Genomic DNA, 72,089 nt, shown 5'->3' with positions numbered 1-72,089 from the left:
TTTTCCCCAAAATTAGACAATAAACTCATTTCCATTTCAATTAAAATAGTATATTTTAAATTACAAAAAATTCATGTAAAATAATCAGCAAGTGAGAATATCTTGGAATATTCTATTAAAGAAAAGTAACTAGCAGAAAGTCATTTTTATTGGTTTTAAAAGTGTTATTAAGATACACTAAAGTAATTTGGTACAAGTTCATAAAGAAAAGACGGTAACTAAAATTCGGAGACAAACATAATTAACATATTGCTGAAGAGGATATTTAAAATTGTTGAAGATCTGATAGGTTATTCAGAAGGTTCTACTGGGGAATTTGGATAGCTCTTTTCATAAACTAAAGCTAAGTCCTTACTGGGAGCTTTATTCTAAAACAAATACCAGATATACAAGCATTTAAACTAAAAAGAGAAATTCTAAGGCACCAAAAGAAATAATCTCACTTTAAAAAAAACTTCAGAAAGAAAAAAAATACTCTTTCTAACTTAGAAATTGAGAAAGTCATAAATTAGACCTCATAAAAAGTATAAATTTGATGTTGCAAAAAAAATTTCATAATGTCATAAGAAGGATGACAATAATGGAAAATATATGCAAAGTATAAAATCTATGCCAGACAAATGCCATATTTTCTTACTACATAAAGAGTCTTCACAATAGAAAAATGAGTAAAGATGAAGCAACATTTCACTGGAAAAAATTACAGATAGTGAATAGCTAGCCATACGGTTAACTGTTAAAATTCACTCATAACTATAGGTGAAAATTTAAGTAACAATAAGACACTATTTCCCCCTATCTTATTGGAAACACTAGAATGTTTTATAATGGCCAGTGCTAGCTAGAATAATTACTCACAAATCGTGTTGAAAAGGCAATGTTAAAATACCAAGATTTCTTCTGATTCAGAATCCTACTCACAGGAATTAATCTTACAGTTTTACTTAAATGCAAAGATGTTCACTGATGCTCAGATCCAGCAGCAACACAAATGTTCACCAAACAGAGAAATATTAATAATGTTCACGTGTTCAGTCATGTCTGACTCTTCGTGATCCCAAGGACTATAGTCCGTCAGGCTTCTCTGTCCGTGGGGTTGTCCAGGCAAGAATATTGTGTGGGCTTGCCATTTCTCCCCCAAGGGATCTTTCTGACCAGGGATCAAACCCGTGTCTCCTGCGTCTCCTGCATTTGCAGGCAGATTCTTTACCACTGAGCCACTTGGGAAGCCCATTAATAATAATCATACATTGTGCTACTTTGCAATTGTGATTGGAAATGGGTAGATTTAACTGTTTAAATGGAAAGTTGGCCAAAATATTAGCTAGTTAAAAAAAAAAACTGTGAAGCACAAATATTTGTGTAAATGAAAGGATTGTTTACTTGCAATAATACACATATTTTTCTAGACATGAAGACAGGAAACTTACCGTGGTTAGATCTGGGGAATTAAACTAAGTGTGCGAGAAGGGGTAGGGGCAGCATTACTTTCAATGTTTCTAGCATTATTGGATTATTTTATAAACCTAATGAAGAAGTGTTTTTTATAGGTTTCTAATTTTTTTTTTCCAAAAACTGGCACCTCTTTTTACCTCTCTCACTTTTGACTGAGAGAGTTATTCAGGAATAACTTATTTGTTCTAAGACACCATGTGTCTTCCTGGTAACTGATGTATCCAGAAATTGAAATATTCATGCTTCCTGATGGTGACAAATCCCCGTTGGGGTTAATTTTTATACTTCTGCTGTGCTCTGACAGGAGTGCTGAAATCTGCGTGTGCATGTCACAGCTAGGATGTTTCTGGCACAAGCAGAAGCTCTTGCTGCTGCCACATGGAAAGGATGGATGCCTGTGACAGCCGTGGCAGCTTGCTGGCGAGGAACAGCCTCATTTATTTTGGCATTGCGTACTTCATACTTTTCCTCTTGTCCTTTGCTTTCAGCACATCCTTCCAGGTTTAGTAGAAAAATAGATTTCACGGTATTAGTATTTTTTCTCTGTTGCTTCCTGATAAAACAACAGTGATGAATATTGCCTTTCTATGTGCTCTAATTGCCAAACATGAAAGCTTAGCTCTCAGTCATGTAACTAAAGGGACAACAACTTTGGTGAGTGACTCTTCTGATGACCATGTGTGATTCTCCACCCAATTCCAATGTGTGGGCCTTTTTTTTCCCCCCCCTGTGCCACCAAGCAATTCTCTGACACTATCTGGAAAGACAAAAACAAAAAACTTTGACAGTTCCCTAGTGGTCCAGGGGTTAAGACTCTGAGATTCCACTGCAGTGGGTGCAGATTCCCTCCCTGATCGGGAAACTAAGATCCTGCCTGCTGTGAGCTGCAGTCAAAACAACAAAAACAGCAAAAAAGAAAAAAAGTGGAGCCTGCATCCCAATGTTCATAGCAGCATTATTTACAATAACCAAGACCTGAAAGCAACCTAAGTGTCAACTGACAGACGAATGGATGAAGAAGATGTAGTATATAAATATAAAGGAATGGTACTCAGCCTACCCTAAAATTAAACTTAACCCTGACACCAGCTACTCAGAGATAACATCGGACCCCATGGCGGACTATCCCCTACTTCAGGTACCAGTGGCAAGTCCAGATTGTCACCTGTGCTTCTGACCAAACAGCTAGAGATCAGAGCTTCCCACAACCCTCTCTTTTAGCTCCATCAACTTGCTTGCATGGCTCACAGAACTCAGGGAACCAGTTTACTTCCTAGATCACCAGTTTGACATAGAAAGATGTAACTCATGATGAGCCAGATGGAGGGGAAGTGTCGTATAGGGTGTGGGGAAGGGCTCAGAGCTTCCATGTTGTCAGTGCATCACTCTCTGTGCATCTCCACGTGTTCACCGATCCCAAACCTCTTCAAACTCCATCCTTTTGGGGCTTTATGGAGACTTTATTACATATGCATGTACATATGCATATGTAATATGTAATTACATATGCATAAGCATATGTAATCAAATATACAATGATTGATTAAACATTGGCCATTGACAACTGAGTTCAATCTCCAGCCCCTCTTCCCTCCCAGGAGATCAGCGACTGAAAATTCCAACCCTCTAATCACATTGTGAGCTCCACTGGCAACCAGCTCCCATCCTTAGGGGACCTAGATACTTTCCAAAAGTCACCAGCTTTAGTGAAAAATGACACCTTTGTCTCTCTCACCATTTAGGAAATTTTCGGGGTTTTAAGAACTCTGTGTCATGGATACAAATTGGGAGATTAGCATTGACATATATACACTACCACGTGTAAAAGGGACAGCAAGTGGGAACCTGCTGTATAGCACAGGGAGCCCAGCTCAGGGATCCGTAATGACCTAGAGGGGTGGGATGGGGATTGGGGGTGGGAGGGAGGTCCCAGAGGGAGGGGACATATGTATACATGTGGCTGATTCTTTTCATTGTACAGCAGAAACTAACATAACACTGTAAAGTAACTATATTACCATTAGGAAAAAAAAAACAAGAACTCTGTGTTAGGAATGGGGTGAAGACCTCATATGTGTTTCTTATTTCAAATCACAATATTATGCCATGTTTGGTCACAATTTTGGAAAGTCTGAGGGTAACAAACACAGAAGGAAAAACCAAGTAAAAAACATATGGAGGGTCCCCTTCCTCTCGTCCTTTATTCTGTAGGAGTGCTGCTACAAGGAATTTCTCACGATGCTACTTATTTAAGTCAAAAATGTGGAGCTCAGCTTGCAGCCTCTTCAGGGAGAAGAGTAGGGTAAATACTGACCACTTCTACCCATGTTTTGTATTCTGAATTCAACATTATTAGCTAGATAATAATTGTTCCCAAGTGGTGGTAGTTTTTTTTAAATATGATTATTTCTTACAGTTGAATTTAGTGTCCTTAGAGCCTCATATGTGATGATAACTTAAAAAAATTGTTGGCTGCCCATTTTCTTGTTACTTAAGTAACAATAGGATGCAGAGGACAAATATTCCTCTAATCATAGTATTCAGTGTTTCTAGTAAGTTAGAAAAGACAAAAATACAGTAAAGAGCCAAAAGTCACTATTACAAAATTAAAATATAGAAGTATTTAACCCTATGGAATCTAGAAAAATGGGACAAGTGAACCCATTTGCAGGGCAGGAATGGAGACGAAGACATAAGAATGGATATGTAGACACACGATGTGGGGAAGGGGAGGGTGGGATGAACTGGGAGATTAGGATTGACATATATACACTGCTGCCGCTGCTGCTGCTAAGTCGTTTCAGTCGTGTCCGACTCTGTGCAACCTACCCCATAGATGGCAGCCCACCAGGCTCCCCGGTCCCTGGGATTCTCCAGGCAAGAACACTGGAGTGGGCTGCCATTTCCTTCTCCAATGCATGAAAGTGAAAAGTGAAAGTGAAGTCGTTCAGTCGTGTCCGACTCCTAGAGACCCCATGGACTGCAGCCCACCAGGCTCCTGTCCGTGGGATTTTCCAGGCAAGAGTACTGGAGTGGGGTGCCATTGCCTTCTCCGATATATACACTACCAGGTATGACATAGACAGCTAGTGGGAAGTTGCTGTATAGCACAGGGAGCTCTTCTTGGTGCTCTGTGATGAACCTAGATGGGCTGAGGGACATGAGAGAGAGGTCCAGGTGGGAGAGGATATATGCATCTCATATGGCTGAGCTTCCCTGGTAGCTCAGCTGGTAAAGAATCCACCTGCAATACAGGAGACCCCGGTTCAGTTCCTGGGTTAGGAAGATCCCCTGGAGGAGGGCATGACTACCCACTCCAGTATTCTGGCCTGGAGAATCCCCATGGACAGAGGAGCCTGGCGGGCTACAGTCCATGGGGCCGCAGAGTCGGACACGACTGAGCACAGCAAGCACAGCACAGCAGAAACCAACACAATACTGTAAAGCAATTACACTCCAAAAAGATAAATGAATAAGCACTGACATGGCTTCCAGATTAAAAAGTTTATTTAACCCTCTATTTCTTCACTGAACACAGTAATTCAACACAGTGCATAGGCACCCTCAGAATTCAACTCACCGGTTTCACAGAACTCACTTGTTCCTATTAATAGAAAGTGATGCACCCTTTTTTCCTTCTCTTTGAAATTGGGGCTCATAAACCTTTCTATAAGGAAAATCGCCAAATTACTTTTTCACGATTTCTATATAAAATTATTAAAAAGTATAATAGCTACTTACCAGAAAAGGAAGGCATTTTAGTACTAGGACATGGGGAAGCTATTTCTGTCATTTTTCAAAATAGAATTTAGCTACTTTCATGGAGTTTTATTTATAATGTTTTTATTAAAAATTATGCTCATTGAAAATGATTCAAAGCATGAAGAAAGTTATAGGGTGACAAGTTACTTCTCCTTGCCTTATTTCCCCAATTTAAGCACATCGCTTAAATTCTTAGGGGCTTCTCAGGTGACTCAGTGGTAAAGAATCTGCCTGCAATGCAGGAGACGTAGTTTCAATCCCTGCATCAGGAAGATCCTCTGGAGAAGGAAATGACAACCTACTCTAGTGTTCTAGACAGAGGAACCTGGTGGACTAAAGTCTATGGGGTTGCAAGAGTCAGACATGACTGAGCATGAACTCACACATGCTGTATTCTTAAATATTTTTGTGACAGATTAGAAGATTTTCATTGTTTTCAAGAGAATATCTAACTTCTTATTTTTATGAAGGCTGCTTTCAAATCCTTGTCCCATAATTCCATTATCCCATTCATCGTCATGTTGGCATTTGTCATCTTTTCTCAGTATGATAGTTACTTTTAATTGTATCAAACTTTCAGCAATTATGTTAGGAGACTCTAGGTCCTATTTAAATCTTTTATTTTAGCATATGGTCACCTACTTGGGATTAGCACACACCTCCTGGCTTATCTTTGCATATTGTGGTTCCAAGAACAATTTTTTTTTTTAAGTATATACTTCAGTTGTTTTTAATATAGTTACTAATACATACAAACATCACCACAGTCAATTTTGGAACATTTTCATCATGAAAGTGAGAAACCCTGTATCTTTAGGAATGCTCTCCCTGCCTCCCCATTGCTTAGCCCTAAGAAAGATTAATTTAACTTTGAATCTGTGAATATGCCTGTTGCAGAGATTCTACATGGTGGAATTCAAACACATGACTTCATTTGCACTTAGCAAAATGTTTTCAACATTGTAGCATGCATGTGTACTTTATTCTTTTTCGTGGCCAAATAATTTTTCATCTATGGATATACCACATTTTGCTTATCTGTTGATGGATGGCCAACTGATAGACAGTTGGACTGTTTCCACCCACTGGCTATTGTGAATAGTGATGATGTGAATATTTGTATATGAGTTTTTGTCTCAATGTCTAACTTCATTCCTTTTGAGTGTATATATAGGAGCAGAATTTCTGGGTACTCCTACATTTAATGCTGTAATTCCATGTTTAACCTTTTGAGGAGTCACCAAACTGGCTTGTACAGTGTCTGCACCATTTTACATTCCCACTAGCAGCATATGGGGGCTCTAATTTCTCCACTTCCTCACTCACACCTATTGTTTTCTTTTGTCTTTTGGACAATTCAATTTTTGGAGACTTTAAAGTACTATTTTTTGTCTGCTTGGTTTACCTGCTGCCACTGGGGCTCCTACAACACCTGTCCATTGCCTGAGGAGGAGACCAAAGCTGAGGTGCTTGGTACCTCTAGTGGGTGAAAGTCTCCCCCTCTCCTCAAGGGATACAGCATTCTTCTGGGAGAAAGTGAAAGTTGCACAGTCATGTCTAACTCTTTGCAACTCCATGGACCATACAGTTCATGGTATTCTCCAGGCCAGGGTATTGGAGTGGGTAACCTTTCCCTTCTCCAGGGGATCTTCCCAACCCAGGGATTGAACCCAGGCCTCCCACGTTGCAGGTGGATTCCTTACCAGCTGCACCATAAGGGAAGCCCAAGAATACTGGCGTGGGTACCCCTTCTCCAGCAGACCTTCCTGACCCAGGAATCAAACCAGGGTCTCCTGCATTGCAGGCAGATTCTTCACCAACTGAGCTGAGGGAGGCCCTCTTTTGGAAGAGACTCATTAAAAAAAAAAAAAATTATTGTGGTAAAAGTCACACAACATAAAACATACCATTGTAATCGTATTTAACTGTATGATTCAGTGGCATCAAGCACATTCACATTGTTGGGCAACTCTCACCATCATTCATCTCCTAAATTTTTCAGCAATTCTACTCCTGCGTGTAGACCCAGAGAAAACCATAGCTCCAAAGGATACATGCACCCCAGTGTTCATTGCAGCACTGTTTACAGTAGCCAGGACATGGCAGCAACCTAAATGTCTATTAATAGAGGAATGGATAAAGAAGATGTGGTACATATATACAATGGAATATAGTCATAAAAAGGAATGGAATTGGGCCATTTGCAGAGACCTGGGGGAGAGACTCTTATTGTAGCTGGATCCCTTTTGCCATTGGTGCCCACTCACACCATCTCTTACTGAGGGAGGGGAGTCTTAGGTCTATGGAGACAAAGAGACTTTCCAGCCAAGCTGCCTGCTTGGTTCCCCCTGGCAGATGTCCTGGGCATAGAGCTTCTCTATGTGGAAGTGGATCCTGTCCCTTGCTTGCTGATTTCCAGAGTGAGTCGGTATCTCTCACCCTTGTATATACCACCCTGCTTGCCTGGTGTTATTCCCAGAACTCCTATTTGATCCAGGGAGGCATGAACTCATTTGGGCTCCCTTCTAAGCCCTGATGGGAGATCCGTCATCAGGGGCTGGGTAGCCTTTCTCTATTGGGCGGAGTGTTGGGTGGAGTAAGATTCTACCACTCTGTTTTTCCCTTTAGTTTTGGGATCACAAACCAGTTTGTCTTCCTCTTTCCACCATCCAGAGTTCTTCTGTTGTCTCTTGCATTATTTCCAGGGTTTATAGCTGCAGCTGGCGAAGAGAAGCTGGGAGAGATGAATCTGCACCTACTTTCCAGACTGGAAGTCTCCAGCTGTTCTTAAGGTGCATGACTCTCCAACTAAGCTCTGAGGGCTTAGGCATAGGGACCATGTCTTGATGTTGTGCCTTCAGTGTTTAATACAACTTCTGACACTTAGCATGCACTTCTTAAGTAAGTATTAATGAATTAATATATAGAATTTGCTCTGTTCATATTTTACTATTGGAGAAGGAAATGGCAACCCGTTCCAGTATTCTTGCCTGGGAAATCCCATGAACAGAGGAACCTGGAGGACTACAGCCCATGAAGTCACAAAAGAGTTAGATACAGACATATTTCTGTGTTATGTTACTTAGCAGTGACAAGAAATCCAGATTAGGACTCTGTTTAATAATGTAAAAATATGACTTTTTTTTTCTCTGTGCTTAGATAGCTGGCTTCACATTTATCTTTTAGTGTTATCTCCATTGCAAGGCAACAAAAAAATGTCAGGAAAGGATGCCACCAGGTAATAAGTATCAGATAATTTTTGAGTGGGCAAATAGTTTTCTCAAAGGATTTTAGAAAATGGTCTGTATACAGCTATGCTGCTCAAGGCTTCTGTTCGAACAAGGTAAAAAGTGAAGTTTTACTCTTGTAATAAATAAACCTGTGAAACACAAGCACCTAGCATAGTTGAAGGTTTTCTTTTTTTATCACCATGGTTTAATGGAATTCTGGGACAAAAAGGGCTAAATGTAGGTTAAGATTGCTTAATAGTAGTAATAATGTCTCCCTCTTTTTGAGTGTCTCCTTGTGCAAAATCCCTGAGCTAGACTTATTACTTATATCTCTAATAAATTTCACAAATCTCCATTCTGTAGATGTGAGGCTTATGAATTAGAGAACCCATGTTATCTAAAGTCATACCAAGGTTTTCCTGGAGGCTCAGTGGTAAAGGATCTCCTGGCCAATGTAGGAGATGTGAGTTCAACAAATGGTCTGGGAAGATCCCACCTTCCTCAGATCAGAGTACCTAAGTCCACGTGCCACAGGTATTGAGCCTGTGCTCTAGAGCCCGGGAGCTACAACTACGGAGCCCATATGCTGCAACTACTGAAACCCACATGCCCTAGAGACTGTGCTTTACAGTAAGAGAAGCCACTGCCATGAGAAGCCCAAGCATTGTAACTAGAGAGTGGCCCTGCTCCCCGCAACTAGAGAAAAGCCCGTGCAGCAATGAAGACCCAACACAGTCAAAATAAATAGGTTAATTAGAGCACAGACTTGTGGACACACTGTGGGAAGGAGAGGGTGGGACAAATTGAGAGGGTAGCATTCAAACATTTATATTACCATATGTAAAAGAGATAACCAGTGGGAATTTGTTGTGTGACACAGGGAGCTCAGCCCAGTGCTCTGTGGCAACCTAGATGGTAGAATGGGGAGGGAAATGGGAGAGAGGCTCAAGAGGGAGGGGACATTTGTATACCTGTGGCTGATTCATGTTGATGTATGGCAGAAACCAGCACAATGTTATAAGGCAATTATCCTCTAATACAAAATTTAAAACAATAGTCATATAGAACTCTTTTAAAAGTCATATGAGAAATGTTAAATGAAAATAAAGTCGTATTGAAGCAAAAAATAAGGTCATACAATTTGTAAATGATAGAGTAAGGATGCAAACTCAAGACCGTCCACTCTTTTTTATGGGTTGTCTCATACAAGATGCAAAATTTCTAAAAGAAAAGCATGAAAATGTAATCTATGACAAATAAAATGTAATGAAAAACGTCTCTTCATTTATCTAAATGTGTCAGGGTAATAGCTTAATTAATATTACAGGATGTTTTGTTGCAGCGATAGTAACTGCCTTTTAGTACAACTGTCTTTTAACAAAATATTGCACTGTTACTAGCTCATTGAACTTTAATGGAGCACGTTGTTTCCAGAGGCAATCATGTCTTACAATACAGTGACTTCTGCCCTGCCCCCTACGATGTTATTTTCTTTCCTCCACACTGACAAAGGCATTCGACAAAATGAGAGGATGGTGGAGGGCACAGCTGAATCAAATTTTGAAACAAACAGCCAAAGATAAGTGTGTCACATGAGAACAGCTCTTAATTGTTCTGTGATAATTCACTCAAACTATAATGATGTTGTTAGAAAGAATGAACTACTTTCTGCGGATTAAGAGAAAATCATTTGTAGAAGATGAAAGGGCACTAGCATTTGAATAGACAGAGAAAAGAACTGCAAGAACACGAAATTACTTTTTTGCCTGATAAGACGTTTATCTATGTTTCTCTATCCTCATGCTAAATGAGGTCTAGAAGATAAAGTCCTTTGAAAACAGAAATGGTATTAGGTTGGAATTCTGTTCAAGCCACTCTGAAAAAAGATATAAATAAGCTTTGCAGTGAGGCTGGTTACTAATGAGGAGACCTCCTTTGCAAAAATCATCTTAACCAGCTCCCCCACCTTCCCCCCTCCTAAAAACTGCCCGGGGTGTCTTACCAAAAACCAAGGCTGCATTCCATATTTTCAGGGAAATAAGATGTACAAGTAGCCCCCCTTCACTGGGAAAATTTGGTACCTAGAATATATTAGCTCAAAGCTTGCGTTTAGTGTTCACACAGATTTCAAAGCAGATGGTCATAGTAATTTGCTTTTCAAGATAAGCCTAAAATCTTACCAATTCACTCACATTTCTAAAACAACTCATCTTCCTGCTGCTGCTGCTAAGTCACTTCAATCGTGTCCGACTCTGTGCAACTCCATAGACTGCAGCCCACCAGGCTCCTCCGTCCCTGGGATTCTCCAGGCAAGAACACTGGAGTGGGTTGCCGTTTCCTTCTCCAATGCATGAAAGTGAAAAGTGAAAGTGAAGTCGCTCAGTTGTGTCCAACTCTTAGCGGCCTCATGGACCGCAGCCTACCAGGCTCCTCCGTCCATGGGATTTTCCAGGCAAGAGTACTGGAGTGGGTTGCCATTGCCTTCTCCATCTAACTGGGCTAATGTCTTTTAAATGATTGTAGAGAACAACCCTACAGATAAGAGAAAGTAAAAGCTGTTACTGACTGCCTGTGAGTGTGTGTGTGCTCAGTCATGTCCGATTCTTTGAGACCCCATGGACTGCAGCCTATCAGGCTCCTCCGTCCATGGGATTTTCCAGGCAAGAGTACTGGAGTGGGGTGCCATTGCCTTCTCTGTCTTCCTGCTAGAGGCAGCCTAATAATATGAATAGACTCTGCATTGAACTTATCCTTGAGCATCCCTTACTGTCGTTTTGGTTGTACCCTTCCAATATGGAATCTTGCCTATTGGATGCTCAGTTGTGTCCAACCCTTGGTGACCTTATGGACTATAGCCAAACAGGTTCCTCTTTCCACGGGGTTTTACCAGCAAGAATACTGGAGTGGGTTGCCATTTCCTCTGGTAGCAGATTGTCCCAACACAGGAATCAAACTTGTGTCTCCTGCATCTCTTGCATTGGCAGGTGGATTCTTTATCACTGAGCCACTACACTTTAATGATAAGCTCTCCCTGTAAGTTGGACAGTCATGTTATATTTGATGGGAGTAGGAAGAACTTGAAGTCTTTGCATGAAATAATCCAAGTAGTCTCTTGAGTGTTTTCAAAGTAGAAATTACTGGGCTCTTTTTGGGAAATTCCTAGAAATTTTTTGAAATAAATTCCTTTCATGAGAATTTCTTCAGAAACAAGAATCTATTTGGTATACTGTTGTTGTTTATTCACTAAGTCGTGTTCAACTCTTCTGTGAACCCATGGACTGTAGCCCTCCAGGCTACTCTCTTCTTGGGAATTCCCAGGAAAGAATTCTGGAGTGGGTTGCCATCTCCTTCTCCAGGGGATCTTTCCCACCCAGGGATGTAACCCATATCTCCTGCATTGTCAGAAGGATTCTTTACCATTGAGGCACCAGGGAAGCATTTGGTATATTACAGAGAGACAAAGGGATTGAGGATTGAGGACTGAGAGTGGTGGGATAAGGGTCCAAGCGATATGGCACATGACTGACTCTGAAGGACCCATCTACCTGAGGTAAGCAAATCTTGCATAAATTGTAATGAAGTATCTGTATATTTGGGCTTCCCAGGTGGCCCAGTGGTAAAGAGTCTACCTGCAATACAGGAGACCTGGCTTCGATTCCTGGGTCAGCAAGGTCACCTGGGAGAAACAAATGGTAACCCACTCCAGTATTCTTGCCTGGAGCATTGACAGAAGTACAGTCCATGGGGTTGCAAAGAGTCAGACACAACTGAGTGACTAACACACGCATCTGCATATTTAATATACATATTTCTAGGTTTACGGAAGTTAGAAACTAGAAGAGCAATCATGGGGGAGCAAATATACATGAAAGCTGGATTTGCTCTTGAGTCAAATACCCAAACAATGGAATCAGGAAATCAGATATCAGGAGTTGAGAGTGAAGGTTATTCTGATATTTCCAATATAAATTGGAATCCTTACAGGGGTCTCAAGTAGAGAAAATTATGTGTAAATTCTTTTTGGAAGAAATCATTCTGATCATAGTTTATTAGGAGAGATAAGGATATTTTTATCTAATAATTCCAGTATATGAACTATGTAGATCTAAATACTTTTGCTGTTTTTTATGACTTTCACATATGGTAGGTTGTTTTCTTGAATTTGACATAATTTTAAAATCTAAATTTATATTTAATTATAAATGTAAATTTTAAAATTATAAATGTAGATTTAAAATTATAAATATAAATGTAGATTTTAAAATTCTAATTATAAATGTAACTTGGGGTATATATATATATATATATAGAGAGAGAGAGAGAGAGAGAGAGAGAGTAACTTGGAGTATGAGAATGGCAACCCACTCCAGTATTCTTGCCTGGAAAATTCCATGGACGGAGCAGCCTGTTCATGCAGTCCTAAAGAGTCAGACATGACAGAGCAAGCACAAGCATGTGTACAGCTTATAGGAATTAGAGGACTGAAAAGTCAGCAAAGACTTCCTGGTCCAAGACCCATGTGAAGTGTGAAGCCAGGAAAAGTAGAAAAAGATGCCATGAAAAGAATAACCAAAAGAAATGTCATACAGTCCTCAGAAAGCATTACTAGCAGTAAAGACACTCATCATGCTAAAATTCAGGAAGATGTAACAATGATCTGAATGAACCCCAAACACTGACAGAACTGAACTGAGAAATAGACATGTTGAAGTGAAACACTGGGCTAGAAGAAGCACAAGCTGGAATCACGATTGCCGGGAGAAATATCAATAACCTCAGATATGCAGATGACACCACCCTTATGGCAGAAAGTGAAGAGGAACTCAAAAGCCTCTTGATGAAAGTGAAAGAGGAGAGTAAAAAAGTTGGCTTAAAACTCAACATTCAGAAAACGAAGATCATGGCATCTGGTCCCATCACTTCATGGCAAATAGATGGGGAAACAGTGGAAACAGTGTTAGAATTTATTTTGGGAGTTCCAAAATCACTGCAGATGGTGACTGCAGCCATGAAATTAAAAGACACTTACTCCTTGGAAGAAAAGTTATGACCAACCTAGATAGCATATTGAAAAGCAGAGACATTACTTTGCCAATAAAGGTCCATCTAGTCAAGGCTATGGTTTTTCCTGTGGTCACGTATGGATGTGAGAGTTGGACTGTGAAGAAAGCTGAGCACCGAAGAATTGATGCTTTTGAACTGTGGTGTTAGAGAAGACTTCTGAGAGTCCCCTGGGCTCAAGGAGATCTAACCAGTCCATTCTGAAGGAGATCAGCCCTGGGTGTTCTTTGGAAGGAATGATGCTAAATCTGAAACTCCAGTACTTTGGCCACCTCATGCAAAGAGTTGACTCATTGGAAAAGACCCTGATGCTGGGAGGGATTAGGGGCAGGAGGAGAAGGGGATGACAGAGGATGAGATGGCTGGATGGCATCACTGACTCGATGGACGTGAGTCTGAGTGAACTCCGGGAGTTGGTGATGGACAGGGAGGCCTGATGTGCTGCAATTCATGGGGTCACAAAGAATTGGACATGAATGAGCAACTAAACTGAACTGAACTGAAGTGGTAATGGATTATTTCTTAAACCAAGCCATTCAATAATTAACAGAATATGGTGAACAATTAAGTAAAAAATAAACATTTGAAATACTCACTAAGAGACACACACAACTACTCAACAACTGATTAGAGTTCTCAGGGACAAATGAGGTGGTTGAAAAAATTTATCATATATTGCCTCACAAATAAAATCTCAACAAATTTCAAAGAATTGAAATGATACATGCTGTATTCTCTAATCACAGTTTAATTAACCTGGAAATCCAGAAAAATTCCCCATATGTTGTTCAGTTCAGTTCAGTCGCTCAGTCCTGTCTGACCCTTTGCGACCCCGTGAACACCAGCACGCCAGGCCTCCCTGTCCATCACCAACTCCTGGAGTCCACTCAAACCCATGTCTATTGAGTAGGTGATGCCTTCTAACCATCTCATCCTCTGTCATCCTCTTCTCCTCCTGCCCTCAATCTTTCCCAGCATCATGGTCTTTTCAAATGAGTCAGCTCTTCGCATCACATGGCCAAAGTATTGGAGTTTCAGCTTCAGCATCAGTCCTTCCAATGAACACCCAGGACTGATCTCCTTTAGGATGGACTGATTGGATCTCCTTGCAGTCCAAGGGACTCTCAAGAGTCTCCTCCAACACCACAGTTCAAAAGCATTAATTCTTCTACACTCAGCTTTCTTTATAGTCCGACTCTCTCATTCATACATGACCACTGGGAAAACCATAGCCTTGACTAGAAAGCTATGAAATTCAAAGTTACCCATGGTCATGGAGGGACTCACAGTGGCAAAGAGAAAATACTTTTTGTTGAATGTAAGTAAAATACTATTTTTAAAACTTGCACATTTTTGGTAAAGTGTGCTTAGAGGGAAATGTGCATGCTTAAATATCCATATATTTAAAAAGATGCAAAACTGAAAATCAATCATCTAAGTATCCATCTTAATAATTTAGGAGAACAGTAAATTAAACTCAATGAATGTAGAATACAAGAACTATTATAAGGCAATAAAAAAAGAAATGTAAAAGATTAATAAAAAAATGGATACAAATTTGGTGAGATTGACCAAGAACGGAAAGAGAGAAGGCAAAAATAATATCAGAAATTTAAAAGAAAACATTAATTAGGTTGGAAAAGTGTAATAAGAATTTGGTTAAAGAAATCATCCAATGTATACAATAAAATAGATATTTTTAATATGACATAACTTTACCAAAATGTAAATAAAGATATGGAGAAGGCAATGGCAAGCCACTCCAGTACTCTTGCCTAGAAAATGCGATGGATGGAGGAGCCTGGTGGGCTACAGTCCATGGGGTTGCCATGAGTCGGTCGCGACTGAGTGACTTCATTTTCACTTTTCACTTTCACGCAAAGGAGAAGGAAATGGCAACCCACTCCAGTGTTCTTGCCTGGTGAATCCCAGGGACGGGGGAGCCTGGTGGGCTGCCGTCTATGGGGTCACACAGAGTTGGACACGACTGAAGCGACTTAGCAGCAGCAAGAGCAGCAGCAGATAATGATAGAAAAGCTTTATAATCATAAATCTTTAAAATGTTAAAATTTTCCCCCAAAGAAAACTGCTGGCTAGTCCAGATGCCTCCATTAATGACATACCAAACATGAAAGGAGTAAATGCCAATTGACTCTTCCTGAAAACAGAGAACAGGGGCAACTTCGTCTCTGAAACCAAAGCAACAAGCATATGTGAAACAAACCTAACAGAATTTCTATAAGGACCTAATAATTGATATAAAAACCTTAATGGATGAATTCAACAACACACAGATATAACTGAGGGAAAAACTAGTATACTGGAATATAGAGGGAGGGAAATTACCCAAGTTGCAATCTAGAAAAGCAAACGCATTAACATGGAAAATATGGAAAGTATTAACACGTGATAATTGAAGGGGAAAATCTGACCATATAACATATCACTGTCCCAGAAGAAAAATTAGAATGAAGAAAGGAGCTGATAACTTGTCAGAGCTGATGAAAGGTACAGGCTCAGAGACACAGACAGCACCACTGACTCAAGGCAGGATGACTTACAAAGAAATATAGACTCAGTAAATCTGTAGAAAGCCTGAGGGAAAAAGAAGCCAGAGAGAAAGAACAAATTACTTACAAAGAACAACACTTTGTCACCAGGCTTCTTAAAAAATTGAAAGCCAGATGATAGCAGAATAAAATTTTTGAAGTGCTTACAGAAAATAACTTTTAACTAGAACTGAATATTCAGCAACTTGTCTTTAAAAAAAAAGAGGAGGAATTGAAGCAAATACATATTCAGATACAGAAAGGCTGACTTCGCTGACCACTATTTAACTAATAAAAGAAATATGTAAAAGTTTCCTTCAAGAAGAACAAAACTAATCTTACAAGGAAAATGAAAAAAAAAAATTGAAATTGGTAAGTATAACACATTAGTTACCTAATGCTGAGCAACAAAGAAGCTCCAAACTCAGTGGCTTAAATCAATAACCTGTATCTCTCACAGCTTCTGTGAATCAGGAATTTGGAAGTGACTTGGATAGGCAGTTCTTGTCTGGCGTCTGCTATGAGGCAGCCATCATATGCCAGCTGGGGTAGCAGTCAAATGAAGAAATAATTGTAGCTAGAGGGTACACGTCCAAGGTGGCTTACTCACATAGCTTTAAAGTTGGTGTGTGTGTCTGCTTAGTTGCTCAGTCGTATCTGGTTATCTGTGACCCCATGGAATGTAATCCGCCAGGCCCTTCTGTCCATAGAATTTTGCAGGCAAGGCGACTTGAGCAGAATTCCATTTCCTGTTCCAGGGGATCTTCCTGACCTAGGGACTGAACTCGAGTTGCTTGTGTTTCCTGCATTGGCAGGAGATTCTTTACCTCTAGCACCACCTGGAAGCTCATAAAGTTGGTATTTATCCCAAAATTCTTTAGTAGTTCTTGGATGTCCTGACAACATGGAGGCCAGATTCTCTCAGAACAAATGATTCAAGACATCAAGGTGAAAATTAAGATGTCATTATGACCTAACCTAGAGCCAGACACCCTGGAATGTGAAGTCAACTGGACCTTAGGAAGTATCACTACAAACAAAACTAGTGGAGGTGATGGAATTCCAGTTGAGCTATTTCAAACCCTAAAAGATGATGCTGTGAAAGTGCTGCACTCAATATGCCAGCAAATTTGGAAAACTCAGCAGTGGCCACAGGACTGGAAAAAGTCAGTCTTCATTCCAATCCCAAAGAAAGGCAATGCCAAAGAATACTCAAACTACCACACAATTGCACTCATCTCACACACTAGTAAAGTGATGCTCAAAATTCTGCAAGCCAGGCTTCAGCAATATGTGAACTGAGAACTTCCAGTTGTTCAAGCTGGTTTTAGAAAAGGCAGAGGAACCAGAGATCAAATTGCCAACATCCGCAGGATCATGGAAAAAGCAAGAGAGTTCCAGAAAAACATCTATTTCTGCTTTATTGACTATGGCAAAGCCTTTGACTGTGTGGCTCACAATAAACTGTGGAAAATTCTGAAAGAGATGGGAATACCAGAGCACCCGATCTGCCTCTTGAGAAACCTATATGCAGGTTAGGAAGCAACAGTTAGAACTGGGCATGGAACAACAGACTGGTTCCAAATAGGGAAAGAAGTACCTACGTCAAGGCTGTTTATTGTCACCCTGCTTATTTAACTTCTATGCAGAGTACATCATGAGAAACACTAGGATGGATGAAGCACAAGCTGGAATCAAGATTGCCAGGAGAAATCTCTATAACCTCAGATATGCAGATGCCACCACCCTTCTGGCAGAAAATGAAGAGGAACTAAAAAGCCTCTTGATGAAAGTGAAAGAGGAGAGTGAAACAGTTGGCTTATAACTCAACATTCAGAAAACTAAAATCATGACATCCAGTCCCATCACTTCATGGCAAATAGATGGGGAAACAGTGACAGACTTTATATTTTTGAGCTCCAAAATCACTGCAGATGGTGACTGAAGCCATGAAATTAAAAAATGCTTACTCCTTGAAAGGAAAGTTATTATCAAATGCTTACTCCTTCAAAGGAATGCATATTAAAAAGCAGAGACATTAATTTGCCAACAAAGGTCCACCTAGTCAAGGCTATAGTTTTTCCAGTAGTCATGTATGGATGTGAGATTTGGACTATAAAGAAAGCTGAGTGCTGAAGAATTGATGTTTTGGAGTGTGGTGTTGGAGAAGACTCTTGAAAGTCCCTTGGACTGCAAGGAGATCCAACCAGTCCATCCTAAAGGAGATCAGTCTTGGATGTTCACTGGAAGGACTGATGCTGAAGCTGAAACTCCAATACTTTGGCCACCTGATGCGAAGAGCTGACTCATTTGAAAAGACCCTGATGCTGGGAAAGATTGAGGGCAGGAGGAGAAGGGGACTACAGAGGATGAGATGGCTGGATGGCGTCACCGACTCGATGGACATGTGTTTGGGTAAACTCCGGCAGTTGGTGATGGACAGGGAGGACTGGCATGCTGCAGTCCGTGGGGTTGCAAAGTGTCAGACATGACTGAGCAACTGAACTGAACTGATGACCTAACCATGGTGGTCGCACCTGATTGCTTATGTTATATCTTATTACTCACACTGGTCAGTTACTATTCAGACTGAGAAAAGATTATACAAACATGTGGGTGGCTCAGTGGTAAAGAGCCTGCCTGCCAATGCTGGAGACACAAGAGATGCAGGTTTGATCCCTGGGTTGAGAAGATCCCCTGAAGTAGAAAATGGTAACCTGTTCCAGTATTCCTTCTTGAAAAATTCCATGGGCAGAGAAGCCTGGTAGGCTGCAGCCCACTGGGTCACGAAGCGTCGGACACAACTGAGCACTGAGCACATACAGACATGCACATAAATAATTACAGTCAAACAAAAGTTATCTTTATAACATGATAATCAGGTGTCAATTTTGAAAAGAAAAGCAAAATTAGAGGATGAAATTATCACCAGGAGAGACATGATCATAAATTCTTTAAATGTTCCAAGAAAAGAGTAAGGAAACTGATTTAAAACTTTATGCCCACAGCAAAATTGTAATAGTAATCAGTTAAAAAATTGGAAACGGTTATGTAAATTATGAATTGCATAGAACAATAAAGGCCAAAACAGCAAACAAAAAAGTCATAGAAAATAAAAATATGATGCAAGAAGCATACAAAAATGGGTCAATCAGAAACCACAGTGAAATATGGTAGAAATTATTTCTGTTATATCAGCAATCACAGTAAATACAAGAAGAATAAATTTGTTTGTTAGACAGACATTGCCAACTTGGCTAAAAAAAGGGAAACGGCAATCCATTCCAGTATTTGGCCTGGAGAATCCCATGGACACAGGAGACGGGTGGACTATAGTCCATGGACTGACAGAGAGTCAAACATGACTGAAGTGACTTAGCACACAGCACACCACTATATTAAACACAAGAACGTAAAAAGTTGAAAACAGTTGAAAAAATACATATGTAAATGTCAGGAAAATATAAAATGAACAAATTTCAAAATGTGTAGCTATGTTAATATCAGAACGTAGAGTAATGAAAAATAAATCTTCTAAAAATGTAAAAGAAGCACAACTTGCTTATTTATGTATGTATTTTTTTGATGCCAAAAGCCCCATAACTATTTACTATTAAAGACAATTTAACAAATAAAAGGAAAATCCAATGTTATGTCTGTTCTCCACAGATTAATTTTACTGGTTCAGGGAAATTGCAATCAAGAAGCAGGATCTAGTACTTTTTTGGAATAGAAAATGCTGAATAACAGTCAGGAGTTTCCTGAAGAAGAATACTGTGTGAATATCCCCTGGAGTGTTCCAAGACTCATTACAGAGCTAATATATTGCCCCAGAAAGAGACATGCTGTCGAACTGAACCTAATAGAGAGACCAGAAACAGTCCCTGAATATACAGAAATTACATATGACACGTGGTCATGTAAACCACTGGAAAAAGAATAGACTAAACAATAAATGGAGCCAAGACATTTGTTTATCCCTCTAGGAAAAAGGCAAGATTGGATTCCTACCTCGTATATTGTACTAAAATAAATTCCAGATGGTTTAAAGACTCAAATATGAAAGACAAAACTTTAAAGCATTTGGAGAAAAGATTTAGGTGGATATTTTAAGATTTGGGGCTTCTCTGGTGGCTCAGACGGTCAAGAATCTGCCCGTAATGCAGGAGACTGGCGTTCAGTCCCTGGGTTGGGAAGATCCCCTGCAGAAGGTCATGGCTACCCACTTCAGTATTCTTGCCTGGAGAATTGCAGGTCCATGGTGTTGCAAAGAGTTGGATACGATTGAGCGACTAATACTTTCACTTTAAGGTTTTGAAGCAGGGAAGAAGTTTTGAATTAAGACTCCAATAACAATAACATAAATAAAAGAATAAAATAAATAAAATAAAAGACTATTTTATTCTTTATAAAATAATAAAATAAAGGCAAATCTTGATAAATTGCTTTTTATTCAAAATAACATGTCCTTGTTAAGACATAGTGGAAGTGAAACATAAGCAGCCAAGTTGGAAGATGGTATTAGCAACATATGTACTGATTATTTATATTAGTTTCCAGAATACATAGGAATGTGTATTGCTTGGGAAATGCTGAAAGTTCTGACAATTTCAAGCACCGATAAGGATGATGAGCAAGGGAGTATCTCACAACCCAGCAATTCACTCCAGATCTTCATCCAAAATAATATTTCTCACATGCGAAAGCAGACAAGTACAAAACTTTCAAAATACCCCAAAATATTTGAGGCACAAACACAAACGTATATACTTCCTATTATGGACTAAATTGTGTCCCCTCCCCACAATTCCTGCTGAATTCCTAACCTCCAGTACCTCAGAATGTAAATTTATATGAAGGTAGGGCCTTTAAAAGGTAATGGCAACCCACTCCAGGATTCTTGCCTGGAAAATACTATGGACAGAAGAGTCTGGGAGGCTGCAATCCATGCGGTCGCAAAGAATCAGACACGACTGAGCAACTGAGCACAAGCTAAAAGAAACTAATCAGGTGGGTCTTAATCCAGTGTCTTGTCCTTATATGAAGAGATTAGGACACAGGAAAGGCACAGGGGATGCCGGCACACAGAGAAGGGGCCAAGTGCGGACACGGTGGGAAGGTGGCCGTCTGCAAGCCAAGGGGAGAGGCCTCAGGAGAAACCAAACCTGACAACACCTTGATCTTGGATTTACAGCCTCCAGAACTGTGAGAAAATAAGCTTCTGTAATTTTAGTCACCCAGTCTGAAGTATTTTGTTATGTCAGCCCAACCAAACTGATACACTCACCCCCTTCATAAAGGCAGAAAAACGAGAACAATCCAAATATCCACCTAGAGGAAAATGGACTTTCTCTTCTGCTGGTCCAGTGATTGAAAATCCACCTGCCAATTCAGGGGATATGGGTTCGATCCCTGATCAGGAGGATCCCCCGTGCCATGGGACAGCTAAGCCTTTGTGTCACAACTACCGAAACCCACGAGCCCTAGAGCCTGTGCTCTGCAACAGGAGACGCCGCTGCAATCACTGCAAATACAGAAAGCCCTTGTGCAGCAACGAAGACCCAGCACAGCCAAAAATTAAAAACAAAACAAAACACTCAATAAAGGGAACCTTGCTGCTGCTGCTAAATCGCTTCAGTCATGTCCGACTCTGTGCTACCCCATAGACGGCAGCCCACCAGGCTCTCCTGTCCCTGGGATTCTCCAGGCAAGAACACTGGAGTGGGTTGCCTTTTCCTTCTCCAATGCATGAAAGTGAAAAGTGAAAGTGAAGTTGCTCAGTCATGTCTAACTCTTGGCGACCCCATGGACTGCAGCCTACCAGGCTCCTCCATCCGTGGGATTTTCCAGGCAGGAGTACTGGAGTGGGGTGCCATTGCCTTCTCCGAAGGGAACCTTAGTCCCTGTGTTTTTCAATTTCAATCTCCCAAATCCTGAAGAGAGAATCTGATTCACCTCCTGAAATACAGTCAATGACCAGTCCCACCTGGGTTAGCTACAAGAGTTTGAAATGAAGTGTCAGTCTGAGATCTACCAGCATGTGAAGTGGTGGTTCCATGTAATCACCACTGTTACAGACAATGCATGCTTTTCTACTCATAAAAGCAGAATGGCTCACTGACAAAAATTCTATGTGCTCTCCCCCTACTGCGTTTTCTTCATCTGATTTTGGTTTACGTCTCTTGGATTTCCAGAAGTGAGAAGGAAGATGAGAATGAGGATGTGTGTAGACTAGTCAGATTTTAAAATCTGTGCTGTAGTGGAGTTTATTTTAATTTACTTTATGTACACACTCTGGCTGATAAATGTGAGCCTCAAGGCAGACAAGCAGGACTTGGATGTCAGATTTCAGTGCTCTGTCTTGCAGGAATTTTGGAGTGTGGTTATTATTACAGAATAGCCATCAATCAAACTTTATGAGATTTGGTACTGAGGACGTTTTAATTTAATAAAGAATTAGTAGAGTAAGGCAAAATTTGCTATGGATGAGACAGCAATGAATTCATTTATCCTAGCTAGTCTTTTCCCATACTCTTAAGTAATTAATAAATGTTTGTACAATTATTGTAAATAAACCCATTTATTTCCAGATCTTTATTCACATAAAGATCTGAGGATTAGATTAGAAACTATTAGCTGTGGTTAAACATGTTTCAAATTTAAAAGGAAAAAAAAGAAACTAAAGGGTTCAACTCTATTTAATAGACTTTGCTACCAGAAGTTATATTTTGTGTATCCACAGTAGATAAGGAAAATTGTTTCCGCTAGAATGTGACAATAGAGGCAACTATTTGCATAAACAAAATTATTCCCAGAATTAAAGTTGTAAAAACAAATAAGAAGCATGTTTCCTTATTGTAACAATGCTCCAACTTCATAGAAATAATCCTTAATTCTACTTGTAGAGGAAATTGACTAATAGGTGTACCCTCTATGGTGTATCCATTCAACCAACACTTCTTTACCTCTGGTGATAAGTCAGGAACATTTCCTAGAACTGAAGATTTAAAAAATTGAAAAGGTGTGTTACCAGGTTGTTCATTAGTTCAATTGGAGTGATGGAAAAAGTCTCTCAGTTGTGTCTGGCTCTTCGTGACCCTATGGACTAGAGCCAGGCTCCTCTGTCCATGGAATTCTCCCAACAAGAATACTGGAGTGGGTAGCCATTCCCTTCTCCAGGGGATCTTCCTGTTCTAGGAATCACTCCAGGGTCTGCTGCATTGTAGGCAGATTCTTTACTAGCTGAGCTACCAGGGAATCCCCAGGCAGATGTTGGGGGTGGGGGGGGGGGGCGCTGTAAGAGGGTAGAATATTCCAGACAGCTCTAGGGTTACTTATTAAACAAAGAAAATTCAGTCTTGAAAATACATTGAAATTGAAACTCAGAAAATAGAAAATAAGTTAATCCACTTGGTGCCGAGGAGAAATTGATCCTAACTTCTACTGACCTCAAAAATGGTCAGAAACTCCGCTGGTTTTTTTTTTTTTAAATGTGTCAATCCCAGTCTTATTTATTCTTAGTGTTTCTATATGTTGTACAAGCTCTGGACATTTAAAATCTTATCAGTCTCAGGTCCTAATGCTCCTAAGAAGTGTGTCAGACAGTTCTAAAATTCTCTAAAACGTTTAGAACTTTAGAGAGAGGTAATAAAATTAATTTTCCAGCATCCTAGAGACATTCATGTTTCAGAAGTGCCCTAGTTTATACATCACAACTTCCCAGATTTCACTATAGTTAATTACCATGAAAAAACACCCACATGGTCCTGAGTGCCTATTCAATTTACCAGCATCAAAGGAAGACAGATTTAAATACACTAAGATGTGATTTCTATGTTTATAATGATATGCAACCACATAAAAAATAATGTACAGATACAACTTGTCCTACAAAACCGTTTTGGGAAATTTTCTTTGACTAGAAATTATCCCAGTTTGGGAACATTAGCTTAGACATGAACATAAACTCAAGATAGTATTAATTTATTTGAAAGAGTCGAACTTTTAAGAAGGCTGTTTCTACCAGTAGAAACAAAGATGGAAAACTCTCAAATAATTGTGAGTTGCTTGGAATTCTGTCTGGCTTCCAGAAATTAAATTGGGAACAGATGTCTGCCCACACAGTGAAAATGATCTTATTAGTAAATGTTTCTTTAAATGAAACATACAATGACAAAAAATTATTCTGTAGCAGACTCCCAGTCAAAGGGAAAGAAATATTAGATAGATTGAAAGCTATGCCATGCTGTTCAAATTTTAGAAGCAAGACAGCAATTTAGAAACATTTTTCTGGGATGTTCAGGTTAAAAGAAAAAAGAAAAAAAAACATTTACAATTCATTTATAATTCATTTTTTCTGAATATTTTGATGAACAACAAGAAATAATTGATGAAAAGATTAGATAACTGAAAAAGGTCTCAGATTTCATTCTTCCTAATTTGGTTACAGACACTAATACCTTTACTTTTCATTGGTTGCTGCTGCTGCTGCTAAGTCGCTTCAGTCGTTTCCAACTCTGTGCGACCCCATAGACGGCAGCCCACCAGGCTCCCCGTCCCTGGGATTCTCCAGGCAAGAACACTGGAGTGGATTGCCATTTCCTTCTCCAATGCATGAAAGTGAAAAGTGAAAGTGAAGTCGCTCAGTCGTGTCCGACTCTTAGTGACCCCATGGACTGCAGCCTACCAGGCTCCTCCGACCATGGGGTTTTCCATGCCTACTCCAGGCACTGGAGTAGGATGCCATTGCCTTCAAAACAATTTTTTTTTACTTAAATCACGTAAGGAATTAAATAGCATATGCTTTAAAAAGAGGGAAATACTATTATAAGAAAATGAAATGAATAATTTTACTTTTAACTGTGTTTATATTGATAAATATAATAGGTTCGAACAGGTTAGTTTTGCTTTCTCTCTGTATTTGTAATCAGTTTTCACGGTTAGGTATTTGGAGTCGTGTTTCAAGGAGAATAACTATTTTTATTGAACGTTAAAATATGAATGAAGAAACATATCAGATGGCAATTTGCCAAAACCCTTTGTACAATACTTTTGACCCAGTTCTCAATAAATATTTCTTAATTTTATTGGAGAACTATGGCTCTAGAGCGGGGTAAGGAAAGTTTAGTAGTTACCACCAGGGGGCAGCAGAGGCTGTAGGATTTCAAGACCTAGCAGTAGCTCTACTGGTTAAAATGGGTGCAATGTCCCACTCTTGCATTTTTGCCAGGTTGCGGCTCTCAGATGGGAGTGCACTTCGAATGGTCCAGGGAGTTTTGAATCATCATCTCTGGCGGAGTGTAGTTTCCAAAAGCTACTGGTTATTCCCATGCAAAAGAACAAGTAAGGAGTGAGAACTATAAGGATCCCCTAAGATGACTGCCTCCTTTCCCATGGATTGACCTTAGGGAACTGAAAACGTGAACCACAGATATGGGGGTTTTCAGTAATTTATCTGGGAATATTCAGTCTCATATTTTCTAGTCACTTGACAGGAGGAAGGGGAAAAAGGCCTGAACTGTGTTTTTTTGAGGTCCCCTAAGGACTCACATTTTAACTGGTAGGGAATATCCACTGAGGTGAAGTTCATTAGACTTCCCTCTGCTGTCAGTTGGTCCGCAAAGACCTTTGATTAATCTCATTTGCTCTGGCTTTCTAACTGATGTTGTTCCCATGCTTTTAAATTGTCAGTAATTTCAGTATTCACTCTGCAAAACACTTACTTCTTTAGCTGTTTACTAGGTTGCTAGTATTTGCACTAAAATCAGTAACAGTGGTTAGAATATACAGCTCTGATTCTCTTGGATAAACAGTTTTTTGAGGTTGAGTTTCTTGTAAGTTACCAATCGTCTCACTATGCTGAACTCATGGGTGGGTAACTTTGAGTCTTCCAAAATCAAGTGTAAAAAAACAGTCTTTCCATTTATATCTTAGAGCTGAATCTACAGGGCTTAAACAAGCATTGAATAAAGACTGTGGAATAACAAAAGGAGAAATAAATATGGGCATTTTATGATTATAGACAATATTTCATACAAGATAGGGTCTGTTCTCTGGAACAAACTTCATTTTATCCAAGATACACCCTAAGAACAAAAGAGGTAAGTAATATATCCTCTGTTATTGATTACTTCTACTTCTAGCTTTAAAGTATCCCAACCTCCTCTCCCAATTAGGTTAACAGGTTTAAATTGTATTCTGACTGTATTGACAAACCTTTGGAAAGTTCAGTTTGTGTTTAAAAGGAAGGAATCTGACTGTTCGGTGATAAACAGATGGTGAGGAGATGAGTGGAAGTGTAGAAGATCAGTTAGGAAACTAAGCGGTGATCTCCACTAGCTTGGTTCATAGTGATGCTTCCTAAGGCCCTCTTGACTTCACATTCCAGGATGTCTGGAATAGGTGAGTGATCACACCATCATGGTTATCTGGGTCATGAACATCTTTCTTGTATAGTTCTTCTGTGTATTCTTGCCAACTCTTCTTAATATCTTCTGCTTCTCCTAGGTCCATATCATTTCTGTCCTTTATTGAGCCCATCTTTGCATGAAATGTTCCCTTGGTATCTCTAATTTTCTTGAAGAGATCTCTAGTCTTTCCTGTTCTATCGTTTTCCTCTATTTCTTTGCATTTATCACTGAAGAAGACTTTCTTTTCTCTCCTTGGTATTCTTTGCAACTCTGCATTCAAATGGGTATATCTTTCCTTTTCTCCTTTGCCTTTAGCTTCTTTTCTTTTCTCAGCTGTTTGTAAGGCCTCCTCAGACAACCATTTTGCCTTTTTGCATTTCTTTTTCTTGGGAATGGTCTTGATCACTGCCTCCTGTACAATGTCACGAACCTCTGTCCATAGTTCTTCAGGCTCTCTGTCTACCAGATCTAATCCCTTGAATCTATTTGTCACTTCCACTGTATAATTGTAAAGGATTTGATTTAGGTCATACCTGAATGGTCTAGTGGCTTTCCCTACTTTCTTCATTTTAAGGCTGAATTTTGCAATAAGAAGTTCATGATCTGAGGCACAGTCAGATCCCAGTCTTGTGTTTGCTGACCGTATAGAGCTTCTCCATCTTTGGCTGCAAAGAAGATATTCAATCTGATTTTGGTAATGACCATCTGGTAATGTTCATGTGTAGAGTTATCTCTTGTGTTGTTGGAAGAGGGTGTTTGCTATGACCCTGCTATGCCAAATGTGTTCTCTTGGCAAAACTCTGTTAGCCTTTGCCCTGCTTCATTCTGTACTCCAAGGCCAAATTTGCCTATTACTCCAGGTAGCTCCTGACTTCCTACTTTTTCATTTCAGTCCCCTATAATGAAGAGGACATCTTTTTTGGGTGTTAGTTCTAAAAGGTCTTGTAGCTCTTCATAGAACCGTCCAGCTTCAGCTTCTTCAGTATTACTGGTCATAGACCCAGCATTACTGGGCATAGGCTTGGATTACTGTGATATTGAATGGTCTGCCTTAGAAATGAACAGAGATCATTCTGTCATTTTTGAGATTGCATCCAAGTACTGCATTTTGGACTCTTTTGTTGACTATGAGGGCTACTCCATTTTTTCTAAGGAAGTCTTGCCCAGAGTAGTAGATATAAAGGCCATCTGAGTTAAATTCACCCATTCCAGTCCATTTTACGTTCACTGATTTCTAAAATGTTGATGTTCACTCTTGCCATCTCCTGTTTGACCACTTCCAATTTGCTTTGATTCATGGGCCTAACATTCCAGGTTCCTTTGTAATATTGCTCTTTACAGCATCAGACTTTACTTCCATCACCAGTCACATCCACAAACTGGGTGTTGTTTTTGCTTTGGGTCTGTCTCTTCATTCTTTCTGGAGTCATTTCTCCATTCTTCTCCAATAGCATATTAGGTACCTACAGACCTGAGGAGTTCATCTTTCAGTGTCATATCTTTTTACCTTTTCGTACTGTTCATGGGGTTCTCAAGGCAAAAATACTGAAGTGGTTTGTCATTCCCTTCTCCAATGGACGATGTTTTGTCAGAACTTTCCACCACGACCTGTTTGTCTTGGATGGCTCTACACCGCATGGCTAATAGTTTCATTGAGTTAGACAAGGCTGTGGTCCATGTGATCAATGTGGTTACTTTTCTGTGATTGTGGTTTTCATTCTTTCTGCCCCCGATGGATAAGGATAAGAGGCTTATGGATGCTTCCTGATGGGAGATACTGACTGTGAGGGAAACTGGGTCTTTTTCTGATGGGCAGGGCCATGCTCAGTAAACTTTAATCCAATTTTCTGTTGATGGGTGAGGCTGTGTTCCCTTCCTGTTGTTTGACCTGAGGACAAACTATGGTGGAGGTAATGGAGATAATGGCGACCTCCTTCAAAAGATCCCATGCAGGCACTGCTACACTCAGTGTCCCCCACACTGCAGCAGGCCATTGCCCACCCACGCCTCTGCTGGAGACTCCTCGACACTCATGGGTAAGTCTGGGTCAGTTTCTTGTGGGGTCACTGCTCCTTTCTCCTGGGTCCTGGTGCACACAAGGTTTGGTTTGTGCCCTCCAAAAGTGTGTTTCCCCAGTCCTGTGTAACTTCTGATGGTTCTGTGGTGGGATTAATGGTGACCTCCTCCAAAAGGACTTATGCCATACCCAGGTCTGCTGCACCCAGAGCCGCTACCCCTGCGGCAGGCCACCGCTGACCCATACCTCCACAGGAGACCCTCAGACACAGTTCTGACTCAGTCTCTGTGGGCTGGGCATGAGTTTTGTGCCCTTCCAAGGTCTGAGCAGCTCAGGTGACCAGGATCTTGGCAAACACACTGTCCCAGGTGGGCCATGTGTCTTAATCACCTCCCCAATCCTGGCTGCTTGGTATCACGGGTGTGCCACAAGATCACCATCTCAGGTGTGCCTTATGTCTCCTCTGGAAAGCTGATCTCAGGCTGTGACTCTCCTGGCGGATGTCAACCACCCAGGATCTCGGAAGGCATGGTTAGTAGCTGGGAGCCTGCTCATGGTTTGGTGGAAGATGCCGTCTCTAGGACTGAGATTGCAGCAACCCCTTGGCTTCTGCTTCCAGCTGTCACAAGCCTGCCTCTCTGCCTCCAGGTGGGGAGGGGCTGGTACTCAGCTAGCTCTCCTTTGGTATTTGCTCAATCCTTTGTTCTGTGAGCAGGCCAGGCTGCATATTAGGTTGTTAGGTTAGAATCTCTTGAGGGAATGTTCTCTTTTCCTTAGTTGAGGTTAGACGTGTATTCCGTGGGGTTTTTTTTCTCCTGATTATGTTGCCTTCGAGAGTCCAAAACTCCCTACAGACCCACCTGTGAGAGGGTTTCCTACTGTGTACAAACTTCTCCTCCTACACAACTCCCTCCCCAGGACAGGTCTCCATCCCTAACTCTTTTGTCTCTCTTTTTGTCTTTTATATTTTGTCCTACCAGTTGAGTTATTTCAAATCCTAAAACATGGTGCTGTGAAAGTGCTGCACTCAATATGCCAGCAAATCTGGAAAACACAGCAGTGGCTACAGGACTGGAAAAAGTCAGTTTTCATTCCAATCCCAAAGAAAGGCAATGCCAAAGAATGCTCAAACTACCGCACAACTGCACTCATCTCACATGCTGGTAAAGTAATGCTCAAAATTCTCCAAGCAAGGCTTCAACAGCACATGAACCATGAACTTCCAGATGTTCAAGCTGGATTTAGAAAAGGCAGAGGAACCAGAGATCAAATTGCCAACATGTGCTGGATCATCGAAAAAGCGAGTTCCAGAAAAACATCTACTTTTGCTTTATTGACTATGCCAAAGCCTTTGACTGTGTGGATCACAACAATCACAACAAACTGTAGAAAATTCTTCAAGAGATGGAAATACCCCAGACCACCTTACCTGATTTGTGAGGAATCTGTATGCATGTCAAGAAGCGACAGTTAGAACTGGACATGGAACAACAGACTGGTTCCAAATCGGGAAAGGAATACATCAAGGCTGTATATTGTCACCCTGCTTATTTAACTTTTATGCACAGTACGTCATGCAAAATGTTGGGCTGGCTGAAGCACAGGCTGGAATCAAGATTGCCTGGAGAAATATCAATAACCTCAGATATGCAGATGACACCACCCTTATGGCAGAAAGTGAAGAAGAACTAAAGAGCCTCTTGATGAAAGTGAAAGAGGAGAGTGAAAAATTTGTCTTAAAACTCAACATTCAGAAAACTAGGATCATGGCATCTGGTCCCATCACTTCATGGCAAATAGATGAGGAAACAATGGAAACGGTAAGAGACTTCATTATGGGGGGCTCCAAAGTCACTGTAGATGGTGACTGCAGCCGTGAAATTAAAAGATGCTTGCTTCTTGGAAGGAAAAAGCTATGACAAACCTAGAAAGTATATTAAAGAGCAGAGACATTACTTTACCAATAAAGGTCCATCTAGTCAAAGCAATGGTTTTTCCAGTAGTCATGTATGGATGTAAGAATTGTAAAGAAAGCTGAGCGCCAAAGAATTGATGCTTTTGAACTGTGGTGTTGGAGAAGTCTCTTGAGAGTCCCTTGGACTGCAAGGAGATCCAAGCAGTCCATCTAAAATAAATCAGTCCTGATTATTCATTGGAAGGACAGATGCTGAAGCTGAAACTCCAATACTTTGGCCACTTTATGTGAAGAACCGACTCATTGGAAAAGACCCTGATTCTGGGAAAGATTGAAGGCGGGAGGAGAAGGGAATGACAGAGGATGAGATGGTTGCATGGTATCGCCCACGTGATGGACATGAGCTTGAGTAGGCTCCGGGAGTTAATGATGGACAGGGAAGCCTGGCGTGCAGCAGTCCGCGAAGTCGCTTAGAGTCAGACATGACTGAGCGAATGAACTGAACTGAACTGAACTGAAACGGTGATGTCAGAGAGGGATGAAGTTTTCTGGACTATGGGAGCGGTGATGAAGATGGATATGGTAAATACATTTGGAACACACTTTGGAGACCCTCAATGAACTGAATTGGTTTTTGTATGATAAGGTGGGGTGGGGAAGGGTTTTGGAAAAGAATGGTTGAAAAACCTACATTCTTTCCTTTCAGGTTGGTCATCGCAACATATTTTTCAGTTTCCCCTTAGTGTTCTGTTCTTTCCAATGAGGTGCTTATTTACTTTTTACTCTTTTCACCCGTGTGTGTAAGGGACTTTTTAAAAAGAAGATCGGACAATGTCTTCATGGAAACACTAGCTGGCATGGGTCTCTGAGATGATGCTTGTGCTTTCTGTCTTGGTAAAGAAATTGGGTAGAGTAAGACTGAATTTGTCCTTCTCTCTCCTACATTTTAAAGGGATTGATGTGTTTTCCTTTATCCAAACAAGTTCACATACTATGAAGAAAAACAAGTACATGCGAGCTCACACTAGAATGCAGAGATAGGCAATGGGGTACCAGGCAGACTAAAACATGCTCCGGAGCACTTGCTAGAGATACCAGTGTTTCCAGGAGTTGTTTAAATGAGAGGTATTATTGCATGTCCCATCTTGGGATTAGTCAGTCCAGACATCAAGGGTGAGGCACAATGCACTTTGCTGGGGCTTGGTCATCACAACATATTATTCGGTTTTCCTCTAGTGTTCTGTTCTTCCCAATAAGGCTCTGATTCATTTTCTCTCCCCACCCCCTGCATATGTGTATGTGATTTTTCGAAATGAGAGTTGGAAAATGTCCTCATGAAAGCACTAGCTTGGATGTTGAAATTTCTATTTGTGAAATCTGCTTCCCTTACCAAATAGCTGGGAAAGTCTCATATCCATCCCAGAGAAGTGATTGTAACATAAGGAATCTAACTTCATGAACCCCAAATGCCTGCCAGCTGTCATAATCTGTGGCAGCTGTCATAATCTTTGAGGTCCATATGAAAGTCATGACAACTCTTGACATCATTAATGGGTTGGCAGTTAGCTCTTGATTTTCTTCATTTTCTCAAATGAAACAGGCTCAGCCTTTGCACCATATATCAGCAATATCTGGGAAACACATGTATTAGAACTTTCAAGGCAAAGAGGAACATAATGACTAGAGGCTGTTGTTTCAGTCCCACTCAATATAGTCATATTTCTTTTTGGGTTAATTAAACCCACGTTTTGCTTTCCCTTGGGATTATCATCATCTTCTTTCATCCATTTTTTTGTTTGTTGAATATCATTTATTTCTTATTACACTGGGCTGAATAATGTCTTCAGATTTATGATTTCTGTGTAATCCAAAAACCTAATTCAATGCTAGTACAGATCAAGAATATTAAATAGATGATATGTCAGCAAGAGGAGTTTCTCCTAGCTTGGAGTGGACAGATAGAGTCAAAGTGAGCAAGATACGTTGATTTAGTGGCAACAAAAAGTGGACAATGAGCGGTTTTCTTCAGGAATCCGGAATAATCAGACAATTCTGCTGTTTCATTCTTGTTACAAGACTTCCTTGAACATCAGATCCAACAAGAGAATAACATTAGGCATTGTGGCAGCTCAGAAGTAGAACTGCCAGATGCATTCAAGGTATATAAAGAAGAACATATGGATGAATGTTATCCCCATCTTCTTAATTGAAAACAGACCAACTATTAGGTTGTTGGTTTTATTCTTTGTCCATTTAACCAAATTTGAGAACATCCAGCATTTAAAGAATAGAGTTGAAATTCTCCAGGAGCCTGATCAAATGAGAATGTGATTTCCATGTGATTGTCTTGGTATCAACTTGAAGGAAACCATAAATGTTTAAACTGCTCAGCTACTTCCTTTAATATAGCTCCTACTAAAAGTTACAATGCTCACGACAGTCTAATTTACCTGAGTTGGCAGTTACCAGTTTTCCTTATTGTTTTAGAGGCTGCTTTCCCATTGGCCATTTAGTTGCCAATGCAAAGTAGATATTTTGCATGTGGGGCTGACTCCATAGTGAGCATAGGTAATTCAGTTCAGTTCAGTCACTCAGTCATGTCTGACTCTTTGCGACCCCATGAACCACAGCACACCAGTCATCCCTGTCCATCACCAGCTCCCAGAGTCCCCCCAAACCATGTCCATTGAGTCAGTGATGCCATCTAAGAATCTCATCCTCTGTCGTCCCCTTCTCCTCCTGCCCTCAATCTTTCCCAGCATCAGGGTCTTTTCCAATGAGTCAGCTCTTCACATCAGGTGGCCAAAGTATTGGAGTTTCAGCTTCAGCATCAGTCCTTCCAATGAACACCCAGGACTGATCTCCCTTAGGATGGACTGTTTGGATGTCCTTTCAGTCCAAAGGACTCTCAAGAGTCTTCTCCAACACCACAATTCAAAAGCATCAATTCTTCGGTGCTCAGCCTTCTTCACAGTCCAACTCTCATATCCATACATGACCACTGGAAAAACCATAGCCTTGACTAGACAGACCTTGTTGACAAAATAATGTCTCTGCTTTTCAATATGCTGTCTAGGTTGGTCATAGCTTTCCTTCCAAGGAGTAAGCATCTTTTAATTTCATGGCTGCCATCACCATATACAGTGATTTTGGAGCCCCCCAAAATAAAGTCAGCCACTGTTTCCATTGTTTCCCCATCTATTTGCCAGGAAGTGATGGCACCGGATGCCATGATCTTAGTTTTCTGAGTGTTGAGCTTTAAGAAAACATTTTCACTCTACTCTTTCACTTTCATATGGGCTATTTAGTCTGAACATGGTTTCTGTACAGGCTAAGATATTATCTGTACCATACTCCTAAATTATTGTTAGGTTTTTATTCCATTTGCTTTAACAATGTAAATACATCTTGAAATAGAGCTTAGATCTTGAATTACAGTTTCAGTTCAGTTCAGTTCAGTCACTCAGTCGTGTCCAATTCTTTGCGATCCCATGAATCACAGTGCTCCCTGTCCAGATGCCATGGTCTTAGTTTTCTGAATGTTGAGCTTTAAGCCAACTTTTTCACTCTCCTCTTTCACTTACATCAAGAAGTTTTTAGTTCCTCTTCAGTTTCTGCCATAAGGGTGGTATCATCTGCATATCTGAAGTTATTGATATTTCTCTCGGCAATCTTGATTCCAGCTTGTGTTCCTTCCAGCCCAGCATTTCTCATGATGTACTCTGCATAGACATTAAATAAGCAGGGTGACAATATACAGCCTTGACATACTCCTTTTCCTATTTGGAACCAGTCTGTTTTCCATGTCCAGTTCTAACTGTTGCTTCCTGACCTGCATACACATTTCTCAAGAGGTAGGTCAGGTGGTCTGGTATTCCCATCTCTTTCAGAATTTTCCATAGTTTATTGTGATCCACACAGTCAAAGGCTTTGGCATAGTCAGTAAAGCAGAAATAGATGTTTTTCTGGAACTCTCTTGCTTTTTCCATGATCCAGCAGATGCTGCCAATTTGATCTCTGGTTCCTGTGTCTTTTCTAAAACCAGCTTGAACATCTGGAAGTTCACAATTCACGTTCTGCTAAAGCCTGGCTGGAGAATTTTGGGCATTACTTTACTCGTGTGTGAGATGAGTGCAATTGTGCGGTAGTTTGAGCATTCTTTGGCATTGCCTTTCTTTGGGATTGGAATGAAAACTGACCTTTTCCAGTCCTGTGGCCACTGCTGAGTTTTCCAAATTTGCTGGCATATTGAGTACAGCACTTTCACAGCATCATCTTTTAGGATTTGAAATAGCTCAACTGGAATTCGATCACCTCCACTAGCTTTTTTCATAGTGATGTTTTCTAAGGCCCACTTGACTTCACATTCCAGGATGTCTGGTTCTAGGTCAGTGATCACACCATTGTGATTATCTTGGTCGTGAAGCTCTTTTTTGTACAGTTCTGTGTATTCTTGCCACATCTTCTTAATATCTTCTGCTTCTGTTAGGTCCATACCATTTTTGTCCTTTATTGAGTCCATCTTTGCATGAAATATTGCCTTGGTATCTCTAATTTTCTTGAAGAGATCTTTCCCATTCTGTTGTTTTCCTCTATTTCTTTGCATTGATCGCTGAGGAAGGCTTTCTTATTTCTCCTTGCTATTCTTTGGAACTCTGGATTCAGATGCTTATATCTTTCCTTTTCTCCTTTGCTTTTCACTTCCCTTCTTTTCACAGCTATTTGTAAGGCCTCCCCAGACAGCCGTTTTGCTTTTTTGCATTTCTTTTCCACGGGGATGGTCCTGACCCCTGTCTCCTGTACAATGTCGCAAACCTCTGTCCATAGTTCATCAGGCACTCTGTCTATCAGATCTAGTCCCTTAAATCTATTTCTCACTTCCACTGTATAATCATAAGGGATTTGATTTAGGTCATACCTGAATGGTCTAGTGGTTTTCCCCACTTCCTTCAATTTCAGTCTGAATTTGGTAATAAGGAGTTCATGATCTGAGCCACAATCAGCTTCCAGTCATGTTTTTGCTGACTGTATAGAGCTTCTCCATCTTTGGCTGCAAAGAATATAATCAATCTGATTTTGGTGTTGACCATCTGGTGATGTCCGTGTCTTCTCTTGTGTTGTTGGAAGAGAGTGTTTGCTAGGACCAGTCCATTTTCTTGGCAAAACTCTGTTAGTCTTTGCCCTGCTTCATTCTGTATTCCAAGGCCAAATTTGCCTATTACTACAGGTGTTTCTTGACTTCCTACTTTGCATTCCAGTCCCCTATAATGAAAAGAACATCTTTTTTGTGTGTTAGTTCTAAAAGGTCTTGTAGGTCTTCATAGAACCGTTCAACTTCAGCTTCTTCAGTGTTACTAGTTGGGGCATACACTTGGATTGCTGTGATATTGAATGGTTTGCCTTGGAAATGAACAGAGATCATTCTGTCATTTTTGAGATTGCATCCAAATACTGTATTTCGGACTCTTTTGTTGACCATGATGGCTACGCCATTTCTTCTAAAGGATTCCTGTCCACAGTAGTAGATATAATGGTCATCTGAGTTAAATTCACCCATTCCAATCCATTTTAGTTCGCTGATTCCTAGAATGTTGACGTTCACTCTTGCCATCTCCTGTTTGACCACTTCCAGTTTGCCTTGATTCATGGACCTGACATTCCAGCTTCCTATGCAATATTGCTCTTTACAGCATCGGACCTTGCTTCTATCACCAGTCACATCCACAGCTGGGTATTGTTTTTGCTTTGGCTCCATCCCTTCATTCTTTCTGGAGTTATTTATCCACTGATCTCTAGTAGCATATTGGGCACCTACTGACCTGGGGAGTTCCTCTTTCAGTATCCTATCATTTTGCCTATTCATATTGTTCATGGGGTTCTCAAGGCAAGAATACTGAAGTGGTTTGCCATTCCCTTCTCCAGTGGACCACATTCTATCAGACCTCTCCACCATGACCTGCCCGTCTTGGGTGGCCCCACAGGACATGGCTTAGTTTCATTGAGTTAGACAAGGCTGTGGTCCTAGTGTGATTAGATTGACTAGTTTTCTGTAATTATGGTTTCAGTGTGTCTGCCCTCTGATGCCTTCTTGCAACACCTACCATCTTACTTGGGTTTCTCTTACATTGGGCGTGGGGTATTTCTTCACAGCTGCTCCAACAAAGTGCAGCCGCTGCTCCTTACCTTGGGTAAGGGGTATCTCCTCACCACCGCCCCTCCTGACCTTGAATGTGGAATAGCTCCTCTAGGCCCCTCTGCGCCCACGCAGCCACCACTCCTTGGGTGTGGGATAGCTCGTCTTGGCCACGGCCCCTGACCTCGGGCGTGGGGTAGCTCATCTCGACCACCGCCCCTGACCTCGGACATGGGGTAACTCATCTCGGCCACTCCTGTGCCGACGCAGCCTGGCACTTTCAGTTGCTGCCCCTGACATTGGGCGAGGGGTAGCTCCTCTTGGCCACACTTCTGTGCGGTCCATTACAGTTTAGTCAAGAATTTATCCTCTACCTACAAAAATCCAAGGGGCTTCACAAGTGGTACTGAGGTAAAGAATCCTCTGCCAGTGCAGGAGATGCAAGAGATTTGGGTTTGATCCCTGGGTGGGGAACATCCCTTGAAGTAGGAAATGGCAAGCCACTCCAGTATTCTTGCCTGGAAAATTCCATGGACAGAGGAGCTTGGCGGGCTACAGTCCATGAGGCTGCAAAAGAGTCAGACACGACTGAGCAACTGAGCACGGGTGCACAAAAATTCAAAAGTGAATGGCATTTCCTTCTGCTTCCATGCAATCGCGACTCCCTCCAAATCTCCTCTGGTAGTATAGTCACAGGCACTTACAAAAGGAACGTTTAATAACATGCAGCACCAGTCTGTAAAGTAAGCAATATAAACTGAAGCAGCAATAACAGAAAACCCTTATGAATTACTGTTTCAAGGCCAAGAAACTGCAGAGAACCTGAGACTTTCCTGAACTTAGTGTGCCAGTTTTGATACAAAGAAAGGGTCATTCTGCCATAAGATGGGGCAGAATAGTGTGGCATCTGCCTGGCCTGGAGCATGAAAGGGATGCGTTCAATGAAACAGAGAAAGATGGTGGTGAAGACAATCCTGCAGGAGGAATTGACTCAGAAGATATTAAAGTCACCATGAGAATCACACTCCATCTTTAAATTTAAATGAAGAGAAAAGTGTGGGTTAATTCACTTTCAGGTTGCCAAAAGTTGTATAATATCTATAGTCCAAAAGTGCCAGTTAAAGTGTGCTACTAAAATAAGTAGGTGACTTTGACCAAAAATTGAAATCAGATTTTCATGCCCAGAAAGTGTTTCATCCATCCAGACTGGTCTCTTGCTGAATAAAGAATTTTGGTGTCTCAGTGCCTACCACAGCTAACTTATGCACATTCAAACCCAAGTTTTGGCAGGCTTTTTATTTGCTTTTTCCTTAGGAACATTTTATGAGCCAGAGCAATAATTTTGAGGTCTGGATGAAAATACTCTATAAATATATGATTAAATTTTGCCTTTAAATACACAAGCTCAACTCTAAAGTTATGAGTACTTTCAGATGGGGAACCACAAGGGTTTGGTCAGGATGAACTCAAAGAAAAATGGCTAAGCTAAGTCTTGTATGTTTAGGACAGGAGAGATAAAGGAGATCATTCACAATATATCAAGAATAAATGGAAGAATTTATCATATTTCAAGCACTTTATTTCACGACTCAGGCTATGTCTATCAAATGCTATGTTGAAATGCTAAGGCAGAGTAGCAAGAAAATTTGGGGTATGGAATAAAGTCGTTTCACATAGATAGTACTGTCCACATGTTCTAAAAAGAAAAAAAAAAAAAAAAGGTTCCAATGGAAATGTTAAATGTTTAGCCACAGAAAAGTATTTAATTCAGCAATGAAATGGTTTATTAAATAATTTCTAAAAAATGTTTCTCTAGGATGGTGCAAGAGGACATAGATTTGGGGATTATAATTTTTAAATTTCATATGTAGACATTTAACTCAGGAAATTCTTTTCAAAAAAAAACTTGAAACAAAATTTAATGTGGTACAGTGGAAAGCAATTAGTAAAATACAGAAGGTTGAAAAAGAAATCTTACAAAAGATTAATTTTTCTGTAAAAAAGGTATTAGAATGAAGTTAAGGGAGAACCTATAAACTGAGAGTTAAGATAAGTAACCATATAATTTTAATATGTGGACCTTATTTGGAATTTGATTCAAACAAGCCATATTGTCTAGAGGAGGGCATGGCAACGCACTTCAGTATTCATGTCTGTAGAGTCCAGGGACAGATGAGCCTGGCAGGCTACAGCCCACAGGGTTGCAAAGAGTCGGACACAGCTGAGTGTGCACACACACACACACCAACCACATGGTGAATAGGCGAATAGGCAAAGTTGCACAGCATTTATAGATAAATTTAGGAAATGTAAACCCTATGTAAACCCTGGCAGGATATTTGATAATATTAAAGAATTATTCCTAATTTTATTCAGGCGTGATGATGTTTAAAACAAAAATTCCAGTCATTTGGAGTCACATGCTGAAATCTTTACCAATAAAATAGGTTAATGTGCTTGACTCAGATTTTGGGGGGTTTGGAAAGAAAGCCAATGGAAAACTTTTAAAACAACAGAGTTATTTGATTTCTTAGCCTATATCTAATTTACAGTATATTTTATTTTATTTTAACATTCTATTTCTTTTAATTAGTAAAAATGACAAAAATGATTGCTGCAAAATCATAAAACAATACAGAAAGGTATAGAATGAAGAGTAAAAATACTCCTTCATCTGCCATTAAAAAGAATACATTTTAATCAGTTCTAATGAGGTGGATGAAACTGGAGCCTATTATACAGAGTGACGTAAGCCAGAAAGAAAAACACCAATACAGTATACTAACACATATATATGGAATTTAGAGAGATGGTAACAATAACCCTGTATATGAGACAGCAAAAGAGACACTGATGTATAGAACAGTCTTTTGGACTCTGTAGGAGGGGGGGGGGTGATGATTTGGGAGAATGGCATTGAAACATATATAATATCTAATTTATAGTATATTTTAAAAATACCTATTCAAACAAGTTTTATTCTTTTGGTTTCTTGATATTTACAGATAATTATATTCAGAGGGAAATAATTCTTACCACTAAGATAGTGAATAAAAGAACCACACAGGCATTTTGCAGAAGAAAGTCCATTTTATATATTCCTACTTTGATTCAAGGCAAATGGAGTGGCCCATTTGCCATGGGCAGTGGCCCATTTTTCCATTTAAGCCTACTTGCCATCATTATAGGATTCCTTCCTTGTGGCTCAGCTGGTAAAGAATCTGCCTGCAATGCAGGAGACCTGGTTTCGATCCCTGGGTTGGGAAGATCCCCTGGAGAAGGGAAAGGCTACCCACTCCAGTATTCTGGCCTGGAGAATTCCATGGACTGTATAGTCCATGGGGTTGCAAAGAGTCGGACACAACTGAGCGACTTTGACTTTCACTTTCCCATCACCATGAGGGTGCATTAAACTTTTTTTTTCCCTCTGGGAGGAGATACCCATGAATGTCCTTTTCTAAGTGCAGCGTTTACTGGGCAGGGATGATAGCTGTCTGTATATCTGGTTCTGTGGGATCATGCTGCCAGATGGGTGTCTGTGGTAATGCCTCCCACCACAGCTCTTGACTGGAAAAGAGATTCAAATAAGTTTGCAATACTCAAGTGGTGAAGAAATAATATTCTCTGTATCCAAACTCTTTTACTTGATTTTCCATATTTTCTCTGTGTGATAATGTACTGTGTATATAGCATATGTATGTAGGTTTAACTTTAAAGAATTAATTACTGATAGCTTAAAGTGAAGTCAAGTTGCTCAGTCATGTCCGACTCTTTGTGACCTCATGGAAAGTAGCCTACCAGGCTCCTCCCATGGGATTTTCCAGGCAAGAGTACTGGAGTGGGTTGCCATTTCCTTCTCCAAACCCTGCACTTAAAAGGGGATATCAGTAGAAGAAATCAAACAAGAGAGTAACAAATCAAAGGGAAGCACAGAGACTTCATAGGAAAAAAAGTGGAAGAAACAGCATATAAAAACAAAAACTGGAGGTGACAGTCAGTAGAGACTGGGAAACAAACAGACGCAATACAGCAAGAAGAATCTAGCTAGTCACTTAACTTGTATGTTATAGGTCTCAGAACACAAAGTAAAAAAGACCTGGGACCCAGACGGAAGGATGGAAATGGGATGGCCAGTCAGTTGGAACTGAGGACTTGCCAGAGCTACCTACATTGTGGGAGGTTAGAAAGTATAGATGATTCCTGGATCCATCCATTCATTCCTTTAGGAAAGATTACTACTTCCTGTGTACCACACACTCTTCTAGGCAGTAGAGATACAGTGATGAACAAGCAATATTTCCCTTACTTGTGGTTTGTCTCCATCAGCTATTGCTGTATTCAAAAAGAGTAGCTTGAAATTCTCTCTCAGGAATGAAGACCTACTCTGAAGACTAGATAGGAAGAAAAATAACAAACAAAATGTGTACTGCTTGAGAGTAAAGGAAATGCCAAAAGTGGACATTTCAATGTGGTGAAAACCTGATCGCATCCTCTCCTTATGTCTAGACATAACTCCTGGCATGTGTGCTCAGTCATGTCCGACTCTTTGCAGCCCCATTGTCTATAGCCCACTGGCGGCCTCTGTCCAAGGAATTTTCCAGGCAAGAATACTGGAGCAGGTTGCCACTTCCTGCTCCAGGGGATATTCCGACTCAGAAATCGAATCCACATCTTTTGTGTCTCCTGCATTGGCAGGTGGAGTCTTTACCACTAGCACCACCTGGAAAGCCCCAGACTCCTGGGATAAAGTGCAAAAGAAATTATAAACCCAGAGACAAAAGTTGGAGAGAGTGCATGGGAATGTTTTGCTTTTTCTTTTTCAGACCTTTGCTACCCCTTTCAATATGTTCTCATGTAAAGGAGCCTTGGGGCAGCTTGAATGGTTTCAGGATTAAAAAAAAAAAATAAGGCACAGAAGGTACAACAGAGACCAAAGGCAAAAGAAGGCACACGTCTGAAGATGAGCTGTATGTTACCTGTATTTTTCATCACTCAAGAATCTCTACAGATTTGGTAGGAAATGAAGAATATGGTGTCTGTGTTCCACAAAGGATGCAGGCCTTTCTATTTTTTTTTTTTTTTTCTACTACTGGATTCTGAAAGGACCTAGCATATTTTTCAGTACATGTTAAGAAATATATTTTTTGAATGAATGAATGACAAGGACAGAGACTTAACTGATAGTAAAGAAAATGAAGTATATAAGATGATGATTAATCTTGTAGTCTTGCATTCCTTAACATTTTTCTTGTTCTGTTTCAGCCTTAATGTCTGCTTCTCTAGGGGCTCATGCTATTTTGTGTCCTCAGCCTTCCAAGATATGTTAAACTAGATAGAACTTTTTAGTCCATGACACAATCTAAGATAGGAGTAGATAGATGTGTTTAATGTGTGTTACATATCAGTAGTTTGTGTTCAATACACACTTGGGATATCGAAGTGAGAAATGTTTCCTGCCTCCATTAGTAAGGATTTAAAAAATAAATCCAATGAACATTATGTCACCTCTCATTGATTGAAAGACTGGTTATCTATCCGGAGGATTATCAAGACTCAGTGTTGTTTTTCTTTTGATTAGATGGTCTCTTCCAGGAACAGTCTGAATTAACATGACTCATTAATACGTAGACATAACACAGTCTGGCATCCATAATTTTATAAAGGGGGGTGGAATACAATGATGCGGAGGCAAGAAGTAAAATGCATTGAATGACTTTTCTGAAGGTCCTGTCCCTTGGTGCCTCACAAGTAGAAAGCATCCCATTTCTTCACATTCCTTTTCACTTGTTTCTCCTTCTGTGTATGATGTGGGACGGTTGGGATGGATAGAGCCATCCATGAGTGGGTTCTTGATGGCCAAATTATTAGAGTAGAATAAAAGAATCATTTTGGAATCAAATCTGCATCTCTCTCACTCAGAATCCCACACTAGCAGAGGCAAACTCTTGTCATATGAAAGTAAAGTGGATGAGCCCCTTGCAGCAAACATTACAGAATCACAGGTGATTTTAAAATTTGCTATTTCAGGGCTGTTTGAGTCAGTTGTTTAATCTGATTTTAAAATGTTTATCTTCAAATAAGAGTATTGATGCCAGATTTTTATAGATATGAGAATTAAATTCATTAATGCGTTTAAATGTTCAGTGTAGTACCTGGCTGTTGCTAAGGTGCAACAGATGCTAGCTAATACTATTTTTACTTCATAGAAAAATAATTTTTTGTTACAATAAAATAATTCATTATGTTTGTGATTGCCCTTCATTTTTCTTCTCAGAATTTTTCATTTTTATAACCATTGAGTTTGTTTTCATGTAACATGCAGAGGTAATGTTTATCATTGGCCTATAATATATTATTTTAAGAAAAATGATTATTGTGGGTGCTTAAAATATTGACTTAAAGAGATTTTTAGAAGTGAACTATTTTCTGTGAGGACTATATATATATATATATATCTGTGAGATATGGACATGGAACTGGACATGGAACAACAGACTGGTTCCAAATAGGGAAAGGAGTACGTCAAGGCTGTATATTGTCACCCTGTTTATTTAACTTATATGCAGAGTACATCATGAGAAATGCTGGACTGGAAGAAACACAAGCTGGAATCAAGATTGCCAGGAGAAATATCAATAACCTCAGATATGCAGATGACACCACCCTTATGGCACAAAGTTAAGAGGAATTAAAAGTCTCTTGATGAAAGTGAAAGTGGAGAGTGAAAAAGTTGACTTAAAGCTCAACATTCAGAAAACGAAGATCATGGCATTTGGTCTCATCATTTCATGGGAAATAGATGGGGAAACAGTGGAAACAGTGTCAGACTTTATTTTTCTGGGCTCCAAAATCACTGCAGATGGTGACTGCAGCCATGAAATTAAAAGACGCTTACTCCTTGGAAGGAAAGTTATAACCAACCTAGATAGCATATTCAAAAGCAGAGACATTACTTTGCCAACAAAGGTTCATCTAGTCAAGGCTATGGTTTTTCCATTGGTCATGTATGGATGTGAGAGTTGGACTGTGAAGAAGGCTGAGTGCCGAAGAATTGATGCTTTTGAACTGTGATGTTGGAGAAGACTCTTGAGAGTCCCTTGGACTGCAAGGAGATCCAACCAGTCCATTCTGAAGGAGATCAGCCCTGGGATTTCTTTGGAAGGAACGATGCTAAAGCTGAAACTCCAGTACTTTGGCCACCTCATGCGAAGAGTTGACTCATTGGAAAAGACTCTGATGCTGGGAGGGATTGGAGGCAAGAGGAGAAGGGGATGACAGAGAATGTGATGGCTGGATGGCATCACCGACTCGATGGACGTGAGTCTGAGTGAACTCCGGGAGTTGGTGATGGACAGGGAGGCCTGGCCTGCTGCGATTCATGGGGTCGCAAAGAGTCGGACACGACTGAGTGACTGATCTGATCTGATATTTGTGAGAAGAATAAACTTGTGGTTGTCACAGAGAAGAGGGAAGGGGGAGGGACAAATTAGGGGTATGGGATTAAAAGATACAAGCTGCTGCTGCTGCTAAGTTGCTTCAGTCGTGTCCAACTCTGTTCGACCCCGTAGACGGCAGCCCACCAGGCTCCCCTGTCCCTGGGATTCTCCAGGCAAGAACACTGGAGTGGGTTGCCATTTCCTTCTCCAATGCATGAAAGTGAAAAGTGAAAGTGAAGTCGCTCAGTCGTGTCCGACTCTTTATGACCCGTGGACTGCAGCCTACCAGGCTCCTCCGTCCATGGGATTTTCCAGGCAAGAGTACTGGAGTATGGTGCCATCGCCTTCTCCGAAGATACAAGCTACTATATATAAAATAGATTAGCAAAAAGAATATATTGTGTGGCACAGAGAATGATAGCCATTGTTTTGTAATAACCTATAGTGGAGCATAATCTGAAAAAATCTGGATCATTATGCTATATACTTGAATCTAATATAATATTGTAAATTAACTATGTGCTGCAATGGCACCCCACTCCAGTACTCTTGCCTGGAAAATCCCATGGACGGAGGAGCCTGGTAGGCTGCAGTTCATGGGGTCGCGAAGAGTTGGACACAACTGAGCGACTTCACTTTCACTTTTCACTTTCATGCATTGGAGAAGGAAATGGCAACCCACTCCAGTGTTCTTGCCTGGAGAATCCCAGGGACGGCAGAGCCTGGTGGTCTGCCGTTTATGGGGTCTCACAGAGTCGGACACGACTGAGGTGACTTAGCAGCAGCAGCAGCAGTGCTGTGCTTAGTTGCTTAGTCATGTCAGACTCTTTGTGACCTCACGGACTGTAGCCTGCCAGGCTCCTCTTTTCATGGGGATTCTCCAGGCAAGAATACTAGAGTGGGTTGCCATGCTCTCCTCCAGGGGATCTTCCTAATCAGGGATCGAAGCCGGGTCTCCCTCATTGCAGGCAGATTCTTTACTGATCAAGCCACCAGGGAAGTCCTAAATTAGCTATAGTTTGATTAAAAAATTTTTTTGTAATTGCTTTAAAATGTGGTGTTGCTTTCTGCTGTACAGAAAATGAATCAGCGATATGTATACATATATCATCTTTTTGTCATCACAAAGCATTGTGTTGAGTTCCTTGGGCTGTGCAGTTCACTCTCATTAGTTATCTATTTAATATTTCAATTTTTAAAAGAATTTAGATTCACTTAGATTCTAAGTTGTTGATTCTGCAGGTAAGATTATGGTGAGGTAGTGAAGCTGAGGATGAGATGATTGGATGGCAGCATCCACTCAATGGACATGAGTTTGAGCAAACTCCAGGAGATAGTGAAGGACAGGGAAGCCTGGACTGCTGCAGTCCACTGGGTCACAAAGACATACATGACTGAGTGACTGAACAACAACAATGAGGCTGAATTGGTGGCAGATGGTCACAGGTACCAGTTAGGAACAACTCTGATGACAGCTCGACTCTCTGCGGTTGTGTCCAGTTTTCTTTCTTGAGAAATGATTGCCTCATTTAAACAAGTTCTGATTGGACTGTGAAGCAGATAACTTGACTCTAGGTGGACTCAGGAGCTTCTCTTTCCTATTAACATGAATTCATGACTCAGAAATGACACATCTTGAGATTGGTAGAGCTGAGAGGGAATGTTAGGGACAGGAGAAAGATTGTGCTGCCTAAGCAGACACAGAATCAAGGGAAACCAGTCAACACAGGGAAAAGTAGAGAACTGCAAGCTAGCTGTCTCCCCAAAACTCCTCTCTTTTGCTTCTGCTAGTTGGGATGTGTTTATGCCACTATAATCAAAAGAGCCTTAGCAAGGACTAAATAAATAATCATTTTTGTACAGATCAAATAAGTGTTTAACTGAACATTTTTACCTTATTAATAGACATTAATTAATGTAACTTGGAATTGGATTTTATAAATATGTTGGCATTTTAGAAGTGCTCTTGTCTCTCATAAAATACAGCCAACTGCTAATAGCTTTGATCAAAGCATAAAAAATTACTTAAACTAACAAGAGATTTTGAAATGGAAATTTGAAGAGAAGGATTCTTCAATTTTCTAATTGCTCTTCCCTGCTACTGAAATTAACCAGCATTTTATTTTTAATGGGAACAATTATGAAGAGAAACATTTGTTAGCTAATTTAATGGTTAGCCACTATGGCATGACTAATATCTATGGGGAAAAGGATCAGTAAATTGTTACATTGCAACAATCAGTATAATTGATTGCTCCTATGAATACCTGGGATATTTAACTCCTCATTTTCTTCAATGGATCATAACCACTGAAGTTTACACAGAGTAGAAATTCCACACAATAAATGTTATTAATAGGTTCCTGCTTTTGCCTGCTCAAATATGTTTCTAATAATTGCAAGACTTTATCTTTCATCTAAAGAATTTTGCTTTTAACAGAGAATAATCTTCACTTTGATGATCAGTTTTCACATCCCAGTAACTCTTTCTCATGGGCAGGTAGGAAGAGAGAAGGTTCTGGAAGTGGGAGGGTGTGAAAGGGGACTACAGAGGATGAGATGGTTGGATGGCATCACTGACTCAGTGGGCACGAGTTTGAACAAACTCTGAGAGATAGGGAAGGACGAGGAAGCCTGGCATGCTGCAGTCCATGGGATCCAAAGAGTCAAACACAACTTACCGACTGAACTACAACAGTAACATTAGAATTGCATCATCTCCAGCATCAAATGTGACCCCTGGGAATACAGAGACTGGGAGAATGCTTCAAGATCATTTATCAATCACCCTCTCTTTAGTCTTTATCACCACTCTGCTCTTTTCCATGGTATTTCCAGATATGTAGGAAGAAGGGGAAAAGTGGCTTTAAAAATCAACCTTCTCACTTGGAAAACTGAAGAAATTAAGCTTCACTTTTATATAATTAATGCTTTTTAAATAAAAGGCTCAACTTTTCAGGTTGAAAATACACTTCTCTAAAGAAACAAAAGTCCTGTCAGATTCATACAGCTTATTCTGACTGTGGCCATGTCACAGAAAAGCATCTGATATGGTTCATTGTTTCTCGAGCAGCACACATCTGTGCCCCTGGGATGTCCCAGTGAAGATGCTGTCCTTTCCAGCCAAGTAGTAGGGTCTGCCACTTGGCATAATAAAGCCCCTTGAGAGGCAATATGAACTTGATTGGCTCCCTTCATATTCATCTCTGTCAACTAGTTTATTTTTACAAATTGTTTATTGGATTTTATGTATGTGCTTGCTTTAGAAGAGGCAGTTTGATCCTATGAAAGAAAGAGAATACTAATTTGATCCTATGAAGAAAGAGAATACTAATTGTTCAGCCATAGTGTTTGGGACCTTATTATAATATTTCTCTGCTGATGGAATATGGAGCCCTATCTCACAATGTACAGGTAACATGCTTTATCCAGACATTCAGTCATAATGACTGGATGGGGGAAGCTGCCAGCTTGATTTTTAAAGAAGGTCTCCAGGTGGTTCTTAAACAAAGTGCATTTTGAGAAATAGTGATTTAGTGGACTTCAGCATAAAGTCCTCTCCATATACAATTGGTTTATTTAATCCTTTGGACTTTGGCATGGCTGTCTATCTGGCCCACTGATAAGTCTGCCTAGCCTTGAGTACAATATCAAGACATCCTTTATTATCATTTAGGTCCTCTAATATGTCTCTATCTCTCTTTTCTTAGCTCCCTTCAGTGGGTCCCAACATGTGTTGGAGAAAGGGATATCATTCATAAAGCAACTTCAGACTCTCAAATGCAAACAAATATTACTCTCTTCTTTTAGCTTGGAAGTAGATGGCTCCTACTTATACTTCAGCTTATACTGAGTCAATGTCTATCAACATGTCTGTCTAGCCTCCTTCTAACAAAGAATTACTGAACTTCTTTGCTGAGCAAAGTACCAAGCACAGCATCATTGGAAATACTAAGATACGTCAAACACAACTTCAAAGGAGATTACAAACACCCAAGTGCAGTGATATTAACAGATTGGTAATGGGCACTGGATCTGACACTGAGATGATTCTCTCATGAGCTGAGTGGGGCACTAGGAGACCTTGAAGTCTTGACCTTGGTACACTTGGGCACTGGTGAAGTTTTGAGACGTCTCATTGGAACCCCTATGCTGTCACATGTGGTATTATTATAAAGCCATTTTAGAGGTATAGGAGACAGAGTAACTAGCACCAGGGAGGAGACACTTTATGTCTTTTGTCAGTAACGAAATTGTGCCACCACTGGAGCAGAGCTGAGCCAATCCATAGCACTGGAGTTCTTCTTTATAGTTCTATTATCCTTTTTTTCTTCTGTTGGGATGGAATCCAAGTTAACAGTCCCCCAACTGAAAATGAGATGGTAAATGTAACGGATGATGGAAAGAACAGTAGACTGAATGCTCGCCAGTTGGTGTGGTTGAGCTCTTCGCAGCTTGGAAATTCAGAACAGAGAGGGATCTGTGTAGACTGAAGCCGTTCTGTCAGGTTCTACAAGACTGCCTCTCACTCTTACTAGTTTTAGGTCAGTTTTCATCCAACTTTCTAGGCAGGAACATCTCCATTTTCATCCTAAGATAAAACAAAGAGCGAATCTTCCATGAAGACATGCAGGACTTCTTGGTTGTGAATTATTCTTCACTTTATTACAAAGTAATACATACACATTGCAAAACATTAGAAAACACATCATACAGGAAGAGGGAAAGGAAGTTTCCTTTATAACTTTAACTTTGTTTAGTGTTTAATTCCTTGTTATTTTTCCTGTCATATATACTATACACACACATTCGTATTAATTTCCATAAAATGGAATTCTTTTGTATACACAGTTTCAATATTTTCATTATTTAAAAATTTAACTCCATATTCTAAACATTTCTCCCTATTTTTAGTATTCATCCCGAGTATTATTTTAATAACAAATAATGGCCAAAGAAAGCTGAGAGCCGAAGAATTGATGCTTTTGAACTGTAGTGTTGGAGAAGACTCTTAAGAGTCTCTTGGACTGCAAGAAGATAAAACCAGTCAATCCTAAAGGAAATCAGTCCTGAATAATCATTGGAAGGACTGATGCTGAAGCTGAAACTCCAATACTTTGGCCACCTGATGTGAAAAACTGACTTGTTGGAAAAGACCCTGATGATGGGAATGATTGAAGGCAGGAGGAGAAGGGGATGACAGAGGATGAGATGGTTTGATGGCATCACTGACTCAATGGACATGAGTCTGAGCAAGCTCTGGGAGGTGGTGATGGACAGGGAAGCCTGGCGTGCTGAAGTCCATGGGGTTACAAAGAGTCAGACATGACTGAGCAACTGAACTGAATAATGGCTTATTATATTTGAATGTAACATATTTTATATACACATTTCTCTATTGCTGAACATCTAAGTTATTTCTAGTTTCATGTGAGTACCATCATATAGTTGAGTGTAGCCAAATATACTTCAAAGTATTAAAATTTCCAAAGAATCAAAGTTATCAATTTGAAACAGAGCTAAAGGCTAGAAGTTGGCCAAAGGACTTGAGGTCTTGCCACCTCAGTGGTTAAACTCGTACAAAACTGAGCAGGGTCTTAAAGACAGTTCTGGACTCTTAGCTGATGATAAAATGCATACTTATCTCTAAGCAGGGGGAGTTATTCCAGTCTGCACAGTGGACTAGATAAATAAGAAACCAGGCAGATTAATGGTCGGTAGATAGGTTCAGATGAATGTAGCTTTACCTTTATTAATGGCATCCAAGTAAAAAACAATAATAGGCTTGACAAGAGTTCAATAATCTTTTTTTTTTAAAGTGTTCTCCTCTGTCCCATGAGCAAAACTTTTTAAATGCCCCTGTTTTAAAATGGTTGTATAAAATCATTTTATTTTTATTTTGGGTACTTTTTAAAGCTGTGAAAAGATTCAGTTAATAAAATCTCTTTACAGAAATCATAATCAGCATTTCTAACCAGAGAACAATGGTGGGAGGAAGAATTCTTTTCAGAAATACAAAGAACAATGCCAAGTTTCTGATTTTCAAAGGAGTTGTTAAATAAGGGGCAGAAATGAACTAGGGGTGGGGGAAAGCAAGTTAGGAAATTTTCTCAAGTTTCTCTCAAGTCAGAGAAAATGTACTGCAGAATTTAATAGCATAAAGATTAGGCTTGGATTTTTAAGATCTACATACTGAGATTGCAAAACTCTATAAATCTTGTTTATAGTATGAGCCTCAATATTTAAAATATTTTATTTCACTATGGAGGCCATGTTCAGTTGATTAAAATAAAGTCTTATGTTTATGCAAGTCTCATACCATAAATCAATGCATACTTACCATTACAATTTATGAAAAAATATATGAAAGACCCCGCAACCCTCCCGGTGTACATTTCTGAATGGCTTTTCTCCCTCCACAAGAAGAATTACAACATTTTTAGAATTAGAACTTTTAAAATGCCCTTATTTTAAAATTATTGTGTCAAATCATGCTATTTTATTTTGGAAACTTAATATTAACAAAAACTTAAACTTAACAAAACCTCTTTAGAGAAATCATAGCTGGTATTTCTAATCAAAGAACAGTTTAGCATGTATATTATATATGCAAAATAGAACTTTCACTTACGTAGGTAGATGACTTCTACAATTAGACCTAAGGAAAAAACAGAGGTACTCTTTATGAGTTATATCCTCTTGATTTAGACTTCTTTGACTAATCTATAGTAATGAATAATGCATTTAAAAGATGAATGTATCAAGAGAGGGACAATGATTAGTAAAGCAAAAAGTCCACATGGTTGACCTTTGAAAGTGTGTATGTCTAGCTCTTTGAAAAGATGCTGGATTTGGAGTCTAGGTATATGCTTGTTCCTCAGATAGGTGTTCTGAACCCTTTTCTGGGAGGTGTTTTTCTTCTGCCATTTAGAAATAAAAAAAGGATAATTGTTGCACAAATAAATATTACAGTTTGCCACTCACAATTTCCTCATCTATTAAACTGAGCCATCTAGTGAGTAACTCCTCCTCCCCTAGTCTTAGAAAATTTGTCATTGTTTTTCCTGGTATGTACATAACTCTGCTTCTAATATAGTCTGGGAGAAATAGCTAAGTGTTAGGATGACTCTGCAGTTGTTTCCTTAAGAGAATATATGAGTATCTCAGGGTTCTAAGGGTTCAGAAGGCAAAGAATGAATGATTTCAGTGGCAAGTCACAGTACCCTAATTCTCTGCAAAACAATCCCTGAATATGTGGTGATTGCATTTTAAGGGGCTGCAATGTGGTGTCTCAGGGGTAGAACCCGCCTGCCAATGCAAGAGACATGGGTTCGATCCCTGGGTCAGAAAGATGCCCTGGAGAAGGAAATGGAAACCCACCTCAGTATTCTTGTCTGAAGAATCCCACGGACAGAGGAGCCTGGTGGGCTATAGTCCATGGGGACTGAATCGGACACGACTGAGCAACTCAACAACAACAGCAGCAAGGTGAGAGAAATCTGCACTCCTGGAAGGGCTATTTGCGACCCTCAGACATCTTAAGCCAAAGATAGCTTCTGAGCAGCCCGCCTCACCTGTGACTGAGTGATCTTAATATGTAGAATCCAGAAAAACTCCCTATTTACAAATCAGAAATAGAGACATGGACTTAGAGAAAAAATGTGCGGATCCCAAGGGGGAAGGGGGAGGGTGGGAGGGATTGGGAGATTGGGATCGACACATTCAATACTGATACCTGTATAAAATGGATAACTAATGAGAACATAGCAGTTCTGGGGCATTTCAGAGGTAAAGAATCTACCTGCTAATTCTGGAGACATAAGAGACATGGGTTCGATCCTTGGGTCTGGAAGATCCCCTATAGGAGGAAATGGCAGCTTACTCCAGTATTCTTGCCTGGAGAGTCCCATGGACAGAAGATCCTGGCGGGCTAGAGTCCACGGGGTTGCAAAGAGTCTGACACGACTGAGTGACTGATCACGCACAATGAGAACACACTGTATAAAAGAAAGATCTCTACTTAATGCTCTGTGGTGGCCTAAATGGGAAGGAAATCCAAAAAAGAAGTGATATATATGTGGATGGTTGATTCACTTTGCTATACATTAGTAAATACATAAGTAACACATTATAAACCAACTATATTCCAATGAAAATTAATTAAAAAAAAACACAGCCAGTCTGATTTATATTTTCTTTCACATTATCCCAGAACTCCCAAAGTCCAAGGCAACTAAAATAGGTAGGATACTGGAAATGGTAACCATTCTGGATTAGCAACTTCAATCAATATTCAGAATAACTTATCTTTGTTTCTTTCTAACGTTTATCTCTGTCTTCCAACCCTATTGTGTGAGTTCCTTAAATTTATCTTATCATTCTTTGAAAATTGTTAAAGCTTCCATCTATTATATAAATTTTTCCAAATTGTTTATTCTCTAAAAAATGGCATGTTTGCTTCATGAATTTAATATTTTCTGTTTTTTTCCCGGGCTTCCCTTGTGGCTCAAACAGTAAAGAATATGTCTGCAGTGCAGGAGATGTGGGTTCAAACCCTGGATTAGGAAGACCTCATGGAGAAAAAATTTTAGTTTTTTTGAAGTTTTTTTTCTTCCTGCATTGTATCTTTTATTTGAGACAATGTCTCTTTACAGTGTATGGATGGTGGTGTCTTTTTGTGTGTTTTGATTTTCTTGTTAGAGGTTAAAGTTTTCCTCAACTGTCTGTTGATTTCTAACTGACCTAAAGGTGAAGCAATAAACTGATGTGTGTGTCAGGTCAGCTATAATATTGAGGGGTCTCCAAGTCTGTAGTTTTCTTTTTGATCTAGAGGAGGTTCTCAGTCTTCTGCCTTGATGGACAGCCCATCAACTCGTTCTGGGTGAGGGGAGAGAGCTCACTTTTGGCATGTGTACTGTACCTCACTGCTGGTGTCCCTAAGCCAGGATGTTCCTGTACAATTTCAGCAGGGAGTAAACCACTCATTTCTTGCAGGGGTATGAGAGGGAGCTGTTGCTTTGATTGAACGGGCACTAGTCCCTCTGATTGTTCCTATACAAAGTGTCAGCCAATCCTGTTTTCAGTTTCTAATGTCTTAACCCACTTTCCGGCACACCTTCTGCCTATAACCCTTAAGTTTTCTGGATCCCCAGGTATGAATCATCTTATTTCTTATCACTAAGCACCCCTTAAGATATTGTGTTCCACTGAGTCTGTCACCAAGTTTGCACATTTACCCAGAGTACTCAGCTTATAGTGGAGTGTCTTAAAACAGCAAGGTAAGATTAAAACAAGACCCTGAATCTCCTGGGCCGCTTCCCTCTTTAGTTTAACTGCTTCCTCCCATCCTATCTCTAATACCAGGGGAGACCGTTTCTACCACGTCTGTGCCTTGTTATCCACATGATACTGACACCAGTCCCAGAAAAAGGAATGACATGGATCCTTCCCCCATAAACTCATTTTCTGTCCTGATATCACTTTCACTCTGCACAGAAGGACATGATCCCGCCATTTGGTCCCCAAATGATACAACTGTCTGGCCGCACCACATGTCCTGGACTCTGAGTTATTAAATTCCACCACGTGTAGGGGATCAGCAGTCCTGATCCACAGCTCCAAGTTCCATTCAATTTATTTTCAGCTGCCCCTTGGCAATGGTTTCCAAATTGTGTGGTCAGAATTGAAGCAGTCTCTCTTGGCCAAGACAAATGAATAAGACAGAGGGTGAGAATGACAACCAATGCAATAGAAGTGACACCAATAGAAATACTTGTGGAGCAGAGACGACGATTTCAGCTGAGAGAACTGGGGAAAGCTCTCCCTCTTTTTTCTTTACCTTTTTTTTCTTCCTTCTTTTTTTTTCTTTTTAATGACCATGAAGAACAATTCCCAGTTTCCCTTGGAGGAATTCCTCTGTGTTACAATTCTGGTAGCCAAGAAGTTCTTTGTTATGTTCAATCTAAATTGCCTCTGATTTAATGCTGTTTTATTTCATTCCACTCAGCATGGAAAGGGAAAAAGTAATAAATTTCAACTTCATAGAACCACTTCATACACTTGATGACAGTGAATATGCCACCCCGAGTTTTCTTCTCTAGGCTTAAACAACCCTGACAAAAATTTTTCTGAAATGATTTTTAGATTGGTTTCCAGGGATGACGTTTCTCTCAGTAAAATAAAATCTGATTGAAGTGTTCAGAATTCTGTCATTTCTTCTGTTTTTCTGGCTATAATAAACACAAAAAAAACTAGGCATGTGCTTCAATCACACTCTATAAACCTCATTTCCAGTGTTCAGCACTTACATACTCAAAACTTATAGCCCTTTAAAAATTGCAACTTCACTCAAATTAACCAAAGCAGATATTGCAGTAATTCAAAAGTGATTACTGTCTGACTTTGGTCTTATGAAAACATAAACATTGGTCTCTTGGGCTAAATTTCCTCTTAAATTTCCTCCTTCGTATGGTCACGATTTTAAGAACAGACTGTGTAGACAGGAATGTGATTGCCAGAGACACCAGTTGGAAGTGGCCCTAAGTGAGCCAGTACGGTTAGTTTGAGCTAAACAAAGAAACAGTAAAATTTCTGCAGATTTAATCAAGTCCAGTTGAGAACACGGTCAGGAGGATTGCGTCTGTGATAAAGAGAGATTATACTGCAAAGCATCATTCCTTAAGCTTCTCTAAGAGCATATATGTATCGCAAAGTTTTTGTTTTCAGTTCAGAAAGATCAGTCCACTAAATGATTAATAGCTGCTGGCAGTATTTTGACACGATTGACCTTCATATTTAAGATATACAGTCCCAACAGAGAAGGATTACTTAATAAAGATTATTTAGTAGGTGTTAGGTTCTGAAAGCAGAACTAGGTATTTAATCATCTTTAAAATACAGAAAACTCCTTATTGCATGATCCCTATAATGGATAGACTCTATATGTCCAGCTTCCCTTTCTCCTTTTTTGGTAAGAAAATCTCTTTCCTAAGGAAATCCATGGGAAATTTGGATTCCTGTCCTTCATTTCATGCCCCACCAGCATTAAGGGACAGACGCAAGATACAGGTCTTCCCTAACTGAAGACTACTTTAGAGGCAGTGATGATGGGCAGACTTGATAGAAGTAGTGGTATTTCTGAGATTTTTCAGCCAGTACAAGATAAGAAAGATGGAGAATAAAAGGTCTCCATTAAGTAAAGAAGTAAGAAACCTGTGTCAATAAATTCTGCCCCCAGTCAATTTTTTGTTTTAGTTGGGCCAGTTTTATTTGCATTTCTATTATAATTTAAAGTCTCAATTAATAAGACTAATCAGAAACACTCCATTTTACAAACAAGGAAAACGAGGCATGAAATGTCAAGTGATTTGCCTAAGTTAACACACAGCTGGTTTGCTTATTTCCTGGGCACCTTGAGTGTGTCAGATCTTGGTGGTAGACTGATAAACCTCCCTTCAGCGAGCTCATAGTCGATTTCTTTTTAATTCTCCATTTTGGTGAATCTGTGTATTTTTAAACAGTTTAAAGTCTCCAAGAGAGGATTTCTAAAAGCAACTTTGTTACAATAAATGGAATTGAGAAGAAGAAAATGAAAGATTTTCCATAGAACCATAAATTCATTGGAAAGACTGATTTAGAGTTGAAGCGCCAATATTTTGGCCCCCTGGTGAGAAGAATCGATTCATTGGAAAAGACCCTGATGCTGGGAAAGATTGAGGGCAAGAGGAGAAGGGGACAACAGAAGATGAGATGGTTGGATGGCATCATCGACTCAATGAACATGAGTTTGAGCAAGCTCCAGGAGATGGTGAAGGACAGGGAGGCCTGGCGTGCTGCAGTCCATGGGAACTCAAAGAGTTGGACGTGACTCAGCAACTGAACAACAATAAAAATTAAATTTAGAATTATTAAATATTTCATCTATATCTTAAAAAGCTTTTGTCAACTGCATTTTGGAGTTAAAATAATACAAGAGCTAGGAAAATTAAGCCACTTTATGAAATTCATACTATATTCTGCCTATTAATATTTTTTTAAAAGAGGCTTATTGTTTGTTTCTTAATTCTTAAGAAGACTGTGTACAAGAAAACATACTGAGGTTAAATATTTTTTTCATGCCTTATTTAATAGTATGCATGACATTGTTTGTTAAAAACTTACAACTCTTCTATTACCATAAATATCCTTAAGATTAAATAAGTACTATTAATGAATATATTTCATTGCCAGCTACCTGCATTGTGGGAAGGAATATGAAACACCAAATTATTCCTGTTCTTTCACATTGCCTTGAAGTTGAAATGACCCCCATCTCTTGCCTAGCTCAAATGTCTCAACTATATAATCTCCAAAAGTGAAAAAAAGGTGAAAGAAAAGGGCTTCCCTGGTGTCTCAGATGGTAAAAAAATCTGTCTGCAGTGCAGGAGACCTGGGTTAAATCCCTGGGGCAAATGCCCCAAACATACTCGCCAAAACTTTCCATTAAGACAAAGGAGCTGAAGAAGGTCTAACATGACTTGAGGGAAAAAGATAAGTCTAAAGTATACATAAGCTTTTTATCTCATATTCAAATGCTTCTTGTCATATGCCAACTTATTAAATAGAGGGTGCTAATAGACAAAGTGCATAAGTATAATTATTGAGATATGTCAATTTGTGTGTGTGTGTGTGCTCCATCTCTGCATTGTGTCTGATTCTTTGGGACCTCATGGATTATAGCCCACCAGGCTCCTCTGTCCATGGGATTTTTCAGGTGTTACCATGTTGTACTCCAGGATATCTTCCCAAGACAAGGGATTGAACCTGTGCCTCCTGCATCTGCATTGGCAGGCAGATTCTTTACCACTGGGCCACCTGGGAAGTCCTAGGTCAGTTTATTGTTTTTCAAATAAGCATGCTAAATTGTTTTGCTTTGATTTTTACTTTAAATATACGTGGTTCACTTTATATTAATTATAACTCAATGAAGTTGTTTTAAGCCAGTTTGATCCCTGGGTTGGGAAGATCCCCAGGAGGAGGGCATAGCAATCCACTCCAGTGTTCTTGCCTAGAGAATCCCATGGACAGAGGAGCCTGGCAGGCTACAGTCCATAGGGTCACAAAGAGTTGTACACAACTGAGGTGACTGAGCATACACACACACACACACACACACACACACACATGATCTACAATGAACATATGTAGGAGTCAGGCTCCAAGTTGGCCTCAGTTATCCCTACTTTCTGGGATTCATGCCTTTGTATAGTTATCTCCCACACTGTATAGGATATCTCAAAAATGACAATATGCCTTAAAAGGCAACATGGCTTCCTTTTCACTCTCACCTGAACTGTGTGTTCTGAAGGACAGAGAGCAGCTTTCTGGTGGGGTCCACATAAAAAGGAAGTGAGGCCACCTGCCACCAGCCATGTAAGTGAACCATCATGAAAGAGCATCCTCCAGATGTAGCCCAACCTTCATAAGAAGGTCTGTCATCCTGATTGCAACTATGAGATCCTATGAGACAGAATCATCCAGCTAGGCCATTTCCAGATTTGCAATACCCAGAAATATTTTCTGTTTTACAACCTTAAGACTTGGGAGTAATCAATTACATATATATATGTGTGTTCGTGTGCTGTTGTTATATTCCATATATATATGGAACCTTTATTTGAAATAGCTTCCAAATATATATATATATAGTTGTTAAGTCGCTCAGTCATGTCAGACTCTGTGATCTCATGGACTGTAGCCCGCCAGGCTCCTCTGTCCATGGGATTCTCCAAGTAAGAATACTGGAGTGGGTTGCCATGCTTTCCTCCAGGGGATCTTCCTATCCAGGGGTCAAATCCACATCTCTTGTCTCATGCATTGGCAGGTGGGTTCTTTACTACTATTACCTACCTGCCAATGCAGGAGATGCAGGAGGCAGTTTCCACTTCTGGGTTGGAAAAATACCCTGGAGTAGGAAATGGCAAATCACTCCAGTATTCTTGCCTAAAAAATTCCATGGATGGAGGAGCCTGGCAGGCTATAGTCTATAGGGTTGCAAAGAGTTGGACATGACTGAGCACACGCACGTATACACAGTATTCAGATATAGTTAGCATATAATAAAATGAAACGTTCATGTTTAAAGAAAACCATTTGACAAGTTCTTATATATACAATTGATCTTTGAACAATAAGTAGGTTAGAGGCATCAGCCCTTCACTCATTTGAAAAAATCAGCATATGAATTTTAGTCACAGATTCAACCCACTGCAGATCATGTAGTACCATGTTTATTGAAAATAATCATCTATAAGTGGAGCTACACAGTTCAAGCCCTTATTATTCAAAGGTCAAATGTATATGCTATAAAATATAGATATGACATATATCTGTATCTGTGAAGTATTATGAAAATCAAGATAATATACACACCCACCATCCACCCAAAAAATTGCTTAGAACTTTTGCTTATTCCTCCTTCTTCATGGTCTCAGCTTGCTTAAAAGCAAGCCTGTCTGCTTTCTGTTGCTATTAATGACTTTGTATTTTTTAGGATCATGAGTAAATAGAATTACACAGCATGGACTCATTTTGTTTGTCTTCATTAACTTAGCATAATTATTTTGAGAATTGTTCGTGTTGTTGCATGTATCCACTTTACTGCTAAGTAGCAGTCCATTTTATTTTCAGCATTGGACATAGCAATTTGTTCATTCATTCACCTATTGATGGAGAGTTGGGTTATTTACAGTTTGAAGCTATTCCAAATAAAGGTTCTATGAATATTTATGTACATATATTTAAAAGATATATGCTTTCATTTCTCATCAATAAACACCTAGCATGGGCAATGGCTGGGTAACATGATGAGTATAAGTTTAACATTTTCAGAAACTGCCAGATTGTTTTCCAAAGTGCTGTGTCATTTTATATTGCTGGAGAGTTCCAGTTTTTCCACATCCTTGCCAGCACTTGGTATGATAAGATTTCTTAGCCTTAGTTATTATAATGGATACATAGTAGCATACCGTTATAATGTTAGTTTGCATTTTTCTAACGACTTATCATTCTGAACATCTTTTCATGTGTATAATTGTTATCTATATGTTTGTTTGTTTGGTTTTTTTTGGTGAAGATTCTACTCAGTATTTTGTCCAATTTTTTACTGTTTGTTTTGTCACTAGAATTTTAAGAGTTCTTTATATGTTTTCCATAACATATGATTTGCAAATATTCCCTCCCAGTCTGTAACTTGGCTTTTCATTCCTTAAGTAGTGTCATCAACTAGCAGAAGCTTTAAAATGTGATGAAATCCAATTTGTGTATGTATGTGTGTATGTTAGTCACTCAGTCATATCCGACTCTTTTTGATCCCATGGACTGTACCTTGCCAGCCTCCTCTGTCCATGGGATTTTCCAGGTAAGGATACTGCAATGGGTAGACATTCCCTTCTCCAGGGGGTCTTCACAATCCAGGGATTGAACTCGGGTCTCCTGTGTTGCAAGTAGATCCTTAACTGTCTGAGCTACCAGGGAAGGCAGACAACCAGTTTATCAAGTCATTTAAAAAATAGATTCTGTTTTTTCAGTTACATCAAAGAAATCTTTACCTAACTGAAGGTCATAAAGACAGCAAAAGAGACACAGATGTATAGAACAGTCTTTTGGACTCTGTAGGAGAGGGAGGCGGGGATTGATTTGGGAGAATGGCATTAAAACATGTATAATATCATATAAGAACTGAATCGCCAGTCCAGGGGATGCGCATACAGGAAGCTTGGGGATGGTGCCCTGGGATGACCCAGAGGGATGGTATGGGGAGGGAGGCGGGAGGGGGGTTCAGGATGGGGAACACGTGTACACCCATGGCGGATGCATGTTGATGTATGGCAAAACCAATACAATATTGTAAAGTAAAAAAATAAAAAATAAATTAATTAATTAAAAAATAAAGATAATGTAACATTAAAAAAAATGAAGGTCATAAAAAATTTTTCCCTCAATGTGGTCTTCTAGAAATTTTATAATTTTAACACCTAAAATCCAATTTCAGTTAATTTCTATAGACTGAGCCTATTTGTCAGAGTTCACTTTTTGGCCTATGTATATACATTTGTTACAATTGTTACAACATAATTTCGTGGGCAGAAGATACTTTTCTACAGAAATGTCATTTTTTTTTTGCCAAAAATTACTTGCAGTATGTAAATTTAAGGGTAAAAGATTTGATTCTCTGGAGAAAGTTTCCAAATGAAGACTGGTTCTTTTGTGTGAAAATAAATATGCTTAATAACAAAAGTTAAATAGGACAATGCAGAAAGCACACAGGAATATGAGACTCAATCATAAAGTCACTGGCTATAAATAACTAATGTTTTTATGAGCATACAATTCATCCTTTTATCTTTTTAGTAAAAATTGAGTCAGAATGCATTATTTTGAAATCTGCTTTACATGTTTTTCAGGAACTTTCTTGCTTTTTCGATGATCCAGTGGATGTTGGCAATTTGATCTCTGGTTCCTCTACCTTTTCTAAAACCAGCTTGAACATCTGGAAGTTCATGTATTGCTGAAGCCTGGCTTGGAGAATTTTGAGCATTACTTAACTAGCATGTGAGATGAGTGCAATTGTGCAGTAGTTTGAGAATTCTTTGGCATTGCCTTTCTTTGGGATTGGAAGGACAACTGACCTTTTCCAGTTCTGTGGCCACTGCTGAGTTTTCCAAATTTGCTGGTATATTGAGTGCAGCACTTTCACAGCACCATCTTTTAGGATTTGAAATAGCTCAACTGGAATTCCATCACCTCCACTAGCTTTGTTCATAGTGATGCTTCCTGAGGCCCGTTTGACTTCACATTCCTGAATGTCTGGCTCTAGGTGAGTGGAAATGGAACAACAGACTGGTTCCAAATAGGAAAAACAGTACGTCAAGGCTGTATATTGTCACCCTGCTTATTTAACTTATATGCAGAGTACATCATGAGAAACGCTGGGCTGGAAGAAGCACAACCTGGAATCAAGATCTCCGGGAGAAATATCAATAACCTCAGATATGCAGATGACACCACCCTTATGGCACAAAGTTAAGAGGAACTAAAAAGCCTCTTGATGAAAGTGAAAGAGGAGAGTGAAAAGGTTGGCTTAAAGCTCAACATTCAGAAAACGAAGATCATGGCATCTGGTCCCATCACTTCATGGGAAATAGATGGGGAAACAGTGGAAACAGTGTCAGACTTTATTTTTCGGGGCTCCAAAATCACTGCAGATGGTGATTGCAGCCATGAAATTAAAAGACGCTTACTCCTTGGAAGGAAAGTTATGACCAACCTAGATAGCATATTAAAAAGCAGAGACATTACTTTGCCAACAAAGGTCCATCTAGTCAAGGCTATGGTTTTTCCATTGGTCATGTATGGATGTGAGACTTGGACTGTGAAGAAAGCTGAGCACCAAAGAATTGATGCTTTTGAACTGTGGTGTTGGAGAAGACTCTTGAGAGTCCCTTGGACTGCAAGGAGATCCAACCAGTCCATCCTAAAGGAGATCAGTCTTGAGTGTTCATAGGAAGGACTGATGCTGAAGCTGAAACTCCAATATTTTGGCCACGTCATGCGAAAAGCTGACTCATTGGAAAAGACCCTGATCCTGGGAGGGATTGGGGACAGGAGGAGAAGGGGATGACAGAAGATGATATGGCTGGATGGCATTACCGACTCGATGGATATGAGTTTGGGTGAACTCCGAGTGTTGGTGATGGACAGGGAGGCCTGGAATGCTGCAATTCATGGGGTTGCAAAGAGTCGGACATGACTGATTGACTGAACTGAACTGATAGCATGTATAGATTTTAATAAAACCATAGCTGTAACTACAAAATTCATATGGAGGCAGAATATATATTCTTGTGTACCAATTAAATTCAGGTAATTATTATTCTAAAAAATTGAAAACTAGACAGTTGAGAATTAATTTGAAAGCTTCCTTTAAATTGTTCAAAGTAGAGTACATTAACTTGTGATTTTTTCTGTTACTTTTTTGTCTGCATTTCTCCATTTTTCCCTGCTAACAATTTGCCTGAATTGTTCATTGCTCTTTCTTTTTTAAAGAAGACAGAAATAATTTTGCTACAAAGTTTTTTTAATCATAATGGAGATTTTGATATTAACAAATATTTAGAATTCAGATGATGTCATTTAATAGGAGGCTGGATCTGAAAATTAGAGGATATAAATGGAAATTCGCTGCCTAAAGATTTTGTATCTCAGTTCTCAGAGTCACTCAGAATGATGCTGCTGGAACCCATCCAGAATTAGACAAACCTCCAGGCTCATTGAAATGGAGACAGATAATATATTTCTAAAACTGCATGAAGTTCGTCTGTGAATAATCAAATTAAGCCTTTAAAGACAGAGAGTACTCTTGACAAGATTCAAATCAATTCCATGAATGATTCAATAAAAATGACTGAGTTTCAGTTACCCAAAACCACCTAGCCAGTCTTGAAAACATGTTAATCTTCTTGTGTAGAAATGTGACCCAAGAAAATCGGGCTGTACTCATTTGGTTTGTTGCTGAGGAAAGTACTAGCCAAGTTTTATAACTCATTCTACCACTGTTGTAATAGAAGGCAATGAAAACAGTGAGAATATAAATCTGGTCTGCTGGACAAGTTCTGGAAAGGGGTTTTTATGCCATTTTCTAAGTTAAAGAGGGTGCTGCCAACAGGGGCAGATGGTTGAAAAAGTATTAATTTAGGATTTTGCCTGTAGGGTATCAGGGCATCCATATGAGTTCAGATTAAGTCAAAAACTATGGAGTGTTTGAACAAAACTGAAATAAGTAAGTGTATTATAGGTGTCAGAGACATTACTTTGTCAACAAAGGTCCATCTAGTCAAGGCTATGGTTTTTCCAGTGGTCATGTATGGATGTGAGAGTTGGACTATAAAGAAAACAGAGCACTGAAGAATTTATGCTTTTAAACTGTGGTGTTAGGGAAGACTTTTGAGAGTCCCTTGGACTGCAAGGAGATCCAACCAGTCCATCCTAAAGGATATCAGTCCTGGGTGTTCACTGGAATGACTGTTATTGAATCTGAAATTCCAATACTTTGGCCACCTTATGCTAAGAACTGACTCTTTTGAAAAGACCCTGATGCTGGGAAAGATTGAGAGTAGGAAGAAAAGGGGATGACAGAGGATGAGATGGTTGGATGGCACCACCGACTCAATGGGCATGAGTTTGGGAAAACTCCGGGAGTTGGTGATGGACAGGGAGGCCTGGCATGCTGCGGTTCATGGGGTCGCAAAGAGTCAGACATGACTGAGCAACTGAACTGAACTGAATAGAATGGGACACTGTAATCTTAGGAATGACACAGGCATTTGAGTGAGATACTGTCTACTGATACTGAGTACCATCCCTCTGAAAGCACTGAATACTTTGCCCCTGTAAGATCCTCCTTACATCTGCATTTCCCATGCTCCTTTTCAACATGGTTTAAATTTAATTCCAACAAGAGAAATACTCACACGAGATTTGAAGTACAGAATTAAGGTCATTCTTTTTGCTTCCACCAGTAACAGGTGAGATGTTTGGTCAACTATAGACATAAGGTTTGCAGAATCTTCTGGATGAGCTTATTTTAATCACCTGCTTCAGTGCTGTAGGCACCTGAGAGATTCAGCAACGCTTTCCTGAATGTCCATACTTCCTAATTTCCTAAAACCAGCAGTGGCACATGCTGACCTTTATTTGTCCCTGTAAACAGCATTGTAAATATCCAATTCCCTCTATTAAATCCCTTTCCATTAAATCGAGGAGAGCAGTTTTTGTCTTCTCACCAGAATGGACAGATGGACCATTTTAGTGCTAAGATTACTCAGTAGAATTCTTAGCATTTGTATGTGGTGTACACACTTAAAGTTTCAAGTGTAAGTTCAACTTTTTCATAAATATATATCCTGCGGCAATGGTTGACAAGGAACATGAACAGTGGTACAGTTCTAGCTGTTCCACAATACAGTGTATTCCTAGGCACTAAGAAGAAACATTCTATCTAAACACAAAATATTCTGAAAAAAAAATGATCTGAAATAATTATCTAGACTATTTGATGATTTCAGGTAATTATCTGGCACAGTTATCTAGATTTTCCAGAGGAAGTAAAACAAGGAGAAAGCCTTAATTTAGATTTGCAGTTCTCTCTTCCTGTGCCTGTCAAGATTGTTTCAGAGAAATTTCACATAGCAGCAACATAGAGGCCAGAGTCCCTTGGAGAACAAAGAGGTCAAATCAATCAATTCTAAAGGAAATCGACCCTAAATATTCATTGGAAAGACTGATGCTGAAGCTTCAATACTTTGGCCACCTAATGCGAAGAGTTGACTCATTGGAAAAGACCCTCATCGTGGGAAAGATTGAGAGCAAGAGGAGAACCAGGCAACAGAGGATGAGATGGTTAGATAACATCACCAACTCAATGAACATGCATTTGTGCAAACTCCAGGAGATAATGAAGGACAGGGAAGCCTGGCGCTGTAATCTGGATCGCAAAGAGACAGATACGAGTTAGCAACTGAACAAAAAAAGGCCAGAAGAAGGCATGACGGAAAATAAACAAACAAAACAAAACAAAAAACTCTCCTAGCACAAAGTAAGAAGGTGAATAATCAGCTTCTTCCTCCAAGCAAACATTTATGGTAAACAACAATAGAAAACACAGAAAATTATTTTAAAAACAGGACCAGTATTTATTATTGCACCGATTGACCCCACATGGATACTTTGTCGTGTGTGCGCTCAGTCACTCAGATGTAAACGACTCTTTGTGACCTCATGGACTGTAGCCCATCAGGCTCCTCCGTCTATGGGAATTTTCAGGCAAGAATACTGGAGTGGGCTGCCATTACCTTCTCTAGTGGATCTTCCTGACCTAGGAATCAAACTCACATCTCCTGCTTGGCAGGAGGATTCTTTACCACTGAGCTACCTGGGATTCGTGGATACTTCATTAAGAAGATTCAACTTAAAAGAAATGTTTAGGACTTCTAACTTTGGCAAGTAAAGTTTGTTGCATGGAATCATTTCAGGAGAATGAACTACACATAAGTTAGCTGACACATTTCTCTCAAATTATTAATAGCTTTGTTTAGCCTTCCACAGGAAAAATGATACAGTCCTACAATTTACATTATTTAAATTTTTGAATGAAATATTGACAATGAAAAAAGTTGACATCCCTTTGAAGCCATTAACATGTTAAAACTGAAATTATTTAAGAAGCAGGAATACAAAGGCAGGTTTTTTTAATTTTTTGTCAAGAAATCTGGTTATGGGCTGAATTTCAGAACTTCCTGGAACACATGTTAAGTACCCATTTATCACTGCTCGTGTCTGACATTTAAGATAAAACCCACAAAACTTTATCGAGGGACATAAAGTTAATCAAACAAACACCCTGAACATGAATGAATGTGAAAATACGTCATGCTCCTGGATGGAGAAACAGTATTTTAAGATTCTAATCACCCTCAAATTAATATCTCCATTTCCTATAATGTTACTCCTGTAATGTATCTCCATTTCCTGTAATGTTAATTTCAGGGGGATGTTTGCTTTTCTTTGATCTTTCAAAATTTATTCTAAAGTTCATGTCGAAAGATAAGACAACATAGTCAAAATATCTGGAAAAAGATGTGCTCATCTCTGACTAGGTGCTATCAAAGACTGAAGGAATGGTTGTTATAGTAGGGAGGTGTGGCAAGTGGGACTTGAATCAATTACACTGCCTTCATGAGAGGGGCTGCTCAGCAACCATAAAAATAAACTGGTGCATATACTTCCCAGAATGATGTTGAGGATATATTGCTAATGGAAAAAAACAAACTATAGACCCATGTGTTTCACGCAATTATATTTCTATAAAAACTGCACACACATTTATACGCGTGCATGCAAATGTCTGCATAAGCCTTAGAACGCTTGGCAGCACATCAAACTGCTAAAGTGATCACTTCAGAGACACAGCAGGGGCTGAGGTTGACATTTGCTTCATATTCTATGTGTGTGTGCACCCTCATAATATTTAAAGTAATAACAACCTTGTAACTTTCTTCATTTTCAATAGTATATTTCAAGTTAAATTTGAAATATTTCAAATTTATATTTCAAATAGTATATTTCAAATTTCAATATATTTCAAATTAAAATATAAAGAAATCCATCATATGCAGCTTTCCTGTTCATGTAAACAAATATATATACTCACATATGTATACATTTAAGCAAGAAAGAAACTTTGATATTTACAAACATGACTGCTCATTTTTGAGGAATTACTTTTTTATAGAAATGGTATTTGTTTTGTTTCTATTGGAAAGACCCTGATGCTGGGAAAGATTGACGGCAAGAGGAGAAGAAGGTGGCAGAGGATAAGATGGCTAGACAGCATCACTGACTCAATAGACATGAATTTGAGGAAACTCAGGGAGATAGTGAAGGACAGGGAAGCCTGGTGTGCTGCAGTCCATGGGGTCACAAAGAGTCAGACACAACTTGGCAACTGAACAACATTTGTTATGTTGAAAAATTTTGATATTGTGTAGGCAAGTTGGAGAGCTGGAGTCTGAGAAGCCTGAATTTCTTTGCATGATAGAAAAATGTTTGTGTATAGGATGTGGTTTGAGTTGGTTACTGTCAGTCGTATGATTTCAATATTGCCTCTGCCACCCCTACAAAATCCTGGATAAAGTCTACATGGTTCATGAAAGCTTTGGTATAAGAGGACTCTCTTGGCGTAACTCAGAGTCAATTAGAGTACAGTTCAAGGGCAAATGCAAAGACAATGGGATTTGAATAAGAAAGGACTATGTAAAGTAACTCTCCAGGAATTTTTAGAAATTTAGATAATATTTTGCATTTGTCCCAGATATTACTTAGGACAGTGCTTCAGGGAGAAAACTCATATAGCTTTGACTGTGTAACCTGGAGTCTGTCCAGCAAAGAAGGCTGGTTCAAAATCTGACAAAACTTAACAGTGAGAAGCTATAGCTGTCTAGTTATTTTGAAGGCTGAGTGAGAGTGATTCCAGAGGGCTGCCTAGAGGGCTGATGAGATCCTAATTCAGATGACATCCTGTAAGGAGTGGACCAAGGAAACCAGAGGCTGGAACAGCAGAGATGTGTGAGTAACACAGGGGAAGACTTTGTCTGCACTAAAGTGTGTGCAGTGAGAGATCCCCAGCAACAAAGAGTGGCATCTGAAGAAACCATGGCCACTCCCTACAAAAGAGAAGCAGTCTTTTTTTTTTAATGATTTTATTTATTTATTTATTTGGTCTTGGCTGTGCTGGTTCTTCCTTGCTGTGTGGGCTTTTTCTCTAGTTGCAGCGCGTGGGCTTATTATTGTGGTGGCTTCTCTTGCTGGGGAGCGCAGGCTCTAGGGTGTGTGGGCTTCAGTCCTTGTGGCACATGGGCTCAGTAATTGCAGCTTCCAGGGCCCAGAGCACAGACTCTATGGTTATGGTGCACTGGCTTCATTGCTGCGAGACATGTGGGATCTTCCTGGATCAGGAATCGAACCTGTGTCTTGTGCATTGGCAGGCAGATTCTTTACCACAGGGCCACCAGGGAAGCCTGGAAGTAGTCTTAACAACCACCACTAAGCTCAGAAAGTACCAAGGGCAGATCAACACTAGAGTTAAGTGAGATGTTTCTTGCGCTACAACTCTCTTCTTTCCTGCCATATAAACCTTGAAGTGCCAGGGCCAGCACGCCATGTGAAGGAGTGCTAGATGGGCCTTGAAGAAGAATGTGAATTTCAAGGTCCTATTTTCTACAATGTGAAATTGAAGTGAAAGTGAAAGTCACTCAGTTGTGTCCGACTCCTTGCGACCCCTTGAACTATACAGTCCATGGAATTCTCTAGGCCAGAATACTGGAGTGGGTAGCCTTTGCCTTCTCCAGGGGATCTCCCCAACCCAGGGATTGAATCCAGGTCTCCTGCACTGCAGGCAGACTCTTTACCAGCTGAGCCACAAGAAGGCTAAAAAATTTAAGAACATTCTCTCTTCCCTCAACATAGAATACTTAAGAAAAAAAACACAGAACATGCTAATATTTAAGATCCAGTGGTTTAAAACATATACCAAACACTTACAAAACTATTTTTTTTCAGTTTAATACATTTTATCTCTATAATAAATAAGATGTATTTGCTTATTCAGCACTATTAATTGAGTGCCAACTCTGTGCCAGGCATTTTGGCCTCTGAGGAAATAAGGAGCAGAATGGCAACATCTCCTCTGTAGGGAGTTTACATTCCAGTTGGGGTGACCCGGGGCAAAAATGTAATAGGACAAAGTGACATAGCAACAAGCTCTATCATGAAAAGTAACTCCGCTAAGATCATAGAGTGACAGGACTGCTAATTTATGATAGACATCAGGTTACTTTGGTAGCATAAAATTTAAGTAAATTGGAAGCCATGAAGAAATGCATCATGGGGTATCTTGAGGAAGAGCCATTTGGCCTGAAGAAACATGAGATGCAGAGGACTGACCCATGTCTCAGCCAGGTTGAAAAGTGCAAGGAGATCCTGGTAATGAAGCCAATGAACATGAGCCCCTTATTTCACATGAAACAACTTCCAGGGTAGATTTCATTACTGGACAGTGACAGTGAGCAGAGCGTCACCCAGCTACTAGGGTGGGAGATGTGGCAACTGTGACTGTAAATATGAAATCTCTGCCTGAGCAGGCAATTGGTTTGTGTAGGTTCCATCTGTCCTCTTGGCCACAGATAAGCTGTTGATACCCTTTTCGACCCCAAATAAATAAAGTCTGTGAACAAGTTCCAGCATTTTGAGAAGAGTTCACATTGAGAGCTTGGAGCCCCTTTCCTGGGTCTTGTCTGCAACCTCCTAAACTGGAAGCTGACAAAGTGTTTCATCCAAAGCAGCAAGCCCCTGCCCACCAAGACAGACTTCATCCCTTCCCATCGCAGCCTCTGCTCCCATGTCAGCTTCTTCCTTTTCAGCTTCTCCATCTCCATTTCATCATGACATGTTGAGAAGATCTGGGTGCCAAACATAAATGCAGTGAAAATGTAAACAGAAGGCCCTCAAGGCACAGGAAGATCAACAGGATTGTAGTTAGGAGGTGAAAAATCACTGTATTTCTGACCAGTACACTCAGATGCAAGACTTGAACGCAAGAGATGATCCTCTGGAGCCTACAGAGAATCAGCATACACACTGAGGTCTGCATTATATATACAGTAAAGACCACAAAAATCTCTGATTCTCCTCCATCAGCATGGGCAGTGATGGTCCAGCTTCTGCAAATACTGCACTGGTGGGTGTGCTCAAGCCACATATAGCAGGAGTTGAGCATTTATAGATCTTTCTTCCAGGCTTAGCGGCAAGACCCCACGTACTCTTTCTTTTGAATATTTTATTGAAGTAGTTTCTTTACAGTGTTGTGTTAATTTCTGCTCTACAGCAAAGTGAATCAATTGCCTGTATACATATGTCCATTCTTTTTTTGGATTTCCTTTCCATTTAGGTCACCACAGAGCACTGAGTAGAGTTCCCTGAGCTATACACTAGGTTCTCATTAGTTATCTATTCTATATGTAGTCATCAGTAACAAATACATGTCAACTCAACTCTCCCAGTTCATCCCCCATCCCCTCCCCTCTGGGTGTACATATGTTTGTTCTCTACATCTTGTCTCTATTTTTGCTTTGCAAATAAGATCACGTATACCATTTTTCTAGATTCCACATATATGTGTTAATATATGATTATTGTTGTTGTTGTTTAGTCCCTAAGTCATGTACGACTCTTTGTGACCCCATGGAGGGTAGCCCACCAGGCCCCTCTACTGTGGTATTTTCCAGGCAAGAATGCTGGAGTGGGTTGTCATTTCCTTCTTCAGGGATCTTCCCGACCCAGGGATTGAACTTGTGTCTCCTGTGTTGGCAGAGAGATTCTTTACTACTGAGCCACCAGGGAAGGCCCAACATATGATACAAACAATAAACAGTGGAGAGGGTGTGGAGCAAAGGGAACCATCTTGTACTTTTGATGAGAATGTAAATTGGTTCAGTCACTACGGAAGATAGTATGGAAGTTCCTTAAAAACTAAAACTACCGTGTGACTCAGGAGTCCCACTACTGGGCATGCACTGAGAGCAATCCATGTATTCTTTAATAGCATTTCCTTTGGTGCTGCCCTGGGGTGGGTGAGCATGGTCTTCAGGTGAAACAAGTAGGGTGAGCACTGTCAGCAGCAGGACCAACATCACCAGGAAATCCATGTGGGCGACCAGGAGCCACGTGATGTAGGCACAGATCCTGCCACAGACCTCTCAGATGAACCAGACTCTGGCGGCCCCATCTGCCTCTGAGCAGGAGGAGGCTGAAAAATCTTCATTGTCATTTCAGTCCGGAGAGGATGATGCTCGTCATCTCACCAGCCAATGTCCTGATGACCATGTGGTTTCCCAAAATACTCGCACAAGCTATTTCTAAAATTTGCTGGAACATTTTTTGCGTTTTTTTTTTTTTTCAGGATCTTAAGATGCATACTGTCCTTTGTAATAGGATACAATGCCCGGGCAGGGTTGCCTGGTACCTCGGCTACTCCCAGCCTGCAGTGCGCATAGCTTTGACAGCAGCTGGGGAGGCAGGGTGCATAGAGCAGCCAGTGTGCTCATGGCTTGGGTGGAGCAGGCAGAGGCTGAGATTTCTGAGGGAAGAATTCTGAAGCAGGTTGTTGTTTCCTCCTCCAGGGAATCTTTCCGACCCAGGGATCGAACTCAGATCTCCTGCACTGGCAGGTGAATTCTTTACCAATGAGCCAAGGGTTAAAGCTAAAGAAATCAATGTAATATGGGGTCAGGTTTGTTCTCCTCTCTTATAGTATGGCTATTAGACAGCAACCAACAATGTCTGCTACAACCCACAGCTTTCCCATCTCTTTTTCTGATCCTTGTAGCAAATTCCATAACCATGTGGCTCTGAATTCAGTATATGTGTGATGAAGTGAGCATTAAATTTCCTTATGGAAATGTTTTCTCTTCTGTATACCCCATGTTCTTTTATGCTTTCAGACTTTCATATATGTTCTTACTTCTGCTTGTCATTCCTCTACCTTTCTCTTCTTATTCAGTCTTCAGGATTTAACCAATGGGTTTTCATTCATTTATTCATTCACTCTATATCTGATAATATCTATTGTTTATTATAAGTCAGGCAAATAGAAATTATGTTGGAGAGAAATTGTGTTAGAAAAGACTCTTGAGAGTCCCTTAAACTGCAAGGATATCAAGCCAGTCAATTCTTAAGGAAATCAGTCCTGAATATTCCTTGAAAGGACTGATGCTGAAGCTGAAACTCCAATACTTGGGCCACTTGATGCAAAGAACTGACTCCTTGGAAAAACCCTGATGCTGGGAAAGATTGAAGGTAGGAGGAAAAGGGGATGACAGAGGATGAGATGGTTGGATGGCATCACCGACTCAATGGACATGAGTTTGAGTAAACTCCAGAAGTTGGTGATGGACAGGGAAGCCTGGCGTGCTGCAGTCCATGGGGTTGCAAAGAGTCAGACACGACTGAGCAACTGAACTGAACTGACAGAAATTATGAAGGAAAGTGTAGACACAGCTTATGATGAAAGAGATGGAGACATGAAACGACAACTCAGAGCATAGTAAGTGCTAATATGGAGTTAAGTACTAACATCTGAGCTTTGATCACCTACTTCACCTAAGATAGGAGACTGACCTTGTTGGAGGAGGTAAGGCTTAAATGGTTCCTGGAAGGAGTCACAAAGGTAAGAGGGGAAAGTCATCCTTCCAGCATGTGCAGAGTCCAAAGAGAACATGGTTCCTTCGGGAACATTTGTTCCATTAGGAACAAATGGTAAAGCCTAAATTCTATCCAGCAGTTGGAGAGGAATTTCCTATCCTCCTCACAGAGATTTTATATCAGTCTAAATATGTTTGTTATATTTGAAAGCTTTATAAGCTATCCTATACAAGTCAGTGAGTCATTATGTATTAGTGGAAAAAGGAAGAGATTAAAATTAGATCTGTACTTGAATTCTGACACATTCACACATTTTGTGACTTTGGGTAA

Source organism: Bos mutus, chromosome 12, assembly GCF_027580195.1.
Source record: "Bos mutus isolate GX-2022 chromosome 12, NWIPB_WYAK_1.1, whole genome shotgun sequence".
In the NCBI taxonomy this organism is placed as follows: Eukaryota; Metazoa; Chordata; class Mammalia; order Artiodactyla; family Bovidae; genus Bos; species Bos mutus.
Note: the sequence above shows the minus strand (reverse complement) of the source record.